The 72089-nt window shown below is 38.9% G+C and overlaps 1 protein-coding gene and 1 long non-coding RNA gene across 5 annotated transcripts; one reads left to right on the forward strand and one right to left on the reverse strand.

The window, feature by feature from the left end:
* The first annotated feature begins 18875 nt into the window (after positions 1-18875).
* LOC122012197 lies at positions 18876-19689 on the forward strand. Of its 2 annotated transcripts, none has more exons than XR_006120165.1 (3): positions 18876-19249; positions 19358-19458; positions 19535-19689. It is a non-coding gene; the product is annotated as an uncharacterized LOC122012197 (long non-coding RNA). The 2 variants fall into 2 exon arrangements; XR_006120161.1 differs by having other exon boundaries at positions 19368-19458.
* Positions 19690-25270: 5581 nt separating this feature from the next.
* On the reverse strand, positions 25271-55754 carry LOC121985862 (pre-mRNA-processing factor 19-like). Of its 3 annotated transcripts, XM_042539554.1 has the most exons (18): positions 55585-55754; positions 55390-55475; positions 55146-55217; positions 52753-52815; positions 43187-43273; positions 34849-34972; positions 34651-34769; positions 34317-34433; positions 33762-33857; positions 33615-33674; positions 28311-28385; positions 27243-27347; positions 26984-27100; positions 26821-26898; positions 26640-26736; positions 26227-26278; positions 25965-26035; positions 25271-25876 (listed from the first exon to the last, which is right to left on the reverse strand). In XM_042539554.1, exons 1-18 carry the CDS (start codon positions 55595-55597, stop codon positions 25752-25754), a joined length of 1557 nt encoding a protein of 518 aa, XP_042395488.1. In that variant the 5' UTR covers positions 55598-55754; the 3' UTR covers positions 25271-25751. The 3 variants fall into 3 exon arrangements, with proteins under 3 accessions (XP_042395488.1, XP_042395498.1, XP_042395506.1); XM_042539564.1 differs by lacking the exon at positions 55390-55475 and having other exon boundaries at positions 55542-55745; XM_042539572.1 differs by lacking the exons at positions 43187-43273; positions 52753-52815; positions 55146-55217; positions 55390-55475; positions 55585-55754 and adding an exon at positions 38463-38559.
* Positions 55755-72089: the final 16335 nt, after the last annotated feature.

Genomic DNA, 72089 nt, shown 5'->3' on the forward strand with positions numbered 1-72089 from the left:
TAGAATGATGAACAAAACTCAAGATGTTGATTTAGTGCATCTAGTTGAGTTTTAGTTTTATCAAAACACATAGTTATGTGTACATTAAGCATTGGGAAAGCTAATGTACAAGTCATATGCATTGAGCCCAAAGAACATGGTTGGAAATTGATTTTAAAAATAATTACAAAATATTTTCAAAAAACCTTGGTGAAAGTTATCTTTTGATAGTAATCACTATTGTATAGTTAAACACAAACTTGGAAGAAACATTGAAATTTTTACCAGTTTCTAATTTTGTGTTAATATTTGAAAATAAGATATATTTTCTTAGAAAATTATTTTTCCATAATAGTATATGCCTTAAATAATGTCTACAAGAATTTTCATGATTTTTTAAATTTTGTAGAATTTTTAGGGCATTTCTGAATTTCGGCTAAAAGTTGATTTCATAAATTCATAAACTCAATCGATCAGCCGATCGATTAGGATAAGTTCCTTCGTGAGCAGAGCCTTATTAAATCGATCAGTCGATCGATTCATTCATGCCTGGATTGATCAGTGAATCGATTCAAAGGCATTTTCCACGAATAGAAGCTCACGGAATCGATCATTGGATCGATTGAAATAGCTTCTGTAACGACCCGACCTTTTGGACTCTTGGGCGGCCCTTGCGGCGGCCCCTTATATTTTCGGTCCATTTGGCGACCTCTAATGTCGTCGACCGACGACCCTTGGCCGTGCCGTTACTCACTAGGGCTTTCCACCCCTGGCAGTGGATTTTTGCCTTCCCCAGGATTCGAACTCTAGACCTCCAGGCTAAGTAGTATAGTTTATGAATCCTGGTAGCCAAATGAGAGGCCCTTGCGGCGGCCCCTTATGTTGTCGGTCCATTTGGCAACCTCTAATGTCGTCGACCGACGACCCTTGGCCGTGCCGTTACTCACTAGGACTTTCCACCCCTGACAGTGGATTTTTGCCTTTCCCAGGATTCGAACTCTAGACCTCCAGGATAAGTAGTAGAGTTTATGAATCCTGGTAGCCAAGTGAGAGGCTCTCACTTGGCTACCAGGATTCATAAACTCTACTACTTAGCCTGGAGGTCTAGAGTTCGAATCCTGGAGAAGGCAAAAATCCACTGCCAAGAGTGGAAAGTCCTAGTGAGTAATGGCACGGCCAAGGGTCATCGGTCGACGACATTAGAGGTCGCCAAATGGGCTGACAACATAAGGGGCCACCGCAAGGGTCGCCCAAGAGGCCAAAGGGTCGGGTCGTTACAATAAAAAGACGATGACCCGACCCTTTGGCCTCTTGGGCAACCCTTGCGGCGGCCCCTTATTTCGTTGGTCCATTTGGCGACCTCTAATGTCGTCGACCGATGACCCTTGGCCGTGCCGTTACTTACTAGGACTTTCCACCCTTGGCCAGTGGATTTTTGCCTCCCCCAGGATTCAAACTCTAGACCTCCAGGGCTTAAGTACTAGAGTTTATGAATCCTGGTAGCCAAGTGAGCGGCTCACTTGGCTATCAGGATTCATAAACTCTAGTACTTAAGCCTGGAGGTCTAGAGTTCAAATCCCGGGGAAAGCAAAAATCCACTGCCAGGGGTGGAAAGTCCTAGTGAGTAACAAATGGGCCGACGACATAAGGGCTGTCAGTTGGGCCGCCGAAAGGGCCGCCCAAGAGGCCAAAGGGTCGGGTCATTACAGCTTCAATCGATTGAGCCCCAACCCTAATCAATTGAAAAGGCTGATTTTGGCTGGAGAAGTCTGATTTCAGCACTTTAAACCATTCTTAGTCTCATTAACCATTCCTAACCCCTTAGAATATATTTATATACATTTAAAGGTGATATTCTTATTGAAACAAGAATGGTTTGGAAACTTCAAGTTTTGGGCTTCCTAAAGGTTTAGGGATTCCAAGTCATTGTTGGTGCAATGATAGAAGTTTGGTGCATGTCTTTAGGGGGAGTCACTCTTTAAGGACATGAAAATTATTTTTCAAAACCATGGAAGGTGGTTTACCTTCTTTAGAGAAAATGCTCTAGGATGAGCATTGTGAAATGGTTTAATACTCAAGGGTGAGCATGAGATACAATGAAGGGTATGAGACCCTCATTATAGTGTTGTGACCAACATGTGAGGTTGTGAACAACGTATGCGTAACTCTTCAGGGGGAGAGTTTTGATGTATGCCAAAGGGGGAGAATGTAGGGTTTAAGTTAGACATTCATTATCCAAAGGGGGAGTTTACCCTCTTGGAAAGGGAGAGAATGAAGGAAACCCTCATTCATGCTTTGGCATGAAGGGAAGTTGAGGATATGAGATTAGTCTAACTTAAAGGTATTGTCAAACATCAAAAAGGAAAATATTGTTGGTGCAATATCCCCTGTGTTAAGGTTGACCAAGTTGACTAAGCTTGAGTTGGCTCAAGCTTAAGTCTTGATGTTTAGTTTTGATGTTTGACAATATATGAAGATTGCAGGAGCAATCGACCGATTAGGGATATTGTTGGTCCAATTCTCCTCTAGTCAATGTTTGACCAGTTTGATGTGAAGAAGAGTCAAGTAGGTCAAAGTTGACTGAATACTTGACTGGGAAAGTCCTAACTGGAGGTTAGAAAAGGGAAAATCCTGGTGAGTTAAGTCAAGTTAAAGACCTAGTGCGTGAAGCTAGGCAGTTGGAAAATCCTAGTGAGTGAAACTAGGTGAAAGTCCTGGTGAGTGAATCCAGGCAGATGGAAAGTCCTGGTGAGTAAAGCTAGACAGATGGAAAGTCCTAGTGAGTGAAGCTAGGAAAATAGAAAGTCCAGGTGAAATTCCTCGTGAGTGAAGCTAGGCAGATGGAGAGTCCTAGTGAGTGAAGCTAGGCAGATGGAAAGACCTGGTGAGTGAAGCCAGGCACGTGGAAATCCAGGTGGATCAAGGTTGACTGGACACCTTGTGTTGGGAAGCCTAAATAGGTCAAAGGAGTGACAAGATACTTGGCACAAGGAAATCCAGTTGGGTCAAGGGTGATCATACATCTGGTGGAAAGAAGTCTAAGTGGGTTATGGAGGACCGGATACTTTGGCATGAAACGGTAAGTCCAAGTGGGTCGAGGTTGACCGATCACTTAGCACGAGGAGAAAAGTCCAAGTAGGTCAAAGGAGTGATCTGACACTTGGTGAAGAAGTCCCAATAGTTCAAGATTGACCAGATGCTAGGCATGAGCAGTTCCAACATGTCACGATTGATTGGATGTTAGATTTGAGAACCCTTTAACCTGAGTTAAGCAAGTCAAGGGTGGTCAATCGATCGACCAATTGATTGGGAGAGTGCTGCAATAGACTACAGCCCAATCGATCGACCGATCGATTGGGAGCCTGAATCGCGAGCATAGAAGCATCCCCAATCGATCGATTGGAGCTGGAATTCTTGCACGACTCGAGGAAGGTTGAATCGATCAGGTGATCAATTCAAGCCTTTTCCAACAAAGCACAGAGATGCTCTGAATCGATCACCCGATCGATTCAAGCCTCCCCAATCGATTGGTCGATCTATTGGGATATGACCGTTGTGAAGGAAGTGCACAGTTAAGCCATGGCGAGCCTCCTTCGTTCGGATCTCTCCACTTCTTCTCTCACGATTCTCTCAAGTGATCTCGCTAGTTCTTGAAGCTTCTTGGAGCAAAGTGTTGCTACACTTCCAAAGTCAAGAGGCGTTCCACACAAGAAGAAGAAGTTAGCTAGGGTTTTATTTGTGTAAATCTTGTAAGATTTTCTTTGTATTTGCTTCTTCTTTTCTTCTTGTTGTATTGAGAGTTTGTATAAGGCTTCTCCGCCTTCGATAGTTATTGAGAAGGAGTGTTTTTCTTAGTGGAGAGCGTGTCATGTGTGGATCCTTAGATTAGTCACCTTTTCCTGAGGCGAATACCAAGTAAATCCTTGTGTTAGCATTATGAGTCTTGTTTCAAGTTTATTCCGTTGCAAATCAACAACATCGAAGCAAGAAAACAAAGCACGATGAGCTATTCACCCCTAGCTACAAATCGACCCTAACAACGTTGGCAAGGAAAGTCCTAACTATGGTTAGGCAAAAAAAGTCCAAGTGGATCAAGGAGGATGACATGTTGGCAAAGAAAAACCCTAACTGCGGTTAGATAAAGAAAAGTTCAAGTGGGTCAAGAAGGGCTACACGTTGGTAAGGAAAAGTCCTAACTATATTTAGGCAAGAGGAAAATCCAAGTGGATCAAGGAGGTCCACATTGGCGATCGAAAGTCCAACGGAAAGTTGACAAAGTCCAAGTTATTGGTGCAGCGGGGCCGGCAAGAGGGGAGGAGTGAATTGCCTGCAAATAAAGAATACCCTCCTCAAGACTTTTCAACTCAAAAAAATAATAGCAACAAAAATATAACATAGCAGTAATAAAAGGGAGATAGGAAATTTAACTTGGTTACAACCCAAGGGGTTGTTAATCCAAGGCAGTTGAACAGGCGCACTAAAAAAGTCTCCTTCTCTGAAGGCGGAGAAGCCTTTTACATACTAAAAGCTCTTACAAGTTGCTAGGAATTTAATACTTAGTTGAATGATTTATTTCCTAGCTCCAGGGGCCTTTATATAGCTCTTGGAAAATTTATCTCGAGCCTTAAGGGCGCCTCCAACGAGGTTCAGGGCGCCTCCAGCCGAGGTGAGCAGATAAAACTTTATCTGCGCGCAAATGGTTGAGTTGACCAAGCTGAAGGCGCCTTTAACACTATTGAAGGTGCCTTCAATGTTGAGGGCACCTTCATCAGTGTTGAAGGCGCCTTCTATGTTTAGGGCGCTTTCAACACTGTTGAGGGCACCTCCAATGGCTTCTTCAGCTTTTCTTCATCTTCACGAAGGCTTCCGAAGTTCTGATCGCTTGGGTGGTTGCGACCAACCGAAATAGGGCTCACCCAAACCCAATTTCTGGCATTCTCCTCGAGCAAGCTTCCGACCTGGCTTCTCATCCTTCGAACGTCGCGCACGTTCTTCTCATTCATCGGTGTACTCTTCCGCAGCTCTCTCGTCCTTCGGACGCACCGAGCCCGTCGAGTCCCTTCCTGTGTCGTCCTTCTCTCTAGCTGTGTCTTCCGCTCGACTTCCTGCACTCCTAAGCTCCTGCACACTTAGACACAGGAATCAAATAACAAGCAAGACCTAACCTAATTTGGTTGATCACATCAAAACAACCACGGGGTCCAACAATCTCCCCCTTTTTGATGTGCATCAACCTAAGTTCAAGTTAGGGAAAAATAGATAAACAGTAATTTATAGAAATTACTAAACTATCAGTTTTAGCATAAAGATTGCAATAATAGAATTTGTAACACTAAGAAAAAGAAATTTTTAATTCTTAACTCTCCCTAAACTTGTTCCTTGTTCCTATCTCTCCCCCTTTGATCACATAAAAAATATGGGGTCATAATTTTCAAGTAGAAGTTTTCTAAGGAAAACTTCAAGTTTTAAAAGAAATCCTTTTCAAAATAATTGCTAAAAATTTTAAAGATTTTGCAAACATAACTATTTTTTATTTTCTTTTAAGTAGAAGAAAATTTTAACTTGGGCAAAAAAATATTATTTGAAAATTTTTCTAAGTAAAAATTTTATGCATAAAACATTTTTATAAGTATAAAAATATTTTTGAAAATTTTTTAAAAAAAGTTTGAAAAACTTTTTTAAAGTATTATTTCATTCTAATTTTAATGCTTTATCAGAAAGTTAATTAAACAATTTATTTCAATATTTTGGTTTCCAGGTCGTGGCGAGGCACTAGGCTTTCTTGGTTATTGGAGCAACAACCACTTCCTTAGACAAAGCCTCATAAAGAAACTTTAACGTTTAATTTTCTCGCTGAAAGCTTTAACTCAATAAAAAAATTTAGTCTAGAAAAGATTTTGGAACCCAGTAAAGGTTCCTTCCTACTGGATTAATCAAGAATTTAGGGGGTACATAACTTTTGTGAACTTTTCTAAGTTATCCTTGATGTTTTCTAATATGCCAATTCAATTTTCCATATATCCTAAGTTTTGATTTTGGGAATTTATTTAAGCATGCATAATTATTTTTCAATTTTTCAACTTCATTTTTCAATTTCTCATTCTCTAATTTTAAATTATCGTACATTTCTAGTGAGCATGCTTTTGCTAAGTTTAACTTCAACTCATTATTCTCCTTTTCTAATTTAACTAAGTCTTTAGTGATAACTTTTATGAATTAAAAGGACTGCTTGAGAGTCAGATTACGTACCTCACTTACCTCTATTTCTGATGCTCCCCCTTCATTGCAGCTTTCTTCTTCTGATGATCCTCCCCCTTCATCTATGCTCATCTCCGAGCTGGTTTCTTCAAAAAGATGGTTGGCCATCAGTGCTAATACCAAGAAGACATCGACTTCTGATTCTGAGGATGACGATTCATCCCATGTAGCCTTCAGACTCTTGCGCTTCGAGGACGTCGGCCATTGAGACTTCTCCTTGTCCCTTTTCTTTAGTTTTGGGAAGTCATCCTTGATGTGCCCTTCCTCGTTGCAGTTGTAGCATTGGACCATCCTTTTGTTGTGTTGATGCTTTCTCGACTGCGATCTAAATTTATTAGTTTTAATAAATTTATTTAACTTTCTTGCCAGTAGAGCCACTTCAGATTCGTTGATTGACGCTTCAGAGTCAGGATCATCCATCTCAGTTTGTAGCGCAATATTGAGATTTGACTTCACTTGACTTGGCTCTGCAATTCGAGACTTGTGAAGTTCAGATGTAGAAAACAAATTCGCTAAAGTACTTACCTCAAAGTCCTTAGAGATGTAGTATGCATCTACTAAGGACACCCATTCTGGAGATCTTGGGAAGGCATTGAGCGTGTACCGGATCGAGTCTCGGTTTGTTACCGATTCTTCGAGATTATTTAGCTGAGTTATTAGCTCTTTGATTCTCGCTTGGAGTTGCGCTACCTTCTCGCCGTTGTTCATCCGAAGATTCGTCAGCTGAGTTCGGAGGATGTCCCGCCTTACTAACTTTGCTTCTGAAGTGCCTTCGTGGAGCTTCAGGAATTTTTCCCAGAGGTCTTTGGCGAAGTTGTAGCTTCCGATCCGACTTACCTCCTGGAGCGGCAGAACGTTAAGCAGGTGGAATTCCACCTTTCCGTTGGCCACGAAATCGGCTTGCTCCTTTTTCTTCCATTGGTACTCTTCTTTATCTTTTGGGACTGAAAAAGCATATTTCATTGTCAGTAAAATATTGAAATCCGTTTTAAAAAATACCTCCATTCTTCGCTTCCATGTAGAGAAGTCTCCATCGAATTTTGAGGGTTGAATGCTTATTCCCGCCATCGTCTTGATCTTGATGTTTCAGTCAGCGGTCAGTCCTTCTGAGGTTGTCTGGCTCTGATACCACTTGTTGGTGTAGCGGGACCGGCATGAATTGCCTGCAAATAAAGAATACCCTCCTCAAGACTTTTCAACTCAAAAAAATAACAGCAATAAAAATATAAAATAGCAGTAATAAAAGGGAGACAGGAAATTTAACTTGGTTACAATCCAAGGGGTTATTAATCCAAGGCAGTCGAACAGGTGTACTAAGAAAGTCTCATTCTCTGAAGGCGAAGAAGCTTTTTACACACTAAAAGCTCTTATAAGTTGCTAGGAATTTAATACTTAGTTGAATGATTTATTTCCTAGCTCCAGGGGCCTTTATATAGCTCCTGGAAAACTTATCTCGAGCCTTAAGGGCGCCTCCAGCCGAGGTGAGCAGATAAAACTTTATCCACGCGCAAACGGTCGAGTTGACCAGGTTGAAGGTGCCTTCAACACTATTGAAGGCGCCTTCAATGTTGAGGGCGCCTTCATCAGTGTTGAAGGCGCCTTCAATGTTTAGGGCGCCTTCAACACTGTTGAGGGCGCCTTCAATGGCTTCTTCAGCTTTCTTCATCTTCACGAAGGCTTTCGAAGTTCTGATCGCTTGGGTGATTGTGGCCAACCGAAATAGGGTTCACCCGAACTCAATTTTCGGCCTTCTCCTCGAGCAGGCTTTCGACCCGGCTTCTCATCCCTCGAACGTCGTGCACGTTCTTCTCGTCCAGCGGTGTACTCTTCCGTAGCTCTCTCATCCTTGGAACGCACCGAGCCTGTCGACTCCCTTCCCATGTCGTCCTTCTCGCTAGCCACGTCTTCCACTCGACTTCTTGCGCTCCTAAGCTCCTGCACACTTAGACACAGGGATCAAATAACAAGTAGGGTCTAACCTAACTTGGCTGATCACATCAAAACAACCACGGGGTCCAACACAAGTGGGTCAAAAGATTGACCGGACACTTGGTGAAAAAGTTCAAATAGGTCATGGTAGACTGGAGATTGGCAAGGGAACCCTAGACTTAGGTTAAACATGTTAGGGTTGGGAAATTGATCAAGTGATTGATTGAGTGATGCAACAATCGATTAGTGGATCGATATATTGAACGCATTTCTCTGTGACGCACAGAAGTGTTTCCAATTAATCGAGTGATCAATTGGGCTACGTCAATTGATCGGGTGATCGATTAGGCACGTTATCACAACAAACAAAGAGCAGCTGGATCAATTGGCTGGTCGATTCAAGCCCTGGAATCGATTGGCTAATCGATTGGGGTTGATTTTTCTCAAAGCACAGTAGTTGTGTCGTGAAAATAGTGAATCAATTAGGAAGGTGCACAATCGATTATGAGGGTTCTCGTGAGAGCACAAAGGTGATCTGGATCGATTGAGTGATCGATCTAGAAGTGCTTAATTGATCAGGTGATTGATTGGGAGAAAGGAAAAAAAGTTGTTGCGAGGTTTGGACGACTAGATATGCTCGGATCTGACGTGATAATCAATTGGGGGTATGGCTAATCAATTGGGAGCCCTAATCCACGAGATATAAAGGCGACGACGAAGACTCAAAAGCATCTCCTCTCTTGTGCTCATCATGGTCAGTGCTTAGAAGATTTTTGTGTGAAGTGATGTTGCATTTTTAAGTTTACAAGAGACATTTCCAAGTAACAAAAGATCAAGCTCAAGGTTCCTTATTGGTGTATTTACTTTCCTTGTCTTGTTGTATCTTTTATTGTATTTTTAGTGTATTCTCATGTTAGAGTTTGTATGAGGCTTCTCCACCTCCTAGAAGGAGGATTTCATAGTGTATCTATGAGTGAGAAGTGGATCCTTGAATTAGTTACCTTAAGGAGGTGGACAGTGTAGGATCGAGATGCGCTAGAGGGGGTGAATAGTGCTCGTGGCTTTTTTCACTCTTTTCAGAAAATCTTCGATCGAGTAAAATGCAGCGGAAATGAAAGAAAGGAAAAAAGTAAACAAATGTTGGCACTTTTGGTTTACTTGGTTCGGAGCCTTTGACGACTCCTACTCCAAAGCCCGCGGTCGTTGATCACTTTTGTTGGACAATTCACTATCAGTAAGAATTTTTTTTACAAAGATGAGTACAACATATTTAAGTACAACAATTGAAATTTATACTGACAACTTTTAAGGATCTAGAGGGTTGTGCTTTCAGTTGTCGGAGTCGCGTAATTCGATCGTCAGAGTCGTGTCCTGAAGTCGCAGGATCGTCTTTAGAGCAACACACAAGAGAAAGATTGCAAAAATGAAGTGTATTGAAGCATCTGCTCGTGGTCTTCTTCTATGGGTTGTTGAAGGCACCTTCAACCCCATTGAAGGCGCCTCCAGCTCAGATTTCTATCCCCAAATCTGCGGTATCGATAAGCTCCACTTTCTATGAACTTCATCCGTTCAAAGGCGCCTTCAAGCACATGGAAGGCACCTTCCATCCCAACTCCAAGGTGCCTTCAGGCTCTTGGAAGGCGCCTTCATGCCTCTTCGCACGGGCTTTCAGCCAAGCCTCCCGAGGCACCTCCAACAACCCCGGAGGCGCTTTGAACACTATTCATTAGTGCCTTTTATGTGCTTTTCACTCCCTATAAAATACGTTAGTCTAAAATACCAAGCATACCCTATAAAATAAAGTTAGCACAATAAAATATGAATAATAAATTATTTGATAGTCTCTGGACTGTCTGGTTCTGACTTTCAGATTTTCTGGAAATCCTAGGTCGAATCGACACTTATTGTTCCCTCAATAGGAACACGTCATCACCTACTCCTCTCAGGAGAAATTACCTTTTTCCAAATCGATCCTCCAGATCGTCTGGACTTTTGCTCAGCATCCGAGACGTCAGGACTTCATGCTGAACATTCGATCCTGACCCTTCTAGTCTTCCACCTGGTGTCCACGACCCCCGATATTTTCCCCTAGTGTCCTCGACACTAAGATTTTGCCCAAGTCCTCAACCCGCCTAGGATTTGTCCATTCCCCCAGACTAGGACTTTGATGCCTAACCACAGCTAGAGTTTTCCACCTGCCTAGTTATAACTAAGACTTTCCTTTGCCAAATCGCTTAGGACTTTCCTACACACTTAATTTAACTTGTTAGATAGCAAGACAACTTAACTTTGAACCCCTTTACCATTATCAAAACACAGATTTGATCGTTTGATACTCTCTGCACTAACATATACTAAGTAAAGTCAAGAGTGTTAGTATTGATTCGAGTGTTTTTCCCTGCAACTCATCATTGGAGAAGTGATTAGAGATAATCACCCCCTCTAGCTCACTGGAGTGTTCTAACAAGTGGTATCAGAGCGAGGTTGCTCTTCATTGGACTAATCGTCGAGAGATCAATAAGCTAGAGGATGAAGAAGACATTGAAGCTTGAAGTCCTAATTTCAAAGTCAAAGATTCATTGTCAGGGAGCTCAAGTTCAAAGATGGAGTTTAGAGATGGATTCAGATACAATATCCAAGCACCTCCACCATTTAGCATTGGAAGCTTCAACCTTTGGAAATCAAAGGTTGAGAATTTTCTCATGATGGAGATAGAACAATAGTTTGCTCTAATGGAGGATTTTGAAGCTTCAAGAGGTTCAAAGGGAAAGCTCTTCAAGAAGAAGAAATGGAATGAGGAACAAATCAAGAGGTGTGAGGTAAACGACAAAGTAACCAAATTATTGGTTAATCTATTTCCAAACATCATATTGTACAAAGTTGAAAATTTTCAAGACGCCAAGGAGCTTTGGAGTAAATTGGCAAAACTTTATGAAGATCCAACCTCGGGGCAAAGTGAAGCAAAATGTAAAGAGGCAAAGTCTTTGTATCATATACATGTGGATTCAGAAGTTGAAAGATGTTGAACGCCCGAGGAGGATATTGAAGAGGCATCCACCTCAAGGATTAAGGGGGAGCGTCAATCTTTGACACTGGAGCAAGAAGAAACCTCTACTTCCAAGTTAAATGAAGAAGGATCATATGCCACTCCTACAAGCAAAGAAAATATAGCAATTTCAATTTATAAAAATAAAAATTATATCATTTGCTTTGAGTGTAGGGAAAATAGACACTACAAGAACAAGTGTCCAAAGTTGACCAAGATGAAGGGTCAAGTGGCACCTAAGGGTAAGGGAAAGCCAAAGGAGGTCAGCCCCATGGTACGTAAAGACAAGGAGTACATTGTGTACTTTTCTTGCAATCAAAAGGGGCATTATTTGAATCAATATCCAAGGGGAAGAGATCCAGCCAAGAAGAAAGGAGGAAGTTCAAGTCGAGGGAGAGTTTCCAAGAATAACACTAAAGTACCATTAGTTAATAATATTTCTTTGTCATGATAAAGAATATACTAGATATAAATTTTATCATTTTAATGCTATTTATCATGTAAATAGAAAGCATGAAAAATCTAGGGTTAATTATAAACTATTTCATGCTAGGACTACCTCACTAAGGTTAGGAAGGTAGATAATAATTTGAGCAAGAATTCTATACCTCACTAAGGTTAGGAAGGTAGATAATAATTTGGGCAAGAATTCTAAAGATAAAAATGCCCAAGAAAAATAAGAAAATCCAAATTTAAGGATTTAAGAAGAGAAAATCAAGCCTTGAGATCAAGACTTGATAAATTGAAAAAGACCCTTAAAAGAAAAGAAAATGTCTTTAAGAGGTCAAATGAACAAGATTGAAGGGTAAATAGGGAAGACTCATTCAATGATAAGAGAGGTTTGGGTTATAAATCAAAAGTTAAAGAGAATATGCCCTCATACCATATAGTTTTATATAACTATGGAACTAACCTTAGGTCTAGAAGTCAAGTCAAGATAACAAGGGAAGTTATCCCTAGAAGTAACTTTGAAAAGACTAGTATGACTAAGACTTTTAAGAAGCTTAAGGAAGTCACTAAGAAGGTCACAAGGGAAGTTATCCCTAGAGTTGACTATGAGAAGTCTAGTGTGACCAATGCTTCTAAGAAGCCTAGCTAGGAAGGTCATTAGGAAGGTATTAAGGGAAATTATCCCTAAGGAGTACCTAGAGCACCCAAGGAGAACCAATATATTTTGGGTTCCTAAGAGTGTATTCTCTATACTCTAGATAGGTTTAGAGACTACCAACTCTAATTGGAAGGGTAATTAACCCAACCTTAATGAAGTTGACACCTTGTAGCATTTTCAAGGTATTGTTATACCTTGAAAATGAAGGATTGATGTTTACTCTGTAAGACCGTTAGATTCGATAGAGGGGGGGGTGAATATCGATTCGAAAATCTCGAGTTAAAACGCAGCGGAAAAGTAAGGAAGTAAAGAGATGAACACGGTTGATTTTTACTTCGTTCGGAGCCTGTGACGACTCCTACTCGAAGGCCCGTACTCCTTGAGTACTTTCGTTGGGCAATTCACTAGCAATTCAGATAATTACAATTTACGTACAAATATTGCTAATGAAAGAAAAACAAAGCTATACCGACAAATAATGAATTAAAAGAAAATCGGAGTGAGTCGTCGGAGCTTTGTGAACGTCGTTGGAGCGCAGAGTAGCAGAGTGATTGAACTCAGAGTTCTCAAAACACAGATATCTTGAAGCTCCTGCCTGGGGCTTCTTTTATATGCTGCTCCGGGCGCCTGGATCCCTTCCGGGCGCCTGGAATGTGACGTAACACTCCCAACCAGCATGCTCCAAGTGTCAACGTCGTCCTGGGGATAAAACTTGCCTCCGGGCGCCTGGATACCTTCCAGGCGCCCGGACTTCCGGGCGCCCAGAACCATCCCGGGCGCCCGGACCCTCACTGTTTCCTACCTGCAAAACAGTGTTAGTCCGAGGCAAATAAAAACCCTGCAGCACAGATTGTAAGCACATTTTTATAGATACGCTAAGTAATAAAAATTAACAACAAGAGTATGACTTAGATTCCGTCTTTCCGAGATCGGAATCTAGTCACGATCTCGACTTAGATATCCGAAATGGATCTAAACCGGATCGATGCCTAATGTTCCCTTCCCGGGAACGCGTCCTCGCAGTCACTCCCCTCCAGTGACTTACCTCACTTACCGCCGGATGTCCGGTCAGCCCTTGACCCGTCTGGACTTCTCCACTATCCGGTCCACCCGTCGACCTAGCTGGACTTCTCACTAAGCGTCCGGTCCCCGTCGATTGGACTTCTCGGCGACTATCCGGTCAGCCGACCTAGGTGGACTTCTCGCCAAGCGTCCGGCCCGCCCGACTTCTCGCCAGCTATCCGGTCAGCCCGTCGACCTAGCTGGACTTCGTGCCAGACATCCGGTCAGCCCGTCGACCTGTCTGGACTTCTCCTGCACACTCAGTCAGAGTGTTAGATCACAACAAACTAACTTAACCTGATTTGTCATTCATCAAAACCTGGGTTAAATCGTTAGTGCTAACCGCACCAACATACTCTTTAGAAGAGTAAAATGTGCCAAAATTTAAAGATTTGGACCTAATTAAATTTACATAATTAGGATAGAAGTCAAAGAAATACCAAGTTGGGATTTTGATAATTTCTTTGGGAGATAGGGAAACTAAGGATTATTTTTAAATTTAGCGATTAGTTAGTGGTACTTAGATAAATAATCTAGATATTTCCTTTATGCTAAAATTGTCATGATTGTATGTCCATCATATGCATGACATCATATTTAGCATTCACATATATTTATAAAAATATCATATGTCATGTCATACATACATCATTATTCATGATAATTTTTCTTTTTTTAAAATATACATTTGATATATATCATAATCATTTTCATGCATTATTTTAAAATTCCTTGTAATTAAGGGTAATGATATCAATTGACATGCTAGGTTGAATGATCACAGTTTAAATGTCCCTTAGTTTTAGAAAAAACCTATTGTACATCTCATAAGAACCATAGGCTTAACTTGTATGTGTTTTTGAGACACACTAGATACAAGTGAGATGTTTGAAAGATGAACAAAATTCAAAGTATTGATTTAGTGTATCTTTTTAAGTTTAAATTTAATCTTAATAATAGATTATGAGAAGTCCAATCATTAGGAAAGTTAGTGTATAAGTCATGTGAATTTAACATAAAAAAATATGATTGAAAATTATGTTTTGAAAATTATTTCAAAATCACTTTGGAAAACCTTGGTGAAGTCTATCTTTTATTAAGAGTTATCATTGATTAGTTAGACACAAAGTAGAGTGAAACATTAAAAAAAATTTTTAATGATTTCTAATTTTACGTCAATCTTTAAAAATAGTGACTATTTTCATAGAAAACTGCTTTTTCCTAATAGTATATGACATAAATAATGTTTACGTAAAGTTTAATGATTTTTTATAGAATTATTTAGGGATTTCTAAATTTTGATCTAAAAATAAAATAAAAAAATTTAGAAATGTCAATCGATCAAGCAATTGATTCATCCAGGCATGAATTGATTAGTCAATTAATTAAAGGCCATCTTCACGAGCACAAATGCTAGTAAAATTGATCAAGCGATCGATTAAGCACCCCTTAGATCAATCAACTGATCGATTAAGGTGGCTGTAATCGATTGAATCTCAACTTCAATCGATTTAGAGATACTACAATCGATTGGTAGCTGAAACCAATCGATTAGGAAGGCTGTTTTTGGTTTACATGGTTTGATTTTAGTCCATTAAGCCACGTTTAGTCAAATTAATCATCTCTAACCCTCTGAAATGTATTTATAAGTATTTAAAGGAAGTTTTCTTGATAAAAATAAGAATGGAATGGTTAAAGAAAACTAACTTAAAGTTTAAGGGAAGTTTATTTTTAAAGTAGAATTTTGAATCTCAAAACTTTAAATTTTGAGTTTCCTAAAAGTTTAGGAACTCCAAGTCATTGTTGGTGCAATGATAGAAGTTTGGGACATATTTTGAGGGGGAATTTCTCCTTAAAAGATATGATTTAAATTTTTTTTGGGACAAGAAAGCAATGGAAGGTTGGGAACCTTGATTGTTATAAGTGCTTAAGGATGAGCATTAGAAATAATAAAAGATTGAAAATCTTCATTGTAGATGTATGGGTGCTCTAGGGTGAGTATATGATATGGTGCTCTAGGGTGAGCATATGATATAGGCTCAAGGTTGAGCATGCGATATATGTTCAAGGGTGAGCATAGGATATAATGAAAGGTATGAGACTTTCATTGTGTTCCTTTGACAAAATTGACTCTTAAGGGGAAGAATTTTTTTAATGTGTGTCAAAGGGGGAGAAAATGTGGGCTTTAAGTTAGAAATTCACATTCATGCTTCAAGCATGGGATGAAGTTGGAGTTGGGATAATATGGGTTAGCCTAATTTAAACATATTGTCAAATATCAAAGAAGGGGAGATTGTTGGTGCAATCGTTCCCCAAGTGAAGGCTTACCAGTTTGACTAAGCTTGAGTGGATTCGAGCTTGAGTTATGATGTTTGGACAATATATTGTTGGATAATATGTGAGAAAGGTCAAGAAGGACCAATACTTGACTGGTAAAGTCATAATTGGAGGTTAGGCAAGACAAGTCCTAACTCGAGGCTTAGGTAAAGGAAAAGTCCAAGTGGCTTAGGGAGGACCGTACGTTGGCAAGGAAAGTTCAAGTGAGTCAAGGAGGACCACACATTGGCAAAAAAAGTCCTAACTACGGTTAGGCAAAGGAAAGTCCAAGTGGGTCAAGGGGGACCGCACGTTGGCAAGGTAAACCTTAACTGTGGTTGGGTAAAGGGAAGTCCAAGTGGGTCAAAGAGGACCGTACATTGACAAGGAAAGTTCTAACTGTGATTAGGCAAGTAAAGTCTAAGTAGATCAAGGAAGATTGCACGTTGACAAAGGAAAACCTTAACTGCGGTTAAGCAAAGGGAAGTCCAAGTGGGTCAACATTGGCAAAGTAAAGTCCTAACTACGGTTAGACAAGAGAAAAATCCAAGAGGATCAAGGAGGTCTGCATTTGATGATCGAAAATCCAATGAAAAGTTGACAAAGTCCAAGTAGGTCAAAAGGTTAACCAGACACTTGGTGGAGAAACCCAAATAGGTTACGGTTGATCAGAGGTTGGGCAAGGGAACCCTAGACTTGGGTTAAGAAAGTTAGGGCTAGGAAATCAATCAAGTGATCTATTGAGTGATGCGCCAATTGAACAGTGGATCGATTGAGCGCATTTCTTCGTGATACACAAAAACATTTTCAATCGATCAGGTCATTGATTGGGCTACGCCAATCAATGAGGTGATCGATTAGGTGTGTTATCTTCATGACAAACAAAGAGTGGTTAGATCGATTGGTTGATCAATTCAAGCCCCAGAATCGATTGACTAATCGAATGGGAGCTGTTTTTTCAAGAAATATAGTATCTATGCCATGAAAATGGTGAATAGATTAGGAAGGTGCCCAATCGATTACGAGGATTCTCGCGAGAGAATAGAGGCGATCTGGATCGATTGAGTGATCGATCTAGAAGTGTTTAATCGATCAGGTGATCGATTGGGAGAAAGGAAAAAAGGGTTGTTACGACGTTTGGACGGCTGGATGCACTTGGATCTGACGTGGCAATCGATTGGGGATAAGATCAATTGATTAGGAGCTCTAATCTGCGGGATATAAAGACGAGACAAAGATTTAAAGCATCTCTCCTCCGCTCATCATTGCCAGTTCTTGGAAGATTTTTGTGTGAAGTGCTGTTGCATTTCTTAGTCTACAAGAGATATTTCCAAGCAACAAAAGATCAAGCTCAAGGTTCCTCATTGGTGTATTTACTTTCCTTATCTTGTTGTATTCTTGTATTGAAGTTTGTACGAGGCTTCTCCGCCTCCTAGAAGGAGGATTTTATAGTGTATCTATGAGTGAGGAGTGGATCCTTGGATTAGTCACCTCAAGGAGGTGGATACCAAGTAAAGTCAAGGGTGTTAGTATTGCTTCGAGTGTTTTTCTCTACAACTCATCATTGAAGAAGTGATTGGAGCTAATCACCCCCTCCAAAAAAAAAAATCAATATAGCTTTTATCACCATTGTTGAACGGAGGAGAATGTGATATAGTTGACTATTGAATATTGCTTTTCCTCGAGAAGCATTTCTTGAGAATTATCTTGCATTCTCTCTCATCACCATAAATGATCTTGCTTAGTTGATTTTTTTCAAACACATTTCTAGTGTTTTTAAAACACTTCAACAACCTAATCTTTCATAAAAGCAAGTCTCCATAACTCCAATCTTCTGATTTCACCAAGTTAAAAACTGTGGTTGTCTAATCAGGATGATGACTAGATTGCACTTGTTCTTAAAAGTGCTCAATCTAGAAAATATGCATCACTTGGTCGTCTAATTTCATCGAGCTAAAGCTATGATAATCTGATTAAAGTGTTGACCAGGATTACATTTACTCTTCAAGAGACACTCAACTCAAAAAATATACATCCCTTGGTCTTTCAATTTTATCAAGCCAAACTATGATTGTCTGATCGAAGTGCTGACTAGAATTGTTTTTACTTTTTGAGAGACACTTGACTCAAGAAGTATACATCCCTTGGTCTTTCAATCTCGTCGAGCCAAAGTTGCGGTTGTATGATTGGAGTGCTGATCAGGATTATATTACTCTTCGAGAGACACTTGACTCAAGAAGTATACATTCCTTAGTCTTCCAATGTCATCAAGCCAAAACTATGGTCGTTTGATCAGAGTACTGACTAGGATGATATTTACTCTTTGAGAGACACTCGACTCAAGAAGTATACATCCCTTGGTCTTCCATTCTCATTGAGCCGAAGCTGTGGCCATCTGATTGGAGTGTTGACTAGGATTATATTACTCTTCAAGAGACACTTGACACAAGAAGTATACACCTCTTAGTCTTCCAATCATATCGAGCCATAGCTGTAGCCATCTAATTGGAGTGCTAATCATGATTGCATTTTTCTTCTAGAGACACGTGACTCAATTTCTTAGTCAATTGCAACACACACTACAAGAAAATTGGGATTTAACAACACTTGAAAGACAACATTTTTTTAAAAAAACGTTGTCTTTTTTTTTTTACAACGCTTTTAGTGAAAAGCGTTGTCTATCTCTTTGTTTTCTTACTAATAGACAACGTTTTTTTAAAAATTATTGTCTATTACTGATTTTTATAGGTCAAAGACAACGCTTTTTGAAAAGCGTTGTCTATTAGCAATTTTTTAGTGTCTATGACAACAATTTTTAAAAACCGTTGTCTATTGTCAAATTCTCATCTAAATTTGGGATGATATGAAGCGTTGGATAAGAAGTAGAAAAACCCTAGATTTCACTCGGCACCCACTTATCTCTCGAATACCCCCCGAACCCCTCTCACGCGTCTTCGATCTCCTCCAGAACCCCTCTCACACAAACCTCATCTCACACCCTCTCCGGCGAACTCTTCCATGAACCTCCCCTCCTAACTCCTCTTTGCCAAATGAAGCCAAGCGACATTTCCTTTCCGGCATATAGGCAAGAGAACGTGTTCCTAGGGGCACTCACCGTGAGGGAAACCATCACCTACTTGGCCCACCTGCGACTTCCGACTGCAGGCAAGAGGGAGGTAGAGATGGCAGCAGTGGTGAAGGTGGTGGAGGTGACGATCCTTGAGATGGAGCTGCAGGAGTGCGCAGACCGGTTGATCGGGAACTAGCACATGAGGGGGATCAACGGCGGGGAGAAGAAGAGACTGAGCATCGCGCTGGAGATCCTGACGCGGTCGTGACTCCTCTTCCTCGACGAGCCCACCACCGGGCTCGACAACGCAGCCGCCTTCTTCGTGGTGGAGACGCTGAAGCACATCGTGGTGGACAACAACAAGACCATTGTCTCCTCCATCCACCAGCCCAGCAGCGAGGTCTTCAGCCTCTTCGATGACCTCTGCCTCTGATTTGGCGGAGAGGTCGTCCTCTTTGGAGATGCTAAGTTGGCTACCCAGGTAACACTTTTAACAAATATCGTCGTTCAAGGAGAGGGGATGATCGCAGTGATTGAATTATTGATCTATAACTTGAGGAGAGATCTAAACTCTGATTTGATGTTGTAGTTTTTCGCAGATGTTCGAATTTTTTTGACATTTTCCCCTCAATCTCGCTCTTGCTTTCGTTTGGAAGTTGAGCGCTAAAGATGATCAGATCGCCCTGAATGGTTAAATATGTTCTGTGCGATTTCTAAAGGATTGTTGGTAGTTGCTCATTTTTTAACGTGAAATTATCTTATGTAGGCTGTGATTGTTGAAGATAGGATAACACACGCTTGTAATCAACGCTTTCGATGTCGGCGACTTTCGCACCGCTTCCTCCCTCTTCTCCGCCATGCGCCATCAAGGCGACGCCAACCTCAACCATTACACGCTTCCCCTCCTCAACTGTGCCTCGGAGAATCAAATTAAGCTCTAAGAAACCTTCCATTCCCTCGCTATCAGGATTGGTCTCGCAGTTGATGTCTATTTGTGCAACACCATGATGGAGGTGTACGCTAGGAATGGTCGAGCCCCCTTGGCCCGCCGGCTATTCGAAGAAATGCCTCTTAGGGATGTGGTAACTTGGAAGTCCTTGTTATCCAGCTATGTTAGCGCGGGAGACTCTCCCGAGGCCTTCCACTTGTTCTGCCAAATGCGAGCGGAGGGTCTTGAGGTGAATCAAGTCACAATGGCGGTCTTGCTTCGAGCATGCTATGGTTCCGAAGACAAGGTTGCAGGGTGCCAACTATAAGCATTTGCAAACAAGGCAAGCCTCCAAAGTCATGAGTTGCTTCAAAATTCAATTTTGAGCATGTTCAGTAGATTGGCTTGCTTCGAAGAGGTCATGAAGTTTGTCATCATTCAAAACAGGAGCATTGCCTCTTGGAATATCCTCCTATCATCCTACTCTTTCATAGGGGATGTTTCCAGAGTAGTCAAGTGCTATAGGAAGATGAGACTAGAGGTGACTCCTAGCAATGAGACTCTAACTTTGCCCATCTCTGCATTCGCCAAGTGTGAGCATCTCCCTGGTGGAAGAGAGGTACATTGCAATGCCATCAAAACTTGACAGATTGACTCAGTTCTACGTGCCACTCTCGTCGATTTCTATACTAAATGTGGTGAATTGAAATCAGCAGTCATGTTGCATGATGAATGCCAAGTGAAGAGCAACACCATATGGAGCATCATGATGTGGGGCCTTATTCAGAATGGTGAGTTCTTGGAAGCTGTCAACGTGTTTGAAAGAATGCAAAAGTCTGTAATTAAGCCTTGTAAGGATGCTCTAAGGGCCTTAGTTGTCGCATATACTAACTTGGGAGCTTTGTTGTTGGGTAGAGGAGTTCATAATCTTATGTAGGCTGTGATTGTGTAAATAGAATTTTTTTTGTAAATATTATAGTTTTTGTAAACATTCGAATTTACTATTGTGGTAAAAGAAAAATAATCATTTTTTAAATATAAAAATAATAATTTTGTAAATAGATTTTTGTTTATTTTAAAAAGACAACGCTTTAAAACGTTGTCTTTTAAAACAACAACGCTTTTAAAGCGTTGTAATAATGTTGTTTTTGAAAAAAAAACAACAACGCTTTTAAAACGTTGCAAAAGCGTTGTCATTGCTACAAACGACAACGCTTTTAAAGTGTTGTCGTTGAGCAGACTTTTAACAACAGTACTTTTAACAACGCTTTTTCAGGTACATAGACAACGTTTTTAAAGCGTTGTCTATCAACTTTTTTCTTGTAGTGACATGTGATGTAATCCTTCTAACTCATTTATTTTGACCTCCACTTAGGTCTTATTGAGTTAGACTCAAATATAGCTTTTGGCCAAGTAGGCTTGATCTTCTATCTTAAGTCTTTCCTTATGGATAATTTAAACTCACTATCCTTAACTTTGTGATTTTAGTCAGATAACTTCCACAAAGCTTTGACCATCATTGTTACATTATACCCATGGTATAATTTTATCGTCCATCCTTTTAAGGTATGGTTATCGCATAGGAAAATTTTATTCTTCCTTGCAAATAACTCTCCCATCGCTTAACATTCACTTTTAGATGCGCTAGGACATCTTTTGATAGTAACCTTAAAAGGTACATTTTCTTCAAGTAATGCAATGTCTTTTACTATTATTTCTTATATTTCTCTCCAGTAGAAGTCGGACCCACGATCGCCATAACCACAAATATTATCTTAAGATTGTTGGAAATTTTTATATGTATATAGATCTTCAGTGTTGATTCAACAATTGGGTCTAGTTAGTTATCTCGATGATAAGTTGATGACTTGAACCGGTGGAGTTCAGTATAGCGACATGGACCTTGTCCCATTTTAACTCTCAACACACCCTTTCAGTTATCGAGGTACCCCTTTGGGTAATAGACATATCCTTTTTGGTATCATCATTGTCAACTAAGTCTCATCGATCATCGAGTTATCCCTTCGGATATCAAAACACTCCCTTCGGATAACCTTATCCCTATGGATAAGAGTATTAAGGTTGAGGTGATGACTAGACCTTCTTTCCTTAAGATAATATTGTCCCGCCTAGGTGCTTATGGTTTATCGACAATCGTCTCCCAAAATACAGCAACTTGCGTCTCGAAATAAGAGTACTCCAAATTTCGATCCCTGTCGAACTTTCGAAGTCTTGAAACTCTTAAGAGAGGAGAGGGAGAATAGAACTTAAGAAGAAAATTCACAACTTGAGAATTGAGTGAAAATGAGTGATTTGAGTGGAAGGAATGATATTTCTTTTATACGGATGAAGGGTTACTCCTAAGAGATAAAATGTTTCTTCTAAGAGATGAAAAGGCATGGGGTGTGTCTTTTCACTTAAATTTTATCAATTATCATTAATTCAAATGATTAATCTGATTAATTATTTATTTAATATATTATAAATATTAATTAATCAATTAATTAATATTTACAATCAATTTTTTAATCAATCAATTTGATTCAATCAATGAAATTAATTATAACTTCACATCTCTCAATGGTTCCACATATTCAAATTATGTTCATGTAATCTCATCCATGAGTCCAATTCATATACGAGTCAAACTTTTGTACGATCGTATCAGATTAACCCTTCATTAAGTATTAATTTCTTCACTCAAGAAATTAGTTTATAATGGTCTACTCACGAAATAGTCGTCTTATCTTTATTTAATTTATGGGTCAACAACACTAATTTTCCAACTGAATTGACGGTCAATCTTGATCTGACCACATTTCTTATTTGATAGGGTTAACAATACAACAAAGAAAACAATTAAGGAGCATAAAAAAAGGGTAAGTGATGAAACAACTGATTAGAATAAACTGCTAAAGCAACAATTCAATTGTTTGCTTTACTACAAACTCCATGGCATATGTCCTTGTGTTCATTTTACAACTAATGGCAACCTACTGCAGGACATAACAAGTTATACATCAGTAAGAAATAGTAGTCATATCAGTATCACTTATGGGGATAATGGACCTTATTTACAACTCAAGAAGCATCATTATTTGGAATAATTTCCAAGGATTATTTCTTTATTGTTTATGCTCATCTCACCCTAGAAGCATTCCTTGTTGCTTGTGAGCACTGCTCATGAGTTGCAGAGGCCTCAAGCTATCTTGGCACTACTATTGGGTCTGTCATTGGAACTGGTCCGAGGGAGGCATCCTCTGCAATGTGTCCATCAACAGTAGCCACAATTTGTCTACACTGAACCAATATTCTACCTCTACCATTGAATGTTGCTTTGTTGATAAATGAATGGGTTTGTAAATGTTGAATGTAATAAGGTTTGTGAATGTTGAATGTATCGTGGATGGTTTGTGAATGTAGATAGTAATTTTGAATGTTAGATTGAAATTTGAATGTAAATAAGATTTAAATTTCGCAATTAGGGAGTTCTATGAAAATTTTAGCTAAATTTAGTGATGGAATTTTATTTCCGTTGCTATATTAGTCACTCTACTACCGTTTTGGATTTGCTGCTCTATTGTTGTCTTGACTTGATCTTCCATCAATTGCTCTAATGTTATGACACGATCTCTCAATTCTTGATTTTTCTTGTCTTAACGTTTACATTTCAATAGATAAAGAACTGGGACGACTCTTTAGTGTAGGAGTCATCACATGATTATATATAATTTTTGCCTAGGAGCTAAGATCATAGAGGAAGTTTTTTTCCTTCTACTGATAACCTCATAATATATATCATTTATAGCAAGTGTGATAGAGTCTGTAACTTCTCTCCCTCTATAACAAGCTGAGACGCTTGTACAATTCGATCATTTATATTATCCTATGTAAAAAATATTATTATTATCTAATATATAATTAATAAAGTTATTCATTATTAAATATGAGTAGTAATAAAATTTATATTCTTACATCTATGGCTTTTATCAAGGATCGACAAAAGTGTCATCCTTTTTTTGTGTGTATTGCGAAATATCTCCCAACAAGTGGGAGATCTCTGTAAAGTATTTGCATCATACACAAGTTTTTTTATAAATTAAAATAAGTTCATTAATAATTAAAAATTCTTATATAATTTTATTGTAAACTCACCAAGTTTATTACATATTCTACAACAGATTATGATCCAGCTGTATGTTTTATGGATCTCGTGCTTGGCCAACAAGCTCAATATTTCAATTGTTTCGAGTCGTCGATGAATTTTGCTATCATTTTTCTATATAGCCCAATTGTTCCTTCATGCAACCCAAATCTCAACGGTACTTGGAATAATCTTGTTCCCTTCGTTCTCCACTTGTATAATAAGTCATTGTATAATTTTTGATAATAATTGTTTCATATTTTTTTAAATTCTGATTTGTGTCTTGGTTCTCAAACATATTTTTTTCTATAGAAATATCGAGAAAATTAGTATAAAAACACTAAAGTCTACACAAGCAACACCAAATAGAGAAGATTTCTCAAACACTATTATGAAGTCAAAAATCAGATAGAAGGGTACACAAATAATAATTAGATACCAGAATTGTACGCTCACCCTCCCCCCCCCAGGATGCATGCGCGATATTATGAAGTCAACAATCAAATAAAAGGGTGCACAAACAATAAGAGTTCCACGCTCGCCCGACCCCTCGACCAGGGATGCATGCACTCCTAGTTAGGGATGCACGATCCTTTGACTAGGGTTGCACGACCTCCCGGCCAAGGCTGCACAACAGCCCGGCCAAGGCTGCACAACGGCCCAGCCAAGGCTGCACAGCCACTCGGCCAAGAATGAGGTTGCAGTCAGACTAGCGACCTCGCATCTAGCCTAGGGTTGAGCTCGCAGCCAGGCTAAGGCCGCAGTCAAGCTCGCCCTGGCCTAGATTGGGCCCGACCTCGCAACCTCGGCATGAGGTTGTAGCCAAGGCATGATCAAATTGAGGGTGACGAGATGAGACAGGATGTGTGCCAAAGATTGAAGAGGAGAGTAGGTGTGTGCTAGAGAATGAAAAGGAGAAAGATCATAGAGGAAGAGTGGCCGAGAAGGAAAATCAAGAATCAAAACCCTAATTTTGTTCGCTAAAATAACGAAAAGTTCTGTCACTATTTTAGCAACAAACTTAATTCCATCGCTAGACAGATACCGAAACATAATTCCATCGCTAATTAGAAAAGTTACATATGAATAACAATGGAATTTAAATTCTATTGCTACTCAACGACCAAGGATTAGTGACGAAATTTAATTTCCATTCCATTACTAAATAGCGACGGAATTTAATTTCCATCACTATTTGAGAGTATTATTGCAGTGGATAACATTCAAGTTTATCTTAAAATGGCTAATAATACGCTAATCAATCCAATGCCTACAACATCTAAATCTTATTTTAGTATGGAATAAGATATTAGGCAAGAAAAGTAGCTTAAAGGGTGATGTGTTATAAATGTACATATATGAAGGATTCAGATACAAACAAAATCTCAAAATCGGATTTAAAGCCCAACAAAATTTATTTAAGCCATACCTCCGACAAAATCAAGTCCAGCTTGCCATTCCACTATCAACATTCTATACGCTTAATCATTGTGCGACAAATCATTGTTTGCACATGTACGGCTGGCAAAGTGCCAGTTACATTTGAACATTAAAATACTACAAAAAAATACCTCATCTTGACAGAAGCGTTAACACCAAAATCCGTATGATTTGACTCGCCGTTAGAGGTAGCTCTCCTTACTGACACATCGTTCAACTTATAGTGCTCCAAGAATAATTGATATGAATCGAGGCGCTGTGAGTGGTTCATGGATCTACATAAAATCCACGAGTTACTCTTCATTCTTTTACATTTGAAATGAGAATCGTGAATTCGCAGAAAAATATATGCTGGAACCAGGAATTTCCAAGCCGAGCAGACAATGTTGTTTCCATTTTTCAACTGCTCCAACTCACTAACACGTGCCACCTGAAGGTGAAGAAACACTCTGGCTAAACCAGCCTGGTTCATCAATGATCCGGGGATATTTGCTGCGATCCATCCCATGGGAGTCCAAATATTCGAAGATTTCGGTCCATGGAACCAACTGCCATGTATTTTGCATCAGCTCCAAACTTTAAGGATGTAACTTTCCCTGGGGTACAAGTTAAAAAGCGAATGATCAACGTAAACCAGGAATGATAAGTAGACACCACGTTGTGCATAGAAACAAAAAATTGCACCTGTTCCAGATAAATCAGGCCATGTCTTGATGATGTTCCATTCCAGCTTCACATTGGCAACTTGGTAGACTCTGCAAATTGCATTTACAAAGTGAAGAATGCAAAAAGAGAGTATGTTAAATTGTAAGATCAGCAACCGCCAATATTTAAACATGAAGTTGCACCATCTAATCGATTCTAAAATGGTACTTGTATGATGGGTAATTTCTTTTCCGTTTATTGGATAATATCAAATCCTTAATGGCAGAAATGTTATACAAACCTTATATCAGGGCCGGCAATGGCAAGATAACTCCCACTGAAGTCAAATTCAACTGCAATAACCATGTAATTTCAAGTTTACCAACAAGATTGTGACGTCAAGAAATAAAACAAAATACTTTCAAATATCTGCCTTAGACAACTAGATATCACTTTCCATGATATTTCTTTAACAAAATTTATCCAAGACATGTACCCCCAAAATGATTGAAACGTATCTATATCCCATGACAGAAACTAGAACTCTGGTGGAATTGCCAGTGCATGCATCAATGTGGAATAGACCACAAAACGCAGACAGTTGACACCATGAACACATGAACTATAAATTCTTCTGCCAGACAGTTGTTAGTACAACTGAATATACCAAAAAAAAAAAACTAAAAATCTTTCACAAAGCATATTAAAACACACCAGAGTTTGTTGGAGTGCTTGAATCATATGGAGAAAAGGATCTGAAGTTCTTTAGCTTCCTAAGATCCCAAAGCTTCACACCATCTGTAGCTGCCGTCTGAACAAAATCAAGAAAACATACATCAGTGCAAGGCATTGACAACATATGGCTGTTTAAACCATCTTTAAAAAGAAATTTTACCGCAAGGAAATAACCATTCTCAGAAAATGACACAGCAGTCACTGCACCAATATGCCCATCAAAATTTGCAACATTTGACTGAAAAAAGATAAATTTGCAGTAAGCAGGGGAACCCATGTTTATTTAATGCTGCCTAATAAACTATCAATCATCAAAATTCTACCTGAGACTTGACGTCCCAAATTTTAACCTTGGCTCCGGCAGTGCCAGTACCTAGAATAAGACCATCAGGATGAAATGAAGCTGAAGTGTAGCCCTCCTCTGACAAAGCTTCACCAACCTGCATATGGATCTAGTTATATCTATATTAAGACAACCAATTAGAGTACACATGGATGAGAACTTGAGAGAAGACAATAGAATAAAAGAAAGCAGAGAGCAAAAGAAAGAACACAAGAAAAAATAGCATGAGAAAGAAATACCTGAGTAAGGCAGGATCCTGTAGAAAGGTCATAGAAACACCAAGTATTATCCATAGAAACACTCACAAGGTATTTATTCGTAGCATGGACTGTGACAGCTTGTACCTATTGCAACATTGAAACATCCAACTACAGAGCTAAGATGAAGTATGAAAATAGCAACAAAGTATAAAGAGATCAAGGAATTAATCAAAAAATCAAATAACTCCAAATTATTTAATTAATGACAAAGAATTAGCATCATTAATAATTAAATCTGGAAATCACACATTCATTTGTATGTTAAATCACAAGAACGCACTCGAGAAAATATAAATATGTAAGGATGCGGAATTTGCAGAGGTCACTGAAGCTAGGAAGAACTGCCACATCATTACTTTTCATAAACGACCTAACTAGACATATTAGTACAGAAGTACATGGTCTGTCATTTGCAGCTATTGTACGACTTGATAAACTTTAGCAGGAATAGAATGAAAACGAAGCTTCTGTTATGGGGACTTCAAAGAAGACAAATTTCAGAAACTAAAGGATTAATTGGATAGAGTTATGACCATGAGTAAGGTGTTAACTTTAGCATTAATTAAATATTAAATTTAATCACTAAACAAGGAGTACCTGATGAAATTATTGCCCAAAAGATAATCGTTGGGTGGTTATCACATACTTCAAGAAACTTATAGAGGTGAACTGCAGTGTTTGTTATTTTTAAAAAAATGGCAAAATGCTATCTCACTTAATGCCCTAGATGACTTCCCCCTTTGGATTCATGGTACATGGAGTGTATTTATTATCTAAGCTAAGCTATGTGACCTGAGTCTTTTCATAATATTATGAGTTAATCTTATTCTATTTCCATCAGATAGGTATTAGTTATATGCATGTATAGGTTAGTCTTGGTTTAGTGGCTAATTGCATTGCATGCTAGTATATGGCTATGATTTTCCTTATCAAAAACCATTGCCAAATGTTTGAAATATATTATTTTTTATCTGGTTGAACTCATTTTTTTTGCTAGTACATAAAAATTTACAGACATTGAAGGCAGAGCATCTGAATATAAGCTACCTCAGCAGTGTGGTCCCTCAGGACATGACGACAATCATAGTTTCCATCTTCAGACCCTCTCCAAATGCGAACTGTCTAACATAAATAAATTCAATGAGAACAAATACAAATAATTGCAGAACTTCAGGCAGTTTCCATAATTCAGCCAGTAGCAAATATTCAGCAACTGTATTCTAATTTTATGGAAGACAATTAAACAATGTATGCATGCAAGCCATCATTGTTTGATGCAATTTTAAGGCAACAAAGCAAATCATTTAATTATAAATACTGGAAACTTCTTAAGATTTACATAATGTGTCCTAAAGTTCTCGACAAATCTGAGTGTGGATGATGGTATTAGGGCCTAGTCTTTTATGTAGTAGCATTCTTCCTAATAAAAAACATGCACTTCATGGGCAGGCAACTCTAGAACAAATATTATTACTATAATATGGCAGACTTTTACAAAGCCAGTATAATTTCCAATAACATATTTCGCTTGAATAAAAAAATCAATATTTTAAAACTAAGAAATAAACAATACAAGCATATTCTTAAAATAAAAAATATTTGTTTTCTATAAGGTTTAATTTTGAATTGTGCCAGAATTTCAACGTCTAACCGTAAGGATATGGTTTCTATATGATACAGTTCACTACTTATTCAATTGAATTATTAATGATAATATAATTAATTTTATTTAGTATAAGCTGTTTTTACTTTTAATTAAAAATTTTATAGTTGGTAATTTACTTAATAATTAATTAGATTGCCATGTGTATATTTATTGATGAATTTAAGCATCTCAGTTCAAAGTTAAGAATATTTATAACCAATTAAATTATTATTTTTTTATCGTTAGCCACTAAGAAGCTTTATATTTCTTTCATTCCATAATGATTTACACTTGTAATCGGCATAACTTTTGCAGCTAAAATGCTGAAATAAACAATGATATAATAGGAGACTCCTTGGTCCTCTCATTATAATAGGAGAGGTACATTTTGTTTTCAGATTTTGATTCCTAATTTGACTGAGGATGCAAAATATTATAATGAGAATTCAAGCATTTTCAAATTGTGGAGATGTAAAATATTATATTTTTAACTAAATTAGAACTCCTCCCATGGCAAATAAACTCCATCATGGTCGGTTCTAAGCTCGTATAAAGGAAAGTAATGTCTTCGTAACGACCACTACATATCTATGAGAATTTGAGTATAATATTAAATATGAAAGAGTTGGATAAGAACAGGCATTATAAGAATACCAACAGTCTTATATTTGAAACATAGAACGTGTGAATCCTCATTGACAAAGCGATAAAGGTGATAGATATGATGATCAAGACAAGAATTAATATTTTATATTTACAAGAGACAAAAATAAGCAAGGGAGGCAAAGACATAGAAAATTGTTCAAATTATGGTACACATGAAAGAGTAAAAAGATAAATGAAATAGATATTTTTGTAAATAATTCGTTTAAGAGATGTAATAAGAATAGTTAAAAAGGGAGAATTATAACTCTTAAGATAGTTGTAGCAAAAGAAACTATTAATATAATTAACATATACGTACCACAAGTAGGATTAAATAAAAACACTAGACCTCAATTTTGAGATGACTAGATGAGGTAATACAAAAAAAAAATTGAAAAACAAGATGATTTTAGTAGGAGGGGAACGAAATAGGCATGCAAGAGTTTGAAATGAGAAATATTATAGGCTGCATGGGGCTATAACTTTGGAACCGCAAAATGAAGAATGAAAAGCTATATTGGATTTCACAACAGCATCTGAACTTATAATAACTAATATATTTCTCAAAAAGAAGAATACTTGATTATGTTCAAAAATGATAACAATAAATCATAAACTTGCCTTTCTTATAGACAGGAAGAGGAAGGGGAGAAAAATTTATAAAATATTGTTGGGTCATCCCTCGAAAAAACTTAACTACCTAATATAGGTTAGCGGTGTTAGATATGCGCTCAAGCATAATAAAAACGCACATAGCTCCTAGGATCAAGTGGTGAAATTTAAAGAGCAAAAAGTAAAATATCTTTAAAGAGCGTAGAGCACAAGTATTAAGAGAAAATATATAGCGACTTGAATACAACATGTGATTAGATGACATCAAATTCGAAAATGGTGGTTAAGAGCCTACTCGATGAATTAAGAGGACGGACACAACCAAACAAAGAACTTTGATGGTGGAATAAGGAAGTACAACTAAAAGTGATGAAAAAATGAGCCTACAAGTTAGTGTGTACTTGTAAGAACAAAGAAATTTTTACAAAATATCCAATAACTAAAAAAGAGGCCAAGAAAGCAATAAGTGAAGCTAAAAATGAAGCTTTCAAATGCTTGTATCAACAACTTGATACAAAAAAGGAGCGACGGAAGTAATATTTTCATCAATTTAGGTAGCAATTTAACTTAGAAAATTTAAGTAGGAAAGAGAAGTATATAAATTTCAGAAATAGAATAGACGTTAAATGAAAAATAAAATTGAAAAATGGTTGGACTAGATAATATTCCAATACACGTATGAAAGTGTTTAGGGAAGTAGGGTATTGAATAACTTACAAAGTTATTCAACCAGACATTGAAACAAAGAAAATGTCTGATGGGTAGACGGTTAGACCGTAAGTACTTTAGTTCTTCTATGAAAGTAAAGGAGACCTACAAAATTATGAACTATAAGGGCATTAAGTTAATGAGTCATACCATAAAATTTTGCGAAAAAGTAAAATAAGGAAGAAGACCAAGGTAACTGAAAATCAATGGACTCCAACTTGAAAGGTCGACGATAGATTAGTTGACCTTATGACAGAGTTCCAAAGGAAATAATGTGGAGAAATCTAAAAATACAAGATGTTAGCGTAGTGTATATTGAAATGATTAAAGATATGTATGAGAATGTAATAACAAGAGTGAAGATTTCAAAAAAATTAATCGAAATATTTTATAGAGTTACATCATGGATCAACTCTAAATCCTTATCATTTTACACTAGTAATGGATGAACTCATTAGACACATCCAAGACATAGTGAATATTATTTGCAAATGTTACCATTTTAGTCGATGTGACATGTGAATGAATAAATGTTAAGCTCGAATCTTGAGGGAAAACCTTGAAAGTAAGAGGTTTTAAGTCTCGTAATGACAATTTATGAAATTTAAGTTTAGCAATGGTAGGCGTAACAAGGCAATCGTTAAGATAGACAAGTTACTCGTAAGTGACCTTAAAATATCTAGAATTATTTTTGTAAAAGGATAAAGGGGTTGATAAAGATGTTTTACATAAGATATAAACAGAATAGTTGAAATGGAGTAAGGCGTTAATAGTTCTTTGTGATTATACGATACCTCTAAAGCTGAAAGGAAAATTTTATGAAATGGTAGTTAGACATACTATATTATAGGGAGTTGAATGTTAGAAGATGAGTATATGACAATATTAAGGTGCATATACGGGCATATGAGGATAGACAAAATAAGATACGAGCTCAAAGAAAAATTAGAGTTGCACCCATGAAGGGAAAATTTTAAGAGATGCTTTGATGATATGAATACGTACTTAGGTGACCAACAAATGTCAGTTAGGCGATGTGAAACCATGAAAAATATGCACATTAATTAACAAAAAGGGAGACAAAAAAGGACTTAATTAGCAATGATAAAAGAGGATAAATTTTATTTAAATATAGATGAAGATATAGTAAAGGATCGAGCCCAATGGTCTAAGCAGATCTATATAACCAATCCCACTTAATGGAATAAAAACTTGATTGTTGTTGTTTCCCTAAACCCTAAATTTTATTTAATTTAATATTTACAAAAAATATGAAAAATATAAACCTTAAATCTAACTGACCAAATCAAATTAAAAAAATTGTAATTCAAGATTTTTCAATAAAAATAAATTTGAATTTGGAAAAAAAATAAAAGTGAATATAGCTTTTCCTAACCATCAATGCACACCTATAACAAGGAGTGCACACCTATTGCAATCATTGTATATCTTTTATAAAATTCTCATATAATTAATTAAAAAATAGTGAGAAAAAAAAATTATTTTCTCAACTTAATCAAATAGATTTTTTAATTGAACCCTTGCTGCTTGAACTAAAACCAAGAGGAGGAGCTCCACACAATTTTGTCAAGCCCTAGCTCTCTCATTGTTTGCTCACACATTCTCTCTCATCATAGAAGTTGAAACTTTAAATAGAATCCTCGTCGTCATATCACAAAAGTTGAAACATGAAATAGAATCCTTGTTGATATTATTTAAAAGGGCAGCCCGGTGCACGAAGCTCCCGCCATGCGAGGTTCCAAGGAAGGATCCATTGTACGCAACCTTACCCTGCTTTTTGCAAGAGGCTGTTTCCAGCCTTGTTAATATTATTTACCAAATTTTATTGTATTTAAATTTTTACATCTTAAATTATTTTTAAAATTTTAGACTAATTAAGTTTAAATGAACTAATATGTTTGGTTGGGTGGAATCCATCGAGCAAACATTATGATTCAAATTTGGCTCAATTGGACTTATTTTGGCGAGTTTAAACAAGAACTAAGTTTATATAAAACATAGTTTAGTCGTTCAATTAGATTAGTGGAGTTTTAGGGAGATTAGAACTCATTACCTCTCTCATGTACTCTCCTCATCTCCCTCAATTTCTCTACCTCACTCACCCATCACACTTGCATTGCCTACTGCTAGCCTTTGATCCCCTTCTCCCTTTCTCTCTCTTATCCTCTTGTCTCTCTCAAGTGTTGATGTGACTCATCGTGTTGGTATTGTCTCGCATGTTAAGTGGCAAAACAATAAATTCCACTCATATTGACTGCGCACGGCTCGGTACTTCAACCTCATATTTGTCATTCCATTTTGCACAATGTAATTGAAGCATCTATTCTTGTAATGGCATGATTAATTAATAACATCCTTGTTGTCCAGTAAATGTGAATGTCAAATGTTACAAGTATCTAAATTTCTTTGTAAAATATTTTTTTTATTATTTTAATTTCAGGAAACCAGAGCTAAGCATCATTTGTAGATTAACGTACAAAATAACCAAAGAGAAATGTTTGAATATCTAATTTGAACCAAGTTAAAACCCAATAAACATAAAAAAAATTCATCTTATTAATGGTTAAAGTGGATGTTGTACTACAGCAAATGTTAAAGAAAAAACATATCCATCTAGCCCTGCAGGAAAGGGAACTAATATTTACATCGAGCAATAAACAAGAATCATTAATAATGAATCATGTTATAAATGAAAACAAACGTGCGTTGAACCCACTAACCTTATCACCTGATCCAGTTATAACCAGTTCATCACCGGGCACAAATTTGATAGTGGTAACCTAAATTATGAAAAGAAGTATAGACTCATAAAAGAATCAAAAAAGAAGATAATTATTAACAGAAAAGTTATGGGTAGAAGCAAATACCTTCTTTGAGTGACCAGTGAGTGTCGATGAGATTTGACCTGATGTCCTATTGAAAAGAACACCAGTTGAATCTATACCTCCAGTAGCAATTACATCCTGTTAGTTATAAATAGCTGGTGTTAGTATAACAATAAACATGTAGATAGTTTCATGAACATGCATTGCTATGTAGGTAGATGGTCAGTCAAGTACTTTAACCATTTAATGAATCAACAATTGTTAAAGTTGATTGGTTAACCATTTATTCAAAAAAATTGGGCAATTAGGAAAGATTCCAATTTATATTTATATACATAAACTGCTGCACATATATATAACTCAAATATTTTTAAAGGTTATAGGGGCGCAATATCACAAACATGTCAACGGAAAAATAAAGAAGCATAAAATTAACCATTTAGTGCCCTACCCTTTGAAACGTCTGTATTGAATTCTTGAGTTTAAATAAATATAAAGGAGTTTGGCTCAAATTACAATTAAAAGAATCTTCAGATTAATGTAGATGACCATCCTCAAAGAGAAACATGATCACAAATAACAATTAGAACATCCTACCTTGGAAGCATCGATATCTAGAGCAAGAATGCCTGGCTTGTTAGACTTGTGAAGGGGATGACTAGCGACCTGAGTGTATCTGTCCAGCGTATCAACATGAACCAGTGTTGTTGGAATCTAACATATTATAAAGCAAGAATAAGATGCAAGTTCGAGATTCCAGAATGACTGATAACTACAAAATATGATTATAGAAACGTTTTCAATACTCTAAACAAATATATATACATATAACAGGGTTGATAACTTATTGGGTATATTGTTGGTTCTTTTCAACAACAAATAGTGCACAAAAGACAATAAGCAGATCTATCATAAAAAAAAGGGAAATTACCTGGCGCTTTTTCCGTTGTCCAGAAAGCAAAGTATTACATTCAGTAAGTTCTGCAATGATAATAGGATTAATACCAGGACGAATTCTCTTCTGGTCAGGACCTAACTCATCCACTGCAGCTGCATGGTCATACAAAATGGAAATAAGTTTTAGTTATAAATGTGTAGTTTAACATGTAGAATTTAGCAGGCTCTGGACCTCTTTTGCGATCACTGATAGCAATTGCATTATTGGCTTCTATCCTCTCTGCCTGAGCCAAAAGCATTCTTGCATCATCTCTTTCCTTCTTCAGTCTTGCTATAACACGGCATGCAGCATCATGCTGGAGCATGATGCAGTTAGTACAGAACAAGTTGTCTATCCTAAGAGTGATTAAATAATATAAACCACAAAAAAAGAAATAGCCAAGATTAAAAACAGTCAATGTCTAATTTTATACAGGTCTCATGGGTAGATATGTGGTTGCAGGGAAGACAAAGGAACATTTTTGAATGGAGTGGACAACATTACCATTTAGAGCTTCAGAATCCAAACAAAAACAATGGAAATTAACTTCAGATTGGGTTTATTCACAGAGAAGATAAATAATTGAGAAACAAAAACAATAAAGAAAAGAAAGATGGATGCAATCCATAAGTTGAGCTTTAGAGAGGTATCCTGGTATGGCTACATAACAGAAATTAGGCACTTGCGCAGAACTTAAACATTTATGTTCACCATAAAATTACCACACCACTAAAGATAAGCATTGGATTAACTTGTAACACGATCTTGTCAAGTAATTGAATAGGGATCACAAATAAATCTTATAACAACATTAATTAGAAGTCATTAACATCAGAAAATTAGCTAGCACAAAATAACAACTCATAATATAACCGAAATTGTAGTGTAAAAAAAAAAACCCAGTCCACGTAATTTGCATGAAATAAATTATTTAAAATAATAATGCGAGTAATGTAATTGAGATTTCTTTTTAAAGCATTTGCCTTTAAAGTTTTGAACATTTCATGTTTAAAGTCTCAATTTCATTAAATATGTATTGTTTATTATATGCTATCAGGCCTGAATAATTAATATTTTAACTATTGAATTAACGGGTCTGAACTAAACTTTAATAAACAAATAATCCTAGTCTAGTTTCATGAGGAGTTTTTGGAAAATTTCGTCTCCTATCCTAGGGTTCTTAGCCGCCATCCCTCTGCTATTCCATCTCCAAAATTGTGTAAGATTGAGGGATTTTGGAAGAAAAGCTTTCTCGATTGTCTCCCGTCGCTTTGCTTGGGTTTTTGCACGTTAAAACGCTAAGGCAAGATTTCAAACTTTATTTTCTGCACTATATGGATCATATTATGCGTGTTTTGATGTTATGAATATGAATTATTGATGTCACTTACATTTTTCAATTTTTGCGATGTTTTGACAAAGTTTTAACGACCTTTTTTGTTGCTTTTGATTGAAAATTTGAGATGCTGGATTTTCGTGAGAATTCTGCTGCCTTGTGGATGCTCGTGGGGTGTCAAAAGGGCTGTCAAGATGTTGAGGTGTCGAGGGAGAGGGTTGGGGTTGTGTTGGGTTGAAGGCTGCGTCAGGTTGAGGGTCGTGTGAAGGGAGGTGGTCGCGGGTTGGGCTGTGCAAGGAATCGTCAGCCGCAGTTGGGGCTGAGAGGTTGTGGTCTGATGTGAGGGCTCGGTCCACGGGTCTGGCCGTGAGTCCAAGGGGTCGAGTAGGGCCTGGTTGAGTAGTGGTTCGAATCGGGAAGGGCGCTGAACGCTGGTTGAGTCAAGAGGTTGCAAGCCGAGGGTTAGGTGAATGATTGCGCGATGAATTACCTTCGTTCAAGCTTTGTGCATTTTGCTTGGGTTGAGAGGATGCGTGCAGGGCTGGGACAGCGTCAAGAAGTGTCAAAAGGGAGTCTTGAGTCGAGGTTTAAGGTCCTAGGTTGAGGAATTTAGAGTTAAGGTCCTTACGGGTACGTCTAGAGGTGAATGGAAGTGATTTGATGGCTTTGTGGGATAGAGGGCGATGAGGCAACGCCTCCGAAACTTTGGCAGCTTTTAATTTTCTTATGGAAAAGGTAATGAAATTATTTTTTTAAAGAATGTTTGATGCACAAAAGGTAAAAGTTTTGAGCAATGTGAATTGTCTGTGGCAAATTACGAATAAGGAGTCCGGCTTAAAGGATACCGGAATTCTTACCAAACCAGAGGTGAAAAGGGATTGTGGAATCCGGCTTAGAGGATACCGGTGAACACTACCAAACCTAGTACTACGGTAAAAGTTTGGCCAAACGTTCAGAGGTTGAGATAAAATGTCACATTCAATGATCTAAACTTGCCTAAAATGTCTTGAGAGTGATGTGATGTTGAAGTTTAAGTCTATGTTCCTTAGTTTAAAGTTAAATGTTTAAGGTAAATTTTCTTAAAAGTATATTGAAATGCATGTGGATGTATATACATTACTTGTTATAATTGTTTGAACTTAATGGATCTTTAGATCCATATGGTGCAGGTAATGAGGAGATGGAGGGACTTGATGGATGAGCAAACTTGTACCAGGCAGTGCACACCCGATGGCCTTTCAGTTTATGTTTATTCTGCAAAATAAAGTTTCATGAAATATTGAAAGAAAGGATTTGATTTGAGTTCTTTGCTAGCCAGATTTTTCCTGAGATTAGTTCAGTTAGGCTTTTAAGTAAAGTTTGATGTTTGACATTATTTCAGAATTCTTAGACAGTTTTTCCTGAATATTTCTGGTTGCTAGGAAAGTTGAAATTATGACATTTCCTTGTGAATTGAATTGCTGGATTCTTTTTAGTACGTTGCAAGGTTTTAATGTTTTTTTTAGAACTTTAATTAAATTCTTATTCTGTTCTTTTAAATGCTTACTTGCTACTTGAATGTTCAGAGATTGTTTCACTTTGGATTTTTATGGTACTAGATCGAAATGCTTGATTTTTTATCATGCGAAATTTATTCCAGAAATTTTCGATGAATAATGCTGTGCAAATAGTAGCCAAAAAAAAAATTCCTCTAGTATTTCTTTTAAAGGTTAGAAGTTGAGGTTGTTTCAAAAATGATTCAGAAGATATGTATATTCACCTTAAATAGGATTCAGTGGCAGGATCAAATCTATGTAGCTGACCCCAAATAGTTGGGACTCAAGCCTTCTTGTAAACATTGTAGCAAACTGGCAACAAAAATGTAATCACTCTTGCTGATAAAATCAAATTTGTTTCAATTCAATCTCCAAAAGTTTTAGCCATAACTCTGATGAGCATCTTGGCCAGATCTTTAAACAAATATTAGAAATTGTTAGACAAAGTTGCAAGTCAATATGATCTTCTTAAGAATTGCACTGGTATCTTGTTCCTAAACTTGGTAGTCAGTAACATCTGGGAATACCGCTGTTTACTAAGACAGACCTCTTAATAGTGGAACCATGGCATCCAATTATATATTAATATATGGCTAATTGGTGACTGAAAACAAGAAAATACAACAGGTAGATTAAATAGCATCTAAGAAGAAAAGAAGATATGCTGTCTCAAATATTATAGAACTTTGGGATAAGAAAACATTGTAATGCTTCATTATGTCAAGATAACCATTATAGGTTATATATAGACTCATGTTAAACCTTAAATCTGGAACTATTAAAATGGGATCCACGAGACCAATTACCCTATTAATTTAACTCCTCTAACACTCACCTTCAATCTGAAGTATAGATATTATCTATGGCCAGCTTCATATATAACTCAAAGTAAACTACACAGAAATAGTGAGACGAGAAACAAACTATTTGCATACAGGCGAAAGAGAGCTAATGGAGCACCCAATCAATTGTCTCTTTGACCTCATTCAGCAAAGCTCTAGAGATAGTTGAACACAGGAGTTGTTCCCTTCAACCTCACCATCTAGCACATCAATGAGAGAGAGGGTAAAGAGAGGATGAAAAAGAGATATCAGAAACTAATCTCTGAAGTAGGTTCCTTCCTTAGTGTTGATCACATTTACATGCAATACTACAGGAAAGAAAAGCACTCCAATAAATGGATAGATAATCACATGTGTTAGGACCCTTAGCGGCCGACTAGAGGGGGGTGAACAACCCTCCATAAATCAAAACAAAAAGAACCTTCCTTGGACTTATAACTTAAAATAACACTTGCATAAGAATAATAAAGAAACTAGAAAGACGAGGCTCAGCAGATTTACTTGGTTACAACCGGAGAGGTTGTTAATCCAAGGAAGTTGAATCGCACTAACAATCTCCTTCAAGCGAAGAAGTCTCTTACAGCAATGAATGCACAGAAAAGAAGCTAAACAAAAACTAAAGCGCACAAATGTTGTTTCTTTGTATTTCTCATTGTTATTTAGCTTTGGGAGCAAGGCTGCTTATATAGCCTTGCTCGGGACGCCTGGAAGGATTCCAGACGCCTGAAGGGGATAAAATTTTATCCCCTTCGCAATGGATCGCGATCAAACGTGATCCAGATAAAATTCGATTCCGGGTTCCCGAACCAAGAAGTCAACCAAGTTGACTTTTTCAATCCGGGCCTTTCGCTCGCCTCGGGTCGGGTCTTCCGCTTCGGTTCCTCTTGCTTGGGTGATCTCGACCATCCGAAATATGGCTCACCCGAACCCTACTTCCGACCTTCTCGAGCAAGGTTCCGCTCCTGGTTTCTCGTCCCTCGGAAACGCCACGCGCCACCTTCTCGTCCGCCCGCGTATCTTCCGCAACACCTCGTCCCTCAGACGCACCGAGCCCGTCGGCTCTCTCCCTGTGCCGTCCTTTTCGCTAGTTGCGTCTTTTGCTCGATATCCTGTGCTCCTAAGTTCCTGCACACTTAGACACAGGATTAAACACAACAGGATCTAACCTAACTTGTTTGATCACATCAAAATAACCCTGGGGTACCAACAATCTCCCCCTTTTTTGATATGAACAACCCAAGTTAAGTTAGGGTAAACTAACATAAAGTAAAAGCAATAAATTGCAATTAAAGTGCAAAAATTAAGAAAGTTACAACTACCTCCCCTAGACTTAATCTTCCCTTCTCCCCCTTTGATCACATAAAAAATGGGTTACCAAAATAAATCTAATGGTAAATTTTTCAAAAAATGGGAAAGTTTTTAGTTAAAAAAAAAATGATTTTCAACATTTTGAAAAACTTATCAAGTTTTTGAAAATTTTGAAAAATAATTTTGATAGCACTTAAAAAAAATTACAATAATTTAGAAAAAAAAAATTCTAAGTAAAAAATATTTTTGATATCACCAAAAAAAACATCAATAATTTCTTAAATTTACAAAAACTAATTTTGTAAAAATAATTTTGGTAAAGTAAAGTTGATACTTCTAAAAAACTATAAGTCTTTTAAAAAAATTTCTAAGTTAAAAATACCGAAAAAAAAAATTGAGTAACTATTTAAAGCATTATTTAATTACAATTAAATGCTTTACCGGTTAGTCAATTAAATATTTTATTTCATTAATTGGCTTCTAAGCTGTGGCGAGGCACTAAACCTTCTTGGTTTTGGAGCAACAACCACTTTCTAGACAAAGCCTCTTAAGGAAATTCAAACATTTAATTTTCTCGCTAAAAGCCTTAAGTCCAATTAAACTTTTTAATTTATACAAATTTTTGGAACCCAATATAGGTTCCTTCCTACAGGATTAATCAAAAATTTTGGGGGCACATAACTTTTGGGAAATTTTCTAATTTGACCCTGTGAAATCTAAGATACCAACTTAGTCTTTTAAAATTTTGAGTTTGAACAGTTAAACATGTATGGTGTTTCAAGTTTTCTACTTGTGTCTTCAGTCTATCACTTTCCAATTTAATTTTTCGAAATCTTCTAATAAGTAGGATTTGGCTAGAATTAATTTTAATTCTTTATTTTCTTTTTCTAATTTGCAATGGTCTTTAGATAATAACTTAACAAATTTAAACAACTTATCGGGATGAAGAGATCGCACCTGACTTACCTTGTTGATCTCGTTATCCGTAGCTCCCCCTGAACTGCTGCTTTCTTCCGATGTCGCTCCCCCTTCATCGATGCTCATTTCGGACAAGCTTGCTTCGTTTTCGTCGTCTTGATGACTTGCTATTAACGTAAGTCCGACAACAGCTTCAACTTCTGATTCAGATGACGTTTCGTCCCACATCGCTTTTAGCGTCTTGTACTTATTGGATTGGACAGGCTTCTTGTTCTTCCCTTTGTCCTTATCCTTGATCTTTAACTTAGGGCAGTTGTCTTTAACGTGCCCTTCTTCATTGTAGTAGCATCTGATTGTTCTTTTTTTTCTACCCTGCAGCTGGTTAATTTTTCTAGATTTAAATAATTTTTTAAATTGTCTTACCATCATTACCGTTTCGTCATCGTCCAGAGAGGATTCTGAATTTCGTTCGTCCATCCTTGCCTTAAAGGCAACGTTGTGCTTCGCTCCTTCGGATCTGCACATCTCGTTTCATGGACTTCAAATATTGAAAACATTTCTCCTAAGGTAACAGAATCTAAATTTTTAGAAATATAGTAAGCATCTACTAATAATGCTCATTCAGTAGATCTAGGAAATGCATTAAGCGCGTACATTAACGAAACTCGATTGCTAACCTTTTCTCCGAGATTCGTGAATTCGGTGATTAGTTCCTTCATTCTTGAGTGAAGATGTGCAACGATTTCTTCTGCTTCCAGTTTTATGTTGCGTAACAGATCCTGTCTCGCGAGCTTGGCTTCGGACGTCCCTTCGTGTAGCTCAAGGAACTTCTCCCAAAGCTCCTTTGCTGAGTCGTAGGCGTCGATCCAGTTGACTTCTTATAGCGGTAGGACGCTTAGCAGATGGAACTCTGTTTTGTTGTTTGCCACGAAATCGACCTGCTCCTTCGTCCACTGGTATTCTTCCTTTTCTTCGGGTGCTACAAAACCGAATTTCATTATTAAAAGTAAATCAAAGTCGATTTTAAAGAATACCTCCATTTTCTTTTTCCAGCTTGCGAACTCCCCCTCGAACTTCGGTGGGTATATGCTCGATCCGGCCATTGATTCGATGCTTCAGTCGGCGGTTAGTCCTCCTGAAGCGTCCTTACTTTGATACCACTTGTTAGAACCCTTGCGGCTGGCTAGAGGGGGGGTGAATAGCCCCTGAACAAATCAAAACAAAAAGAACCTTCCTCGGACTTATAACTTAAAATAACACTTGCATAAGAATAATAAAGAAACTAAAAAGACGAGGCTCGGCAGATTTACTTGGTTATAATTGGGGAGATTGTTAATCCAAGAAAGTTCAATCGCACTAAGAATCTCCTTCAGACGGAGAAGTCTCTTATAGTAATAAACGCATAGAAAAGAAGCTAAACAAAAACTAAAGCGCACAAGTGTTGTTTCTTTGTATTTCTCATTGTTGTTTAGCTTTAGGAGTAAGATTGCTTATATAGCCTTGCTCGGGACGCCTGGAAGGGTTCCGGACGTCTGGAGGGGGATAAAATTTTATCCCCTTCGCAACGAATAACGGTCAAACGCGATCCAGATAAAATTCAATTTCAGACGCCCGGAACCAGGAAAGTCAACCAAGTTGACTTTTTAGTCCGGACCTTTCGCTCCGGTTTTGCTCGTCTTGGTCTGGGTCTTCCGCTCTGGTTCCTCTTGCTTGGGTGTTCTCGGTCATCCGAAATAGGACTCACCCGAACTCAACTTCCGGCCTTCTCGAGCAAGCTTCCGCTCCTGGCTTCTCGTCCCTCGGAAACGCCGCGTGCCTCCTTCTCGTCCGTCCGCGTACTCTTCGGCAGCACCTCATCTCTCAGACGCACCGAGCCTGTCGGCTCTCTCCCCGTACCGTCCTTCTCGCTAGCTGCGTCTTTTGCTCGATATCCTATGCTCCTAAGTTCCTACACACTTAGACACAGGATTAAACACAACATGACCTAACCTAACTTTTTTGATCACATTAAAACAACCCTAGGATACCAACAACATGAACTAATTTCTTGAGTAGGCTCATCCTCAAAGCGGTGATTGTGTTAGCACACAATAATAATTGCTTGAAAAGGAAAGCATTTAATGGCCCTAGAGGAAAAGAAGAAAGAATGATAGAGTGGGGCATCGCCCTGAAGCGCTGATTACATCAGCATGCAATAACCAAGAGAGAAAGAAAGCACTCAAGGGTCCTAGAAGAAAGATGGATCCATAAATAACCCAGCTTGACACCTTGCCGAACTAAACAGCAAATGCATAAACACTTTCTATGTTCATCACTGGCTTCTAGACTGTGCATATGCATCACACAAATAGGATAGCAAGAAATTTGAGGAAACAAATTAAAAATATAGTTTCAATGAGAAAAGAAATCAAGTTCAATGTTCTTTCAACCTTATGCACAATAAGCTCTAATGAAAAAAAAAGTAAATAATTTAATTGAAGATCATCATCAGTAGGGATTGTGCAAATGCACCAAAAGGTAAAAAAAAATTCAGACATTAAAAATGGCCAATTAACAACCCAAAAATATTCCTTCTTGGGAATTTTTCATACCTGATACAAGGCATGGCTCAACTCTTGCCTCGCTGTGTACAACTGTTGCTCCAGTGCAAAATTGGATAGCATCAAAGCATCCCATTCCTATTCAGAAGAAAAAAAAAACAAAACCTCTGTTCATTGAGGATGAATATGTATCTGATGTAGTGAATGATTAAAGAAGAAAATGGATTACACACACCAACTGAATGAATAGAGCAAAGACAGACTACACAAATTCAACAGTTGAAGCAAGTGGTATGCCCGCGTGTTGAATGATTGTTATACAAATCCAACAAAGTTAAAGTATTAAAATACTAAAGTACATCAAAAATAAATAATACTAAATTGTAGATAGTTATACATAATCATAAAGTGTAAATAGAATCAAGTAGAAATGCCAACTCTTATTATAGTTTTCTTTTCAAATTTAATTTATATCTGAGTATGAAAAAATAAATGAAAATAAATTTTAGATTAAATTAATGAGACATAAATTTCTAGACGTAGTATGAAGTCAATATACAAGAATATATTTCAGTGTGGAATAATTAAATAATTTAGATGAAATTAGTGGGATTTAAATTGAGAATAATAATTCAGATCAACTAGTGGGATTTAAATAGAGAAAGAGACAAAGAAAAGGTGAATTTGGGATCATCATGTATATGCTTGCATGCAATAATAATTAATGCCATTGATAATTAACAAACTTGATGTTACTGTCCAAATCAAATGTTGCAATTAAAACTAAAATTAAAGCCATATTTGAAATGTTTAGTATCACAAATGGAAACCTAAACTTTATTAAAAAATATTGAAAAAAATGTGACATAGGGAACATTGCTTTTCATATAGTATAGACAACTTCAGATGATTGTTTTTTATGTTTTTTACATAACCAAGTAATAATGATGTGGTTTAAACTAGTAAAAATTAAATTTGAAAATTTTAATTCAGCAAGTCTAATTTTTTTATAGGTTGTAAGATATTTTTTACTGTCATGGAAAATTAGTTAATTTTCATTATTATTTTCAGGAATAAGTCATTCAGAGAATGCATTAAATCTACTAAGTTATTTTAAAAATTGATTATTAGTTTATGAAATTTGTAGAGATAGGTGTAATTCAAAGATTAAATCATAGTTAGGCCCCCCAACACCCTCTTGTTCCATTATCTTCTAATCAATGGCAATTTGAATTTTGAGTTGTGAGATATTTTCTATGGGAGATTATAGGTTCTTTGGCATCAAAGCCGTATTCCTTATTCAATGCTAAGACCTCACCTTCCTCTACAACACTCCATATTAATTCCCCCTCACATGTTCAACCCTATTGTCTCCTTTTGTTGTCTGCCAATTTGCTAGCCAAGCGCCCATCATGCAGCTGTTGGTTGCCTACTGCAACTCTCACCGCCTCACGTAGAACCCAACAATAGGAGAGTGTTAGTGGTTTTTCTTCAACCGTACAGCCATCTTTCTCCTAAACTCCTTATGCTTTCCGCTGCAATCCACAATCCTTTAGCTCTTCGTGTTATTCATTGCTATCTACGTCACCACTACCATACCCAATGCTCACATCCGATCTGCTTACAACCCCTTCTCTCAGCACTCTCACTATAGCCATCAACCGACAAAAGCCACATACAACCCAACATTGACCAACTGTACCACCTCTACACGTCCTCCATCTCAGCTCAATGACACCTCCACCAAAAAGCTGCAACTAACACAACTTCCGATGCCATCTCTTCTCCGGATGCAGCTCTCGCGGGTTTGTTTCAAACTTGTCATTTCTTCAATTCAATCTTCTGCCTCTTCCCATTTGCAAACATGAAATCCTCTACCTCCTTCATTCCACCACCACATCTCAGCAACCCCTATGACTTCCACTGCATTGCCAACCGCTTGTAACAGACCACCATCCATTGTGTCTACCTCATTCCCATGGTGTTTTCCTCATTCAACATCTCCCTATGATCGGAGATTTCTCAAGCTTACCAAGACATTGTCCATAAAAGCACCTTCTCCTATCTCTTTGAGGTATACACCGACATCCAAATGCAACATAATAATTTGCCATTGCTCCCCACGGATTAGCATAATTGGTAACTACATGGTGGTTGCTCCAATAGATTTTTGGGTCAATTCCCAACAAGTACAAAATGTTCCGTTGGGTGCCTGACCTTAGGGATGTAAACATGCCGAGCCAAGCCGAGCCGAGCTGAGCTTTGGGATGTTCAAGCTTGTTTGATAAGGTAACCAAGCCGAGCCGAGCTTAAAATGAACCAAGCTTTTGAAATGAGTGTTCAAGCTTGGCTTGGTTTATTTTTTATAAGTGTTAGAATAAGTAAAAGGGTATTTGAGTCTTTTGGTGTATATTCTCTTTTCTATATGAAGGCCTAACTCGTGGGGTTCCGTTAACACGAGATTTTAGGTTTTGCCTTGAACATGGTATTAGAGCCAAAACCCTAATTTCTTTTTCTCTTCCCCGCACCGAATTCTCTTTTTTTTTTTTTTTTTCTCTGCCGCGCGACGGGCCTCCAGCAGCGCGAGCGCCACGCGAGTTCTCTCCAGCAGCGAGCGCCGCTTCTTTCCTCGCGTCGCCTCCTTCCGCGCGAGTTCTCACCGGCGCCAACTGGCATCGATCTCTTCCTCGATCGTGCGGCTAGGGCTCGCGACAACTCCCACCGCCGGCTTTCTTCTTCTTCCTCACCACTGGCCAGCAGCTTTCTTCGCTGCCTCGATCGGTGTCGGCGCACGCTTTCTCAGAGCTTCGAGCCTCTCTTCCCAAGCCTGCCCTCGTCGGTGGAGTTAGCCGCGTTGAGGAGGACGAGGAGAACATCGACCCGGCCCTCAGGCGCGCCTGCACTGGTGACCACGCCCTCTTCTCAGGTACGACTGTTCTGAATACCTCTGGTGGCCAAGTCGCTGAGGATCCCTTAGCCAGTGACGTGTTCTTCCTCCACGTCACTGCCGCCGTCGCTGCGATCTTGATCTCCTTCCGCCTCTTTGCGATCGTGGTCTTGAGTTTCCTCTGCGCGCTCGTTATTGTGCTCACGACTCAGCTATTAGGTGACATTCTGTGTGTGGTTCCTCGGCCTGGCGTCCTGCAGCCTCCTGCTTCTCAAGTGCCTGCAGCCTCCTGCTTCCCAAGTGCCGGCACACCGGCTGGAATCCAACTCCAGCTGATTTCCTCTGCGTCAGCAAACCTAACAGCACTCTTTATATCCGCATAGCCGCTCCAAATTAGCTACTAATATCAGTTCCTGTTCCTCCTCACTTCGTATATTCCAACAACCGGGTTCACAGTTCTATTCATGGCTACATCTAGTGTCCCAAAACCAGATACCTCAATCTTTACCAACCATATCACTGCATCTTTCTCTTCCGAGCAGTTGGATGGTAAAAATTATATCTCTTGGGCATCTCACATTGAGATTTGGCTTGTTGGACAGGGTTATGAGACACATCTCACTCAAACTGAAGAAGATGTTCAAGACGTCGATCGTCCTCTGTGGAAGAAGGTCGACGCTCAGTTATGTTGTATTATCCGAGCCACCATCCATCCATCTCTTAGGAATGTCTTCCGTACTCACAAAAGCTGCAAAGCTGTTTGGACACAAGCCCAACAACTCTTTACAAACACCTCTCGGCGACTCTATCAAGTCTGTGAAGATCTCATGACCATCCTCAGCGCCAATCAGATTAAGGATTCAATGTCAACTTATCTGGGTTCAGTTTCTAGCCTTCCTTGTGACTTCAATGAACTGCTCCCACCTGCGGCCGATCCTGTTGAAGAGCTTGAAAATCGGAAGAAATTTTTTATGTCTTTGGCTTTATATGGTCTGCCCACGGATTATTCTCATGTCCGTGACCAGATCCTGGGCAGCCCCACAGAAGCTACCATGGAAAATACCTGGGCGACTCTTCTCCGTGTCCCGGCCAAAGTCTTGATGATGCCTTCCTCTGTTCCTGTCGACTCGTCAGCTTTGGTCTCTCGACACAAAGGACCTCCACCTCGCAAGGGTGGCAAAGGACGACCTTAGTGTGATCATTGCCACCGACCGGGACACGCGATTGATAAATGCTGGAGTTTGCATGGTCGTCCTCCTCGTCCGCCAGATTGTTCGTAGTTCTGTTGCTCCTTCCACTCCACGCTTAACACCGATTCGACTTCAACACCTTCCTATACCGATTTTGAAATGGTTTGAGGATCGACAGGCTTGAGTTCCATCGCTATCATCAGACGGTACTTCCTTCACTTTGGCATATCTCGTTCTTGGTCCTTGGGTTCTTGATTCTGGGCCACCGATCATATCACCGTAATAAATCCTTTTTTCCTCTCTCACTACTTCTAGTACCAATGGTCACCATGGCCAATGGTTCCCAAACTCAATCCCAGGGTATTGGTATTGTTCATCCTTCTTCATCTCTTTCAATTCATAATGTTCTTTATGTTCCCGGAGCTCCCTTTAATTTATTGTCGATAAGTCAACTTACTCGATCTCTTGATTGTGTCATTTCTTTTACTAACACGTCTGTTTCCTTACAGGACCGGAGTACGGGGAGGATGATTGGCTTCGGATGTGAATCTCATGGCCTATATCGGCTTCAACAACCCTCTTTTGTTGGTTCGGCGGCGGCATCTCCACTTCTTATTCATGCTCAGTTGGGACATCCATGTCTTAATAAGTTGAAACAGTTACATCCTAGTCTTTCTCACTTAGAGTCTTTATCTTGTGCGTCGTGTCAATTAGGTAAGCATGTTCGTAGTTCTTTTTCTCCTCGTATTGAGAGTCGGGCTATGTCTCCTTTTGCTTTGGTTCATTCTGATGTTTGGGGTCCGAGTCGTGTTTCTTCTACAATGGGGTCAAGGTATTTTGTTACTTTTATAGACGATTTTTCCCGTTGTACATGGTTATATCTAATGAAGGATCGCTCCGAGAATCCTTTTTCCTTGAAATAAAAACTCAATTTGGTACTTCTCTTCGATCTTTACAAAGTGATAATGCACGCAAATATTTGTCTACTCAGTTTCGTACCTTCTTGACATCTCATGGTGTGTTGCATCGCACGCCTTGCCCTCATACCCCTCAACATAATGGGGTTGCAGAGCGCAAGAATCGTCATCTCCTTGAGACCACTCGGACTCTTCTTCTCCATTCTCATGTCCCTCATCAATTTTGGGGTGATGCTGTACTCACTGCGTGTTATCTCATCAATCGCATGCCTTCATCCACTCTCCAGGGTAAAATACCTCATCAGGTACTTTATCCACATCAGTCTCTTCATCCTCTGCCACCTCGGGTCTTTGGTTCTATTTGTTTTGCTCATGCTCTTGATCCCGGCATTGACAAACTATCTCCTCGGTCTCATAAGTGGGTACCCACGGTCAAAAAGGGTACAAGTGTTATTCCCCTACTCTTCGTCGGTACTTCATCTCTGCTGATGTCACATTCTTTGAGTCGGTTTCTTTTTTTGGTTCTTCCGCTTCACAGGCCGAGGTTTCTCCCTCTCCACCTGCACCAGTGACTATCTTTTATCCTCCGGAGGCGCCTCTATCACCTCCAGCCTCGTCTCCTCCTTTGCAGGTTTATCAACGTCGTCCTCGTTCTGCTTTGCCGCCGACCAACACTGACACTGCTGTGGGCACATCTTTGGAGCCAAGTCCTTCGTCGTTTCCTCCGGTCCCATCTCCTGACTCTGATGTTCCTATTGCACTTCGAAAGGGTATGCGTTCCACTCGTAATCCTTCTCCTCACTATGTTTCTTTAAGCTATCATCGTCTTTCCCCATCCTATTATTATTGTCTGTCTTCCTTGTCGTCTGTTTCTGTTCCGAAGACTGCAGGTGATGCCTTTGCCCATCCAGGATGGAAACAGGCTATGCTTGATGAAATGAGTGCCCTACAAAGCAGTGGGACTTGGGACCTCGTTCCTCTACCTCCTGGAAAGTCAGTGGTTGGTTGTCGATGGGTGTTTACGGTGAAAGTTGGTGTAGACGGCACGGTTGATCGGCTTAAGGCTCGTCTTGTCGCTAAAGGCTATACTCAGGTATTTGGATTGGATTATGGCGACACCTTTTCTCCTGTTGCCAAGATGTCTTCTGTGCGTCTTTTTCTGTCTATTGCTGCAATTCGCCATTGGCCCCTTCATCAGTTGGACATCAAAAATGCATTCTTACATGGTGACCTGCTCGAGGAAGTCTACATGGAGCAACCTCCGTGTTTTGTTGCTCGGGGGAGTTGCGGAAATCTTTATATGGTCTCAAGCAGTCACCCAGAGCATGGTTCAGTAGATTTAGTACCATAATTCAACAGTTTGGCATGACTCGAAGCGAGGCTGATCATTCTGTTTTTTATCGCCACTCATCTACTGGTTGCATCTATGTAGTGGTTTATGTTGATGATATTGTCATCACAGGTAATGATCATCTTGGAATTTCACAAGTAAAACAACATCTTTTCAAACATTTCCAGACAAAAGATCTTGGCAAACTCAAATACTTTCTAGGGATAGAAGTGGCACAGTCTAAAGATGGGATCATTATATCCCAAAGGAAGTATGCAATGGATATTCTGGAAGAAACAGGAATGTTAAACTCAAAGACAGTCGACAATCCCATGGATCCTAATGTCAAGCTCCTACCAAATCAGGGGGAGCCCCTTTCAGATCCTGAACGGTATAGGCGATTGGTAGGGAAACTAAGCTACCTTACTGTCACTCGTCCGGATATCTCATTTGCAGTGAGTGTAGTAAGTCAGTTTCTTAGCTCTCCATGCAAAGAACATTGGGATGCAGTAACTCGCATTGTTCGATATATCAGGGGTGCACCAGGAAAGGGTCTTTTATATGAAGACAAAGGACATACTCAAGTCGTAGGGTATTCTGATGCAGATTGGGCAGGATCTCCCTCTGATAGAAGGTCCACTTCTGGATTTTGTATATTTGTCGGAGGTAACCTTATTTCTTGGAAAAGTAAAAAACAGAATGTTGTGGCAAGATCCAGTGCAGAGGCAGAATATCGAGTTATGGCTATTGCTAGTCAAGAACTTATATGGTTAAAGCAGTTGCTTCAGGAACTAAGGTTTGGAGAGGTTACACAAATGTCACTCATATGCGACAACCAAGCCGCTATGCATATTGCCTCAAATCCAGTCTTCCATGAGAGAACAAAGCATATTGAAGTTGACTGTCACTTTGTCAGAGAGCAAGTCATATCTGGAGAAATATCTACTAGCTTTGTCAACTCAAATGATCAGCTAGCAGATATATTCACTAAATCACTTAGAGGTCCCCGGATTGACTATATATGTAACAAGCTTGGTGTATATAATCTATATTCTCAAGCTTGAGGGGGAGTGTTAGAATAAGTAAAAGGGTATTTGAGTCTTTTGGTGTATATTCTCTTTTCTATATAAAGGCCTAACTCGTGGGGTTCCGTTAACACGAGATTTTAGGTTTTGCCTTGAACAATAAGCTTGAGCTTGTTTGAAGCTTGGCTTGAGCTTAGTTCATTTAGATGTTATCGAGCCTCATTTCAAGCTTGGCTTGAGCTTGGTTCGAGCTTGGCTTGAGTTTGATTTGAGCTTAATTCATTAGATGTTATTGAGCTCTCAATTCAAGCTTGTTTGAAACTTTAGTTGTTTGATTGGTTTATTGAGCTTGATAATTTAAATTTATTTTATTGTTTATTTAACATATTGAAAAGAGTTTTATTAATGAATACGGTTCGTGAATATTGTTCACGAATGTTGTTCACGAACGTTGTTCACGAACGTTAACGAACTGAACACATATGTGTTCAAGCTTGTTTGTTTAGCTTAACGAACTGTTCAAACTTGTTTATTTAATTAATCTTGTATTATTGAACGAACATAAACAAGTTCTTGTCAAGCCGAACACCAAGCTTGTTCACGAACGCTTGGTTCATTTACAACCCTACCTAACCTGCCCTATGCGAAGGGCTATTGTACGCAAAATGCCCCATGTGATTTATCTGCCTGTATGTAGCCGAAGGGCTGGCGATACTGGGTCGCTTGGGGTGAGCGTTATCACCTTTTGCTCCAATAATTTGCCATCACAAAATCTCAATCCCTAATTCCACTAATAAACTATGCACCTGATAACCATCAATAACCAATCCTCTTGATCTACAAAAATCATCCACAACCCAAGAAGAAGTTCAGTGCAATGGAACATGTGCCCTCCTGTGTGTGGTTCTCTGCCAAAGGTCGTTGCCTCTGCTCATGAACGCCTCCTCCACATGTGATGCCAATGCACTCTGCCTTCGTCTCTCTGTAAATTTCCTTAATTCCACGAAGCCCAGGCTCACTACAAACCCCTATCCACCATCAAATCCTCCATCTCATGAACTCCTTCTGATCTTCTTAGTTCCAGAATCCCCAACTCAAGCATCTGCCTTCACCTGATCACCTGCTAGCATCCATGAACCAGTGGCAGCTTCTCTCTGTTGACATTGACACCATCAAAAACGGGAGCAAACCTCTTCCTCCTTTCTTTCACGTGTTTCAATTCAACATCTAATATTCGTCTCCACTTTCAAGCAGCAAATCCACAGCCCAGCTGGGTAAAGCAGGCCAAAGTCATGCCCCTTATCTACAGCAAGCCTGTTACATGCGGAATGAACACTGAACCACAACCTTCTCTCAGACCAGCAGCAATTAAAAAATGTTGTTGAGTTGCAATCCCTACCATTTGATTTGGTGCAAGACTGTGAATCCAGTCCAGCATTTATTGCAGAATATAATGTACAAGGCAAATTTAGAATCCAATGTAGAGCTGATCAATCTAGTACAAACTAGGTTCACATATGTTAGTCATGCTTCTTTAGTCTTGATGCCAGGATTCTCCTCCTTAACATTATCACTTCCACACCCATGGCTACTATAATCTATAGAGATGTAAACATCATTTTCACCTTGTGATTAGTTATAATTTTTTTATTCATTGAATGGGGAGACCTAATAGAAAAACAAAAACAATAAGTCAAAGTTCAATTTCTCAACAAATATAAGAATAATGAAGATGTATTTATTTCTCACTCATTAGAAGGAACATCCAAAACATATATTGACGAACGAAGCAGATAATAAAGAGATTATGCTCCATGAAGCTCAAGTCTCATTGATGTCATATTAATATTCTTTATTTATTGGAAATGATGCCCCTAATCAACAACTCATTCATGTTGTATTAATATTCCTACTCAATGGGAATAATAGTGAACCTTAAATTAGAAATTTTGAAATTTGTAAGTTTTAATTTTTAAGGTTGTAAGATTATTTTGTTTATAGTAATTTAAATTATAATTTTGTTTGAAATTTAGAAAATAGGTACAACTTTGATTAAGTTATTTCTGAAATTGATTGTCTGTTTATCAATTGTTCAGGAATAGATTTATTTCCAACATTGCGTCATAGCTGAGCCTTTAAAAGGAACCCTAAACTCTCTTGTTCTAGTTACATTATCTTGCAATAAGGATTTGTGTTCTCACTATGCAACTAGATCGAACTCAAGAAAATTGTCAGTTATCACAATCAGAAAGGATTCAGGATACACACACTATGAAACATTCCTAGAAGTCCAGGGATGCTAGCAGCCTGCAGAGTTCTTGGTTTCACCACCTACCACAGAAATAGTTTGAGAAGAGTTAAAAAACATGCAACAAAATAAAAGAAAGAAACAAAAATGTCTAAACATGTCTACTTAATAAACTAATTCTACTCAAACCATTCTAAAACAAAAGTGCTTATGCATATAGTTTGTTCTGTATGATGTTTAGTGGAAATGCACATTTAAATACCGAAAACTGATTTTAGAAAACATCACAAAAGATTGCCTCTTTGACTTTGTACTTCAAATCACACAACTTTTATCCTAAATAATCTCACGCTAAATTAGCAATTGAACTTCCAGCAAATCTAATGGTCCTACAGAAATGGATACCTCCGCAAAGGAATCTTACGATTTGCACAGCACAATAACAACAACAACAACAACCAAATTTTATCCCACTAAGTGGGGTCGGCCATATGGATCATTTTACGCCATTGAGCTCTATCTCCTACTATATCATTATCTATACTTAAATAAATTTTATTTTGTTTTATTGTTACTAACCAAGTCTTTTTTGGTTTTCCTCTTCCTCGTTTGATATGTGTGTTTGTCATAGTTTCACATCGCCTACTTAGAGCATTTATTGGTCGTCTAAGTACATGCATATACCATGTTAAACGTGTCTCTTGGAGTTTCCCTCAATAGATGCAACTCCAACTTTCTCTCTAATGCTCTCATTTCTTATTATGTCCATCCTCATATGTCCACACATCCACTTTAACATTCTCATCTCTGCAACTCGCATCTTCTGCACAGCTACTTTAGATTTTCAAAAAAAAAAAAAAAAGTTAACACTCCATAATTAGTTATTTCCTAGGTGGTTCTTGAGGACAAAAATCAGAATAGTTGTACTTCACCAACAATAACCCTCCTGCAGCTAAGTTTAAGTACAATAATTAGTAGAGAAGCTAGGATGTATTCAGCAGCATTAATATGTTAGTTTGCAAAAAATTAAAAAATGAACTCTGTTTGATCAGGCTAATGACTGATGTCTCAGATAGGCTACCTCAAGTATTTTTGAAGAATTACATAGATAGTAGAAATTCCAATTCCTAGAATATATGTAAGAACTTCTAAACCGGGAAAGACAAAAGTGTACCATAATATCATGTCAAAACTATTTTAGCTTGTCATTGAGTACAAGAAATAATAAATCTGGTATAACAGCAGGAAAACTAGTTGCCATGATTAACTGCAGTAACAAAAAAAACTAAAAGAGCATGAGCTAGCGTGAGGAACAAATGATGAATGGTGGTCCCAGGATCTCAGCGAGTTAATTAATCAACATAACAGTACGTTTACCTCTAGTATTAATGGCTTAATGCCACAATTAGTTTATACAAAAATTAGTTTTGTCATGAATAGCAAGAAAACAACATAACTATGAGAACAAAAATTGCAGTTTTAATGAAGATCAACTGCCAGCATAGACAAAGAATCAATATTGCATGGTGGGTTGTGAAACTCCTTGACTAAACAAAACAGACCTAAATGTATTTTTATATACATCAAATCCTTTGAAAAATTGGTGAACATAAGACCGATCATTATTAGAAAAAAAACTAATCAAAGAAGAATTATCAGGCAAGATATGGAAGAACACTAGCAATATCTCAATATATCAACATTGTATCCTTTCTAGGATATATCAAGAAGGCTAGGAACAGTGCATTTCAGACAAAGGGGTTGTCTTGAAACAATTTGACAAGGAAATTGCAGTATTCCATATTGTATTTGACAATTAACTTAAGCTTTCTTGAAGTTATAACTACATTAAGTAGGTATTTGACTCATCAAACTGATGTTGAACAATTGAATTAGTGTTTAATTGTTGTTTGATGCTACCCAATAAAAGACTCATTCATTGTCTTGTTATATTAGATAGATAGTCAAGTATCTATATGACACACAGTGAGTACTAGGAATAAACCATAGGGAAGGAAACCATGGGAGAAGACTGTGGGAATTGAATAGAAAAATGAGCTAGAAAACAGAAATTAGAGAAAATGGGATGATAAATTTTCCCTCCCACTTCTTTTATTTAGCATCTCCAGAAAAAGGAAAGTTAAATTCCCCTTGCACCGCCAATCCAGACAAGTAAATCTAGATGTCTAATAAATCACATTGTGAAATGATGTTTCTGGAGTACCATGCACTAAATCTACCCAAATGAACCCACAAGCTAGCTAAAGAGTGGTCAATTTTTTTTTTCAGTCAGACTGCTTAAAAGTTTTGGTTTACTCTATCTGGCTTTCCTAGTGAGTATTGTGCTCCAGGTGTCACATAACAACAATAAACAACAAAAAACAGTGAGAGAAATGAGAATAGAACGACGCACTTTATTTATCTTCACAACAACGAGATCGTCCATGGTGAGCTCCTCCTTGGTGACGGGGCATTTCCCATGACTCTAAAGATCGTACAGATGAAGCAAAGAAGCCAATTTAAAAAAAAGACAAACTTAAGTCATGTAACAGCAAGATAAGAGACGAAGCAGGATATAATTTACAGAGCGTCGAATCTTAAGCGATTCCATCTCAGTGAAAGAAAGTTAAAACAATACAGATTTAGAGATCGGTTACCGCAATGTGGTGTTCGATCAACCGCCTTTCAAAGAGATGTCCCGATTTATTGGAAACTACCGGTTCCTCCGGCACTTCGCCGGAGACTACAAAGAAAGGAGGGAGGAGGTATGATTAGAATCCAGATTGAAGAGGAGTAGAAAGAACAGAACCTGTGGGACTTTGAAGCGGCGAGAGGATCAGTGGGAAGCTTACTGGCGCAGATCATGGCAGATTCAAGCTAGATTTTAACCGGTGAATACGCCAGCGGAGGTGCGGGTTGGCAGTAGGGTTTTGCAGAGACCTCTCTGGGAGCCTCTCCTTCTCCACGGACTCTATACTCATGCGCGGACCAAAAGTCCGGACCTGTTCTGCGGACCAGTGCATTTAAGATTTATTTTTAGTTTACGGCTGTGTTATTTGGGATTTTGTCATTAGGTTTAGATGTTAAGCATACAGAAAATTCAAACTAAAAAGAAATTTATGTGTGCAAAGGAGGTACGGCATAAGATATATATATAGAGGAGGATATCCTATCTATCTTATAGCATATATCTCGTGGATATATAAAAAAAAAGTTATTGTAAAAAAAATTTTATACATAATACTATAATCTAACTTTTAAAATCTAAAAACAAAACTCTAAAAACGTATTTAGCTCAAGTATAATTTGATTATGTAATTACTTAATAATTATATAATCAAGTGATAGAAAATAAAATATAATGAGAAGATGTTTGATTCAATTTAAGTAATATAATAAAATCTTATTTATTTAGAAGTTTTGGTACATAATCTATTAGAGCATTCATAATAATATTAAATATTTTTTCCAAATATTTATATTATCCTATATTCACATCATTAATTAAATATCTCACTTCTCAAATATCTCAAATCTCATAATCAAATATCCCTTCAATTAAATATTTATGGGTCCCGCTTACTAAATATCTTACTCTCAAATATCTCAAATTATATAATAAAATATTTCAATAAAATATATGGGACCCACTTACATGTCACCTAAAATGAAATCATCAAGTATAAAGTTATACTCATTGATTTCTATTCACCTCTTAAATATCTCCCACAAAGTCACAATAAGAGATATTTGAGAGGGGAGATATTTAGAGAAATATCTTCTCTAAATATCCTCATTGGAGATGCCCTCATAATATTTTATCATATTATTTTTAGTTTAATAATGATAATAATATTATTAATAGTGATATATATATATATAATTAAATAATTTTTTTATTATTTTAAAAAAAAATAGTTAATTCAACTGTGCGATGAAATAACTAACTTTCTATGTTTTTTCCTATAGTTTGGCAATTTAAGCCTGAAAAAATCAATTCGACGCTTTGGGTCGAGCCTACGATGAATGGAGGGGCATTTTTGGAAACGTATGCGCCCTTTGGTAAAGTTGGAGTGCTTATTTTGGATATTTATTAAAGTTGAGTGCATGATTTCGTAACTTGTCAGTAAAAAAAAAACAACAACAAATTGTATCCCTAAATTTGAGAATACACAAATAGCAGCACTAAACACTTCACAAATTTTAGTACTTTGCCGCGTTTTAAAGTTGACTTATAGAAAATTAAAACAAAAGTTGTGGGACAAAGAGTTATGTAAAATCTATATTGCTCGAACGATCACATGCTTACCTTCTCCAAATGGATTTCTTACATCTTTGTTGCATCTTCTCTAACAGAGTCATGTATATGGTTTCAGTCCACTGACTCTCTTACTCAGTTTTTATCCTATGAAGTTAGTTTTCATAACTATTGTTCTAGTCTAAGATTATGGGCGTTCAAGACACAAGTCAACGAAGCATTTTCCAGGTATCGTTTGTGAAGGAGATGAAGGATTCCTGAAATGTATTCCAATAAAGGATTAGACTAGAGATGGGGGATCCCGACAAGTCACTTCGACATTCAAGTTATGATTTGCTTGAGGCATTATGTGAGAAGAAGGAGAGAACCTGGTAAGTCATAGAGAGTTCAGATCCTTTGTACTTACCCTCTATAGGGTCTATCTAACTGTCAGAAGAGCATCTTTACATCATAGATGCTCCAAACGTCGCACGCCCTTCCATCATCATTATATACATTCGCAAGGGAAACAAATTCGGCAATCGTTATCTACCTCGTGACAACCTCGTAATCAAGTCATTCTTGGTCTTTTACTTATTTCCTTTAAATTGTTATTTCTATTTTAATTGCATTACTAATCTGAGTCGAAAGACGAGAAAGGAGTTTATTTTAGTGTTTCAGGCAACACAACCTTCTCCAGCCGGCCGACCCAGTCCAACAATTATAGGACTTTACTTTCATCCAAATGATCGTAAACACCTCATATATGTTTGGTTTCCTATCTTTAATAGGTATTTATGTAGCTAGACCATTCTATAATATCCGATGTAAACTTTTGGTATTACAACGGCGTACCAACCCTAATCATTGCCTATTTTTGGAAGGATTGTAACTAGTGATCGAAACTTAGAGACCCTGTCACTAGATCCTTAGACATCTAATTAACCACATTTCCTACTGTGTGACAACGAATTAGGTTTGATCCATTAAGTTCTATGATGGCTTAGGGTTCCTCACAGCATACCGGGTTGCACTTGCATATCCGACTCTTCGCGTCTCAATTTTCTACGAGTCAGAGGTGTTGGGATCTTAGATGGCTAGAGGGGGGGTGAATAGCCTCTTTAAAAACTTAAGCAGAGAGTTCTACACAGAAACTAGTTAGCGCAGCGGAATAAGCAAACTAAAACAAAACGAAAACCAACACACAAACACTGATACACAGATTTACGAGATTCGGGGATAACTTGCCCCTACTCCTCGGCGTGTCCGTAAGGTGGACGACTCCTTGATCTTCGGTAGATCGCACCCCGAAAGAATTCCGGCTAAAGATCCTCCTTCTAGGTGGAGTAACATTCCCACAAAGTCTCAAGAAATATCTAAGTTAAAGCACGAGACTTACAGAAACTCGGTGGCAAAGGAGAATAGAAATGCTTACAACCACGCGAGAATCAGTAGCAGAAAACAGAGATCGCAGTTCACCCGAGAGCTCAAGAACTTCGCACAACAGCACACACACACTATTCTTTCAAGTTTTTCTGTTCTGTTCTTGTTCCCCTCTCGCTGTTTTTACTGCTTCTCAAAACCTAATCTCTGCTGTCACAGATCTGGTCCAAACTGCGCAAATCCCTTTTCCTCCTTCTCTGATTCTCTGAACTCACACCAATGATATCACAGTCAACACTGGCGTCTTCTGAGCTCGAACCAATCCCCAGGAGTCAAGCAAATCGCAGCCAGATCACAGCAGTATCCGTTGATGCCTGAAATGCACCATGCGCCGCTGAAACCAACAGAAAGACCATTTGTCGCATTCCTCTTACGAACTTAATTTGAAATTAGGCTTGGAATGATACCTGTTAACCTGCAAACTCAAAAGCTAACAGCACAGAGGATTACATCACATAAATGAATGAGATATATCAAAAGCAGTGAAGGAATCGTTGATACAATGAACAAATCAGAGTGTGTGGATCGGTCCACAGACCGATACTTCAGCCTGATCGGTCTGGGGCTTGCCTGATCGGTCGTAGTGACCGATCCGATTGAGTGTGGATCGGTCCACGGACCGATCCACCTCTTTCTCTCTTCTGCGGGCTTTTCTCACGATCGGTCTCACCGACGATCAGCACTCGATGTGCATCGAGTGTTTTCCGATCGGGCATCGATTTCACCGATGTGCTCGAAGTGTCATCCGATCGGTCATCGACCGATCCGTGGAACTTGTTTCACCGGATCGGTCCGCCGACCGATCCAGCGATTCATGTGTCATGGATCGGTCTACCGACCGATCCAATGTGCCATGTAATGTCCACTTAGGTCCCTCTCTGACCTAATCCGGAGAACGAGCTACCGAGCCCTCTCGACCTAGTCCGGAGAACGAGCTACCGAGCCCTCTCCGACTTCCAGTTCGGAGAACAAGCTACCGAGCCCTCTCCGATCTCCCATGCCAAGCTTCCATACTTGGACTTTTCCGTGCCAAGCTCCATGCTTGGACTTTTCCCGTGCCAAGCTCCCTGCTTGGACTTTTCCTGCAAGTCTCCATACTTGCCTGGCTTCACTCACCAGGACTTTCCTCCCAACCGATCAACCTCGATCAGTAATCATTCTGAGTTTAAACACTATCGATACAAACTTAAATCGGTGTCAACATCAGGTCAGACTGTATCAACAATCTCCCCCTTTTTATTGTTTGACAACACGATTTAAGTTTAGATCAGAATTGTTCAAATTTTCATAATTTTAGGGGAATCAAGACCCTCCCCCTAAGACGGATACAACACTATGTGAGGGTCTTCACATTTGCATTCATCTAAACTTAGTTATCTTCTCCCCCTTTGTCAAACACCGAAAAAGTACGAATAAAGTAAGATAACTTAAAGAACTCCCCCTTGACCCTTACCGTCTGGTTCATAAAGCGCTTAGAATTCCCTCTAAGTGTATTCTAAGACAGTAATAAGGAAATAAAAGACAAAACAAGACATGCAAGTGAACAGCATATTAATGACCGATAGAAAATGAAGCATAATAACGAGCAAGTAAATATAAAACTGAGTAGCATAAATACAGGAGTAACATCAGAAGTGCAAACATCCAGGTCAGTCATAAAGACTAACAAATAAAATCCAAAATACAGGCAGTCAACAAACAAACTGTATCAATCAACATCCTCACACTGAGGAACACTGCCATCATCGGCAGGAGGGGTGAAATCCTGAGGCGGCACGTGGAGGATGAATAGCCTGGATAAGACTGCGGAGGCGGGTAGCGTGCCATCCATCTGAGTAGCAACTGCTGTGTCACCACCTGATGACTGCGCATATCATCGAAGCGCTGGTCAATACGCAGGTCATCATAGCGCTGGTCTATCCGAATACGCAGCCATCCATCTCAGCAGATATCATCTCATCATGTTGATCAAGGCGGCTCTCCAGCTCGGCGATCTGCCAGCGCAGATCGGGATCGGCCTCTCCATCGTCAGCAGGAGAACAGGAGCAACCTGTCGTGGAGGTCCCCGTGGTAACTCACCCAAAGCTCTCCCATCCTTCCACTGAACACCCCCATTTTGTCCAATGATGCCAGACTTGGAAAATGCCCGTTTCCCAAGTCGGCAATCCTGTCTGACCATTTTGACTACCCTACCCTTAGACACATCTATCTGAAGGGTCTCGAGCCAATCTGTAATTATATGCCCATAAGGCATATAAATAGTGGAGCTGCTGGGCCGAGAATATGAGATGATCGAAGAGTAGATGCTGGACATAATGTCAAAGTCGAGACGCCGACGTAACCCATAAAGCATCAAACAATGATAGGGTCGGATCTCAGCAAGAGGTTTGGATGTGATTGGAAGAATACAGTTTGTGACTATCTTAAAAAGAATATAGTCAGGGGCAGATAGTCGTAGGGCAGCAAAGGTGGGAAAGTCAACATCCAACTCATCCAAGTCATCTGGTCTAGGATGACCGAAGAAGTACTCATAGATGGAGTCAGGTGAGACATCAAGTGGAGGACGTAATGATTCTGGTAAATCAGGATAAATGGAAAAAAGATCCCCCGAACACATTCGGCAGCCTAGATACCCAAAAAATTCTCTGATGGAGAAATCGATAGGTCTTTTAACGACTCGGGTTTTATAAACACCATCACTGTTCTGATGAAGATTGTTATAGAACTCAGAAACTAGGTCAAGGTTGATGTCCCTTTCTAAGTAGACTACCGAGTCAAGTTTAAAATAGGCTAGGGTTTCGGACACAGAAGGACAAAATTCATCCATATACTTTCGATCCACAGATCGACATGGAAGCAGCTTGAATGTCCTCTGTTGAAATGCTTGCTCAAAATGGCGGTTCGGGAACCTTGAAGAGGAGGAAGGTTGAGGTCGGGTGGGTGCCTGGGACTTGGATTTCTCAGGTGACTTAGATTTAGAGCTCCCTTCACCCACTACTTTCTTTCTAAGGGTCAACAATGTGGTAAAGTGGGGCAATGAGTGAGCACCGGAGCCACCAGCACAAAAAAACATATATGGTGAGAAATGAAACTGAAACGCCAAAGGTCTAGATAGGTAGAGAGTTACCTTGGTGCCATTTAACTTTAGGCTAGGGCTTCCGAGGGCTAGAGCTTCGTCTAGGGTTCGGCGTGCAACGAGAAGAGAGTGAGGTTAGGGAAGGAGTCGGCTAGGGTTCCGCGTGAAAGAGGAAAAGAAGAAATCAGGAGGTTTTAATGGTTACTGATGGGTATACAGTTGATGAAATGATCGGACGGCTGTCTGATCAGTGAAATCCTGACCGATCAGGGAACGTCCTGATCGGTCAGGGATTGTCCTGATCGGTCGTGGGGACCGATCAGGGAGCTTCCTGATCGGTCCCTGGACCGATCATATGTGGATCAGAAGGGTCGATGCGTGCCGGTGTCTCCTGATCGATCCCTGGATCGATCCAGTGAACCTTCTGTGTAGGAATGTCCTGATCGGTCGCGGAGACCAATCAGGGAGCCTCTGATCGGTCCCTGGACCGATCAGAGGTCGATCAGTAATGAGCATACGCCCTTGATCGGTCGTAGAGACCGATCAGATATCATCCTGATCGGTCCCTGGACCGATCAGTGTCTGATTGTCAGCGATTTCAGCCTCTGAAATTCTTATCAAAAACTCTGAAATTTTGGTTTAACAGCTTCCAAGTTCAGAACCTAGGATCCGGAGAGCCCACAGAGTGGATTTAGTGATACCATTGAATATTTTCTAATGATGAGCTCTAAGGGTTTGGAATTATTAGGGCTCGAAACTTTTTCAGACACATCATAACAGATGTGCTGAATAAGTTTACTTTGTTTGCTTGTTTGTTGAAACTATGATTTATAGTGAAACAAGTACCCAGGCTATCGGTTCAAAATATCTCCTTGTTATGAGTAGTTCCAAGTTTGTCAAAATATATATTTTTTTATTTTACCAACTTGTCCTAAATTCAAACAGGAAGGTATCAAGCAATGGTATCAATCAACACAACAAGGTTAGAGAATTTCTAGACATAGGTCCAACCAAGATTCCTCGGTTGGAATATATGAGTAAGATCTAGGAACCAATTACACATGAATTGTGTAAAGGTGTTCCCCATACTCAATTAATGTCTCTTCAACCTAATTATTCAAGGGATGCATGATACATTTTGAATAATTTGGTTGTTCCTAGCATCTCACCCCATTTCTAGCAAACAAAAATATTTTGTTAAACCTTATAGTTTGTGTGAGATGTTCCCAAGTTGCCCAAAATCATTCCCAATTTCTCTTGTCATTTTTAATTTGTCCTTATTGATCATGATGAAGTCCTAAGGACCTAGGGAGCCAAACACATTCCCAACTCCCTCCTTAAATGACTAAATTCATTCTCCGGAAGGGGTTTGGTGAAAATATCAGCTAGGTTTGACTTTGACTCAACATATGTGAGTGCAATGTCTCCCCTAGCTACGTGATCTCTTATGAAGTGATGACGCACTTCAATGTGTTTGGTCCTCGAATGATGGACTGGATTTTTAGTTAGGTTGATCATGCTAATGTTGTCACATAGCACTTGTACACCCTTATAAGAAAGTCCATAATCCTCTAGGGTGTGTATCATCCACAACAATTGTGATACACTCTCTCCCATGACAATATATTCAGCCTCGGTCGTGGAGAGAGCAACACAATGTTGCTTCCGACTCGACCAACTAACTAAAAATGAACCTAAAAATTGGCAACCCCCACTAGTACTTTTCCGATCCAATTTGCATCCAGCATAATCGGAATCGGTATAGCCTATCAAATCAAAAGACTCCGTACGAGGGTACCACAGTCCTACTCTCATTGTGCCTTTGAGATATCTCAGAATTCTCTTAACTGCAATTAAGTGAGATTCCTTGGCACAGACTTGATACCTAGCGCACATGCCCACAGCAAAGAGTATGTCCGGTCGACTAGCTGTGAGATATAGAAGACTACCAATCATGCTTCTATATTGCGTTAGATCAATTGATTTTCCACTCTCATCATTGTCAAGGCGAGTGTTTGTCGCCATTGGAGTGGACACTTCCTTAGAGTCACTCATATTGAATTTTCTAAGCATCTCTTGAGTGTATTTTGTCTGATGGACATAAATTCCATCTCGAGTTTGTTTGATTTCAAGTCCGAGGAAGAATGTCAACTCTCCTACTAGACTCATCTCAAACTCACTTTCCATGTGAGAAATAAATTCATTCAAATAGCCCTTGTTATTTGAGCCACAAATTATGTCATCGACATACACTTGGGCTACAAATATGTTTTCACCATCTCTACGTAGAAATAGTGTTGGGTCTATTTGGCCTCTCACAAAGCCCTTTTCTAATAGGTAAGTTGACAACCTTTCGTACCAAGCTCGTGGTGCTTGTTTAAGCCCATAAAGTGCTTTCTTGAGCTTGTACACGTGGTTTGGAGCTTCGGTATTCACAAACCCCGGTGGTTGTTCAACATAGACTTCTTCTTTAATAAAACCATTTAAGAAGGCAGATTTAACATCCATTTGATAGAGTTTGAAACCTCTATGTGCAGCAAAAGCTAGCATCAAACGAATGGACTCTAATCGGGCCACGGGAGCATAAGTCTCATCATAATCGAGACCTTCGACTTGACTATAGCCCTTGGCTACAAGTCTTGCCTTGTTTCTTATAACTTCTCCCTTTTGATTTAACTTATTTTTGAAGACCCATTTAGTTCCAATAATGGTGGTCTTCTTAGGTCTAGGAACTAAGTCCCATACTTGGCTCCTTTCAAATTGACCTAACTCATCTTGCATAGCTAAGATCCAATCAGGATCGTGCAATGCCTCATCAACTATTTTTGGTTCAATCTCTGAAATCAATGCGACTTCATTAGATTCATTTCTAAAGAATGACCTAGTCCTAACCCCTTGTTGGATGTCTCCCACAATTTGATCTTGGGGATGACTAGTGGCTAACCTAGACTGCCTTGGTGTTGGCGGTGCCTCATGAGTGGTCTCACTCGGCACAGGCAAGGACTCAATATCAGGCAAAGGATCAGATTGAGTTCTTTGTTGCCTTTGCTCATCAACATCAGAGTCAACTTCGACTCGTTCTTCATTTTGATCATTCAAACTTAGATTTCTAAGTTCAAATTGAATTTCTCCTATATCCCTTGGTTGATCATTTAAGTTAGGGGTTTCTTCAAAAGCTACATCAGAGGACTCTTCAATCAATTTAGTCCTATTGTTGTAGACTCGATAGGCTTTGTTGGTAAGAGAGTACCCGACCAGTATCCCTTGATCAGCCTTAGCCGTGAACTTCCCAAGATGATCCTTGGTGTTCAAGATAAACACCTTACAACCAAACACCCTAAGATGTTTAATTGTAGGCGGTTTCCCAAACCAAAGTTCATGGGGAGTCTTTCCTAAAAACCTATGTATTAAAACTCGATTTTGCACATAGCAAGCTGTATTCACAGCTTCAGCCCATAAGTAGCTCGGTAGTGAGTACTCATTGAGCATGCTTCGTGCAGCCTCTTGTAGGACTCGGTTCTTTCTCTCCACAACCCCATTTTGTTGTGGGGTCCTTGGAGTAGAGAACTCATGCCTATATCCCTTTTATTGACAAAACTCTAGAAACCTATGATTTTGAAATTCCCCACCATGATCACTTCTAATGGTTTTAATTGTTGTCGATTTTTCATTTTCAGTTCTTCTACAAAAGGAAATAAAAATATCTATAGTTTGGTCCTTATGTTTCAAAAAGAAAGTTCATGTGTATCTAGTAAAATCATCAACGATTACCAAGCAACATCTACTTCCATTCAATGATATTACACTACTGCAATCAAATAGGTCCATGTGCAATAAATCTAAAGCAGTAGATGTACTTACAGTGCTTTTACCTTTATGAACACCTTTTGTTTGCTTACCCTTTTGACATGCATCACATAGTTTGGTCTTGTGGTACTTGATGCTGGGTAAGTCTCGGACTAATCCTTGGTTGGCCAACTTCCGGATGTTCTTCATGTTTACATGTGCCAACCTTCTATGTCATAGCCAAGACTCTTCTTCTTTCGACATGAAACACTTAATCATAGCATTAGTAGCACTTTTAAACGATACTTGATAAATATTATCAACCCTTGTGCCTACTAGTACCGTGTCAAGTGTGTCAATGTGTTTAACCAAACATTGACTTGAATGAAATTCAATTGTGTAACCCGTATCACACAATTGACTGACACTTAGGAGATTAAAAGTCATCCCCTTGACTAGAAGAACATTCTTGATATGGAGACATTCGGATATATGAATGTCTCCAATTCCTACAACCTTAAGGCTATCATTGTTACCAAATGACACATTACCTCTATTTTTGTTTTGAATGGTAGAAAACAGTGATCTGTCCCCGGTCATGTGCATGGAGCATCCACTATCAATAAACCAAGTTGATAGATGCTCCCCCTCGACCAATGCCTACAAGACACGGAAGATAGAGGTTTTAGGTACCCAAATCTTGGGACCTAATGCTTCTACAACGAAAGACCTAGGAACCCATGCCTTGGTCATACCTTTCCTAGTTCCATGAGCCCTAGAAACATGTGATCTACTATGTTGAGTTCTACACATTAGAGAAATGAAACTCGACTCCTTGGGTTGATACCCTAGCCCGGCCTTGTTGTAGACTGCCCTTTGGGCATTTAGAATCATGTCTAGAGTCTTAGAGCTAGTTGAGAATTTCTCAAGCATTTTCTTGAGTTTATCAACCTCACCCTTTAACGCCTTGTTCTCATCCTCAAGGACTTCTAGATGTAGGTCATCGACCTCATCTTCCCTAAGAGTCCTTAAGGTTTTTACTTCTTCTTTTAACAATTTATTTTCTATTTTTGACTTTTTAAGCAATGTAGATAAATGAGTGATAGTCTTATAACACTTTTCTATATGAGAAGAGGTTACCTCTTCATCATCCGACGATGATGAAGCCGCGGTTGAAGCGTCGCTCGAATCTCCCTCACTTCCGAAGTCCGAAACTTCCCTTGACATAAGTGCTAATTGTCGTGTGCTCTTTTCCATCTTCTCTTCATCCTCCGATGAGCTTGATGAGGACTCATCCCAAGTGGCCTTGAGAGCCTTCTTCTTCTTGGCTCTTTCCTCCTTCTTTTTGGCTCGTTCCTCCTTCTTCTTAAGTTTTGGACACTCACTTCGATAGTGTCCCTTTTTGCTGCACTCATAACACGTAACATTAGTTTTGTCAATATTTTGTTCACTAGGTTTACCTTTTCCTTTGTATCTCCTGCTCCTTCTCATGATTCTTCTTACGAAATTCGCCATCTCACTTGATGATGATCCACTTTCATCATCTGATTCTGAGGAAGAGGTGGATGAGGAAATCTCCTTTTCTTTCTTCTTTTCCTTCTTCCTTCTTCCATCCTTGCTCTTTGGTCCTGCAAACAAAGCAATACCCTTCTCTTTTTGACCTTTGTTAGCAAGATCATGAAGTTCCATCTCACAGAAAAATTCATCTAATTTAACAATGGAAAGATCCTTGGATACCTTGTAGGCATCTACCATAGATGACCACAAGGCATTCCTAGGAAAAGCTTTTAGACCATACCTTACGAGATCGTGATTCTCCACTCGTTCGTCCACAGAGTGTAGACCGTTGATGATCTCCTTGAATCTCCCATGAAGCTCACTTACCGTTTCATTGTCCTTCATAGTTAGATTTTGGAGTTGATTCAAGAATAGGTCCCTCTTGGCAATCCTAGAATCTCGAGTTCCCTCTTGGAGCTCGATGAGTTTGTTCCATAGGTCTCTTGCACTCGAGAACGGACCTACCTTGACGAGTTGGTCCTTGGCGATTCCACATTGCAAGGTGACCATAGCCTTGGCATCGGCTTGTGCTTTGCGTAGTTGTTCGGTAGACCACCTAGACGAATCAAGTTCCTTACCTTCTTCATCTTTTGGTGGTGTAAAACCCTCCTTGACGGAAAACCACATGGAGATATCGGTCTTGAGGTAATACTCCATGCGGCTTTTCCAGTATTGGAAATCTGCTCCCTCGAAATAGGGTGGACGGTTGGTGCTGAATCCCTCCTTCATGGCCATTGTTTAGCTCTTGGGTTGTTAAGCCGAAATGAAGAGCACCAGGCTCTGATACCACTTGTTGGGATCTTAGATGGCTAGAGGGGGGGGTGAATAGCCTCTTTAAAAACTTAAGCAGAGAGTTCTACACAGAAACTAGTCAGCGCAGCGGAATAAGCAAACTAAAACAAAACGAAAACCAACACACAAACACTGATACACAGATTTACGAGGTTCGGGGATAACTTGCCCCTACTCCTCGGCGTGTCCGTAAGGTGGACGACTCCTTGATCTTCGGTAGATCGCACCCCGGAAGAATTCCGGCTAAAGATCCTCCTTCTAGGTGGAGTAACCTTCCCACAAAGTCTCAAGAAATATCTAAGTTAAAGCACAAGACTTACAGAAACTCGGTGGCAAAGGAGAATAGAAATGCTTACAACCACGCGAGAATCAGTAACAGAAAACAGAGATCGCAGTTCACCCGAGAGCTCAAGAACTTCGCACAACAGCACACACACACTATTCTTTCAAGTTTTTCTGTTTTGTTCTTGTTCCCCTCTCGCTGTTTTTACTGCTTCTCAAAACCTGATCTCTGCTGTCACAGATCTGGTCCAAACTGCGCAAATCAGCGCTGCAGCCAATCCCTTTTCCTCCTTCTCTGATTCTCTGAACTCACACCAATGATATCACAGTCAACACTGGCGTCTTCTGAGCTCGAACCAATCCCCAGGAGTCAAGCAGATCGCAGCCAGATCACAGCAATATCCGTTGATGCCTGAAATGCACCATGCGCCGCTGAAACCAACAGAAAGACCATTTGTCGCATTCCTCTTACGAACTTAATTTGAAATTAGGCTTGGAATGATACCTGTTAACCTGCAAACTCAAAAGCTAACAGCACAGAGGATTACATCACATAAATGAATGAGATATATCAAAAGCAGTGAAGGAATCGTTGATACAGCGAACAAATCAGAGTGTGTGGATCGGTCACCAGACCGATCACAGTGCCTTGGACCGATCAGGCAACAGCCTGATCGGTCTGAGGCCATTCTGATCGGTCGTAGTGACCGATCAGATTGAGTGTGGATCGGTCCACAGACCGATCCACCTCTTTCTCTCTTCTGCGGGCTTTTCTCCTGATCGGTCTCCCTGACCGATCAGATTTCACTCAGTGTGCTACTGAGTGTCATCTGATCGGTCATCAGACCGATCCGTGGAACTTAGTTTCACTAGATCGGTCTGCCGACCGATCCACTGATTCTTGTGTCACTGGATCGGTCTACCGACCGATCCAATGTGCCATGTAATGTCCACTTAGGTCCCTCTCTGACCTAATCCGGAGAACGAGCTACCGAGCCCTCTCTGACCTAGTCCGATCCAGAGAACGAGCTACCGAGCCCTCTCTGACCTAGTCCGGAGAACGAGCTACCGAGCCCTCTCCGACTTCGTCCGGTCCAGAGAACGAGCTACCGAGCCCTCTCTGACCATTCCGTGCCAAGTCGCCATACTTGGACTTTTCCCGTGCCAAGCTCCCTGCTTGGACTTTTCACCAGATGTCTTGACCCATCTGGATTTCCCTTGTCTGGCTTCACTCACCAGGACTTTCCCTCCCAACTAATCAACCTCGATCAGTAATCATTCTGAGTTTAAACACTATCTGATACAAACTTAAATCAGTGTCAACATCAAAACAACAGCCAGGTCAGACTGTATCAACAAGAGGGTCAGATTTTCCTTTTGATTCATCCCTAAACCCTTATAGGATCTGAATCTCATACTTTTGGCATCAATATCATGCTAATACGATATATCTGGACCATAAACACACATTTATCGAACAAGAAACATACAAACTCAATAGATTAAATAAAAAGGTGTTTACATATCAAAAGGGCTACTTCCTACATTCTAGAATAAAGAGAACTACTCTATTGTAAGGAAATTACAAACCAATGATACTAAAAGAATCATTCATACAATCCAAAATATATAATAGAGAATATGAATGCTTGGGGAGAAGATTCCCTATGTCTTCGGAGTAGTTACTTGCGTCATAGGCTGATGGATCATCAGAGTATATGAAGGTGATGGATCTAGAGTTTCCCCTAAAGGGGAAAAGTCTCTCCTAACTAGGAGGATGAAGTCCTTTAGTGCCCAATCCCTGATCCAAATGAGTAGAGCTCCTTTTATAATCTAGAAAATTAGGTGCTCGACACGAGTCGTGCCTCTGGGCACGAGTGCACGTGTCGGGCGTAGGAGCTTTTGGATCTGAAGGGGCACTGGGCACGGGCAATCGTGGCAAATTGTGCCGCTGGGCATGGGCGGTCGTGGCAAACTAGCAAAGCGGGATACGACCCATGCTGCTAGGCATGGGTGGCCATAGCAGGTTAACCAAGCCGGGCATGGCTCGGGCCACTAGGCATGGGCACATATAGCGAGTTGGCCGAGCTGGGCATGACCCGTGCTGCTTTGCATGAGCACCCGTGCCTCACTATGGAGTCTCCAAACTTGATCTCCTCCCTTTGATTTTGCTTTGATTCACTTTTTGTTAATAAAATAAGTAAAGAGAAGATCTCTGAACAAAAGGAGTAGAAATATGACATAATAATAAAATAGGATGCAATAAATATAGATTATGTTCCTAAAATGCAAATAAATGTGTATAAAATAATGCCTAAAATATATATATAATCTACGCACATCATTGACCATCATAACGTCCCATAGATGACTCCAATTTATTCTATCCAAATACTGTGGATGGTCAAGCCACTATGTAGGGATCTAGCGTGCTAAACACGCAGAAAGCGCAGCTGAAAAATTAACTAGATCATCTCCCAGAAGATCCATACGAAGGATAAAACTACATATACTAAGTTTTACATGAGAAGTATAACTGGGTTGCGTGCCCTTCGCAATCCCAACAGCAACTTTTCTTTGGATGCAGATCTTAGCGCGATCAAGTGGTCGTGTCTCTATGGTATCCACACGAACATGTTTTGTTTATCTCATGAACTCTCGATCTGGAGAAGAACCAACTTTATGGTGCTAGCCACCCAAGGTGATTCAACCATGAGGACGGATCGACCAAGAGGAAGAAGAGGAGGAAGAAGGAGAAGAAGACCAATTCTCTTAATGAAAATGAATGAGACAAACCTTTTGTACTCATCCAAGGAATACCAAAGGGCATTTGGCTTTTGGTCTTCCTTTGATTAATGATCCATTAAACTTTATTAATGGGCATTAACTCTTTTGTGTCTTTTGATCTTCCTTCATGAATTGATCTTAATCATCTTTCATAAAGAGGCTTTTCATCTTCCATAAAGGGTCTTTTAGTCTTCTTCTTTTTCATGATCAAATCATGTAAAAGACCTTTCCTCTTCCTTGGTGAATTCAAGTTCACCCAATGAGTTTTACTCATTGAAGCTTATCAATCTCAATTGACTCCATGAATCTTATTCGAATTAGACTGAATCCAATAATTGAATCCAATTGAGTCTAATTCAGATGAAGTGCCTCTTTGTTTTCCTCTTAATGGGTTGGATTATTATATTAGATTAAGGATTAACCCAATAACCTAATAAGCTTAGTCATCTCATAATTGGCTCTTAGGGCTAATACTAACAATCTCTCACTAGCACTAGGTGCCAATCGTTACAAAGATGACACCAACACTTTTGATTAACCCATTAATCTTAAGGTCCTCATTATTTTAGTCAAACTAAAATACTCATCTCCAAATCAACATGTTCTTTGTATGTGATACATTAGGCTCTCATAATGTTGGCAATGTATCTAAATCAATATTTTAGATACATAAGCCATGAGTGACATCTAGTAATACATCATTATTACCCAAGTGACGAGAAAGTTGAGATCTGACCTAACTTATCCGTGGCTATTATCTTGTATGACTCAATCCTTCTATCCTTGATATCTAGATTGATCAATGAGTCATAGACCGTATCATCCTTTTATCAATCTTTATGTTTCTTGATCTCTAAGTAGACACACTCAAACAAATGAGCTCAATATCTTATATTGACTCATCTGAGTATGATCATACATTCTTATGTCCTACTAATCAAGGGGCCCACAAATATCACTTCCATCATATGGAAGAGATAGATCTCATCTACATCACTCACATCCCTCCGTATAATTTATTGCATACACAGTGATCGACTTTATATCCCATCTTGTTACAAGTGACGTTTCCCAATACCAAATTACACAACTCATTATGTACGGAACTGTAGTGACTTCAGGTCTAATGACTATTCATACTAATAGTCACATGAGAATATTTATGATACTCATATAACGATCCATGAAACATCTCATGGTGGATCAATTCAGTACATATTCTTTAATATATACCTATGTGTCAACCTGATATCTCATATTCATGACTTGTGAGATTAAGTTATCCGTTAACCTACATACTAGTCTCAATGCATTAATATTGTCCTTGTATATTAATGTTTGACTAGGAATAGTTTAGAGTAGTGTTCTTTACAATATCTCACTATCAATTCATCCAA

The sequence above is a fragment of the Zingiber officinale genome, chromosome 1B, assembly GCF_018446385.1.
Source record: "Zingiber officinale cultivar Zhangliang chromosome 1B, Zo_v1.1, whole genome shotgun sequence".
Taxonomy (NCBI): domain Eukaryota; kingdom Viridiplantae; phylum Streptophyta; class Magnoliopsida; order Zingiberales; family Zingiberaceae; genus Zingiber; species Zingiber officinale.

Coding starts and splice junctions, on each gene's coding strand:
- LOC121985862 (XM_042539554.1), bottom strand. Junction 26,279..26,639: donor AAGCACTCCAACAAACTCTG/GTGTGTTTTAAT, acceptor TGGTTATTGCAG/TTGAATTTGACTTCAGTGGG. Junction 26,036..26,226: donor ATTGCCGGCCCTGATATAAG/GTTTGTATAACA, acceptor TGCAATTTGCAG/AGTCTACCAAGTTGCCAATG.